The 72089-nt window shown below is 37.4% G+C and overlaps 2 protein-coding genes and 1 pseudogene across 3 annotated transcripts; all 3 read left to right on the top strand.

The window, feature by feature from the left end:
- The first annotated feature begins 7468 nt into the window (after positions 1-7468).
- Positions 7469-12549, top strand: LOC132301239 (zeta-carotene desaturase, chloroplastic/chromoplastic-like). Its single transcript, XM_059798511.1, has 6 exons — positions 7469-7498; positions 7603-7645; positions 7740-7896; positions 9229-9301; positions 10284-10448; positions 12306-12549. The coding sequence occupies exons 1-6, from the start codon at positions 7469-7471 to the stop codon at positions 12474-12476; spliced, it is 639 nt and encodes a 212-aa protein (XP_059654494.1). The 3' UTR covers positions 12477-12549.
- A 22490-nt stretch (positions 12550-35039) lies between these two features.
- On the top strand, positions 35040-35138 carry LOC132301862 (small nucleolar RNA R71; annotated as a pseudogene).
- A 13640-nt stretch (positions 35139-48778) lies between these two features.
- On the top strand, positions 48779-66672 carry LOC132299853 (cysteine synthase-like). 2 transcript variants are annotated; one of them, XM_059796715.1, is made up of 10 exons: positions 48788-49453; positions 49540-49649; positions 49880-49937; positions 50206-50469; positions 50542-50679; positions 50770-50821; positions 64094-64173; positions 65306-65365; positions 65532-65612; positions 66418-66672. In XM_059796715.1, exons 1-10 carry the CDS (start codon positions 49415-49417, stop codon positions 66505-66507), a joined length of 972 nt encoding a protein of 323 aa, XP_059652698.1. In that variant the 5' UTR covers positions 48788-49414; the 3' UTR covers positions 66508-66672. The 2 variants fall into 2 exon arrangements, 1 of the variants encoding a protein (XP_059652698.1); XR_009480206.1 differs by lacking the exon at positions 66418-66672 and having other exon boundaries at positions 48779-49453; positions 64105-64173; positions 65532-65611.
- Positions 66673-72089: the final 5417 nt, after the last annotated feature.

Genomic DNA, 72089 nt, shown 5'->3' with positions numbered 1-72089 from the left:
TTACCAGCCGTATCTCGTCCCAAATGGGCCAGAAGACTTAAAAGCCCACCAAATACCTATTTTCTTCTATAAAAGAAGGCGCAAGCCTTGATAGAAGGGGTCAAAAATTCCAAGTTCTATTTTGCCGTGTGATTCAGAAAGTTGACTATGGTGGCTTTTAGGATTGTTACAACCTTAGAAGGGAAAGATCTTGAGAATAGAAGTGTCGTTTGTGCCGACGGAGACAACTCCAACACAGATGATATCCGACATCATCATGAGTAGCTAATTCCTCTCTTAGGGCACTAATGTAACCTAATTTAGTATTATGGTTTGACTGTTTTAACACTGGGATTATTTTAATATATTATGTTTTCTTGATTTTATGACTATGAGCAATTGAGACAACTTAATTGGTTTTCATGCTTTAGTAGATTATAAACTATTATTACCTTGTCTTAGATGTAATAGTTTATTTTCTATTCTCAACCTATCTTATTGGACAGTATCTAGAGGAGCCCTGGTGAACATGAGAATAGAGGTCATATAATGGTGTTCCAATGTTTTTTACAAAAGAATGTTTTCATAATCTATGCTTAAGAAAGGTGGATTGTTTGCAAAGTAGTTAAAGTAGGTAGGTGGATAGTCCATGCTAACCGCATATAGGTTATAGTTAGCTAAATTTTGTAAAACATCTTTCTTTAAAATCTGAATTGAACGAATGTTATTGAGTTCAATTCATTTAGAAAATATAATTGTTAAATTCCTAGAGTTGATACAATTAACCATGGTATGATGATTGTGGTGTCAAAGCCCTAAGATCTCTCTCTATAATCATTAAATTTAGTTTAATTTGCTTTAGTTTACATTTTGTTTAACCAAGTTACCTGTAAACCATAAATCTAAATTGAAGACTAATACTAATCTCATCTCGCTGTGGGTTCGACATCCACTTTACGTAGAGCTATCCTACACGGAATTGTTCTATTGTGAGTGGTAAAATTAGACACAATAACTGGTTGTCGTCCTTCAGAGCTGTTATTGATTGTTTCAGGGGTAGAGTTTCAGTGTGTACCCCAGATAGGGATTGTTTCTGCTTTGTGGGAGATTGGTGTGATTCTCTCATTCCTGCATTTTATAGTGTTAGAGGTTGGGATTGACAGGTTCTTCTTGACTAGCCTTTTCGCCGATAAAGATGTTAAGTTTTGTCGGGTTGATTATCAAATGGTTGTGCACAATTTTCTAGATGTGTTTCCAAAGAACTTGACTGAGTTGCCGCCATACAGAGAGGTAAAGTTTACTATTGATTTGATGCCTGGTACCGCGCCAATCTCTATGGCCCCGTATCGTATGGCACCGATTGAATTAGAATAATTAAAGAAGCAGCTTGATGATTTGAGAGTGAAAGGCTTCATCCTACCGAGTGTGTCACCATGGGGTGCACTGGTCTTTGAGGTTGTGCATTGATTACCGGAAGTTGAATCATGCTACCATAAAAAACAAGTATCATTTGCCAAGGATAGATGATTTGTTTGACTAGTTGAGGGGAGCTTGCTGTTTTTCGAAGATTGACTTGAGGTCAGGCTATTATTGGTTACAGGTTAGGGATGATGATATCTCAAAGACATCATTTCGTACACGGTGTGGATATTATGAGTTCCTTGTTATGCCCTTTGGTCTGACTAATGCACTAGCGGCCTTCATGAATCTAATGAATCGTGTCTTTCACGATTACTTGGATCAGTTTGTGGTAGTTTTCGTGGATGCCATTCTTGTGTATTCATGGACTCGGGAGGAGCACGAGGTCCATTTGAGTATAGTATTACAGATTTTATGGGAGCAACGTTTATACGCCAAGTATGAAAAATGTGAGTTTTGGCTACAAGAGGTGAAGTTTTTTGGACATGTTATCTCGGAAGGTGGGGTTTTAGTTGATCTTTCAAAGATAGAGGCAGTTCTGAATTGGGAACAACCCAAGAATGTTTTTGAGATCCAGAGTTTCCTTGGCCTAGCGGGTTATTATCGGAGATTTATGAAGAATTTTTACCGTTTGACAACTCACATGACCAGGAAAGGGATCAAGTTTGCATGAAATGATGCCTGTGAGTCTTCCTTTCAAGAGTTAAAAACAAAGTTAACTACGGCTCCAGTGTTGGTGATACCCAAGCGTGGCTTAGGTTATGTGATTTATTGTGACGCTTCACGTCATAGTTTGGGTTGTGTACTGATTCAGAATGGTAGAGTAGTGGCTTATGGGTCTCGACAGTTAAAGATTCACGAGCTTAACTACCCTACTTATGACTTGGAGTTGGCGGCAGTCATGTTTGTTTTGAAATGTTGGAGATACTATTTGTACGGTGAGAGATTTGAGGTGTTCTCAGACCATAAGAGTCTCAGGTACCTTTTCTCCCAAAAGGACTTGAACAACAGATAGAGGCGATGGGTTGAGTTCCTAGAAGACTACAACCTTGATTTGCAGTATCATCCGGGTAAGGCAAATGTGGTAGCTGACACCTTAAGTCGAAAATCTCGTGGGACTTTGGCTAGTTTAGCCATTCGGAAGTGGAAGATGCTTGAAGATTTGACAGAAATGGGATTGTATTGCTTTGATGATGATAATGGCAGTGAGTCAGCATTCTTATTTAGTCTTGTGGCTCAGCTCACTCTTGTCAGACAGGTGATTGAGTCACAATGACCGGATCCGAATTTGGATGCTATTCATACTCTCATTTCTTGTGGTAAGACAGTGAAAGATTGGACCATACATGCAGATGGAGGTCTACAATTTAGGAACTTACTAGTTGTCCCCACAGTTTGTCGTGAGGACGTCTTACGGGAGTTTCACACTTCCTGCTTTGCAGTTCACCCGTGTGGTACCAAGATGTATCACAATCTGAGACGATAGTATTGGTGGAGTGGGATGAAGAAGGACGTTGCACAGTTTGTGGCTAAGTGCCTTACCTGTCAGCAGGTGAAGGCTGAGCACCAGAGACCAGCTGGTTTATTGTAGCCATTGCTGGTAGCACAGTGAAACTGGGAGCAGATTGCCACGGATTTTATGACAGATCTTCCTAGGTCAGAAGGGGAAATGAAGTCGTATGGGTCATTATTGATAGATTGACCAAGACGGCTCACTTATTTCCTATTAAGGCAACAGATGACGCAGAGGCACTTAGTGTACTTTATGTGAAAGAGATTATAAGATTGCACGGAATTCCAGAGGCTATTGTTTCAGATAGGGATGCCAAATTCACTTCAAAGTTCTGGGAAGGACTTCAAGCAGCGTTTGGTTCATCGTTGCACCTTAGTACGGCGTTCCATCCACAGACGGATGGCCAGTCAGAGCATACCATCCAGATCTTGGAGGATATGTTTTGGGCCTATGTTATTGATTTGGAAGGTAGTTGGGAGGATCACCTTCCACTTATTGAGTTTGCCTATAACAACAATTATCAGGCGAGTATTCAGATTGCTCCATTTGAGGCATTGTATGGTAGACCTTGTAGGTTTCTTGTCTGTTAGACTGAGGTGTGTGAGATAGCCGCCTTAGGACCCAACATTGTACTCGAGACTAACGAGAAGATTAAGTTGATCAGGCAGATATTACTTACAGCTCAGAGCCGACAGAAGAGTTATGCAGATAGGCAGAGATGACCGCTATCTTTTGAGGTGGGTGACTATGTTTTTCTTCGAGTTTCTCCACGGAAGGGGTTAATGAGGTTCGAGAAGAGTGGCAAGTTGTCGCCACGATTCATTGGACCTTTTGAGATCTTGGACAGTGTAGGAAAGGTTGCCTACAGACTAATATTGCCACCATAGATGGATAGGGTCCATAATGTTTTCCATGTATCGATGCTACAGAGGTACGAATTGGATCCATCTCACGTTTTGAGTTGGGTTGAGGTTGACATTGATGAGGATGTTTCCTACGAGGAGGGACCAGTTCAAATTCTTGACACACGGTAGAAAGTGTTAAGGAACAAGATGATACCATTGGTAAATGTTCTTTGGAGGCATCACGGAATTGAGAAGGCTACTTGGGAGCTTGAACAGGAGGTTTGCTCCAAGTATCCAGTGTTGTTTTCTCCCTCAGGTATGGCTTGATTTTGGGGACGAAATCTTTTAAAGTTGGGGAGAATGTAATGTTTTTGATTTTTATATATATATATATATATATATATATATATGTAATTATGGTGTGTGATAATATACATGTATATATTTTGTGGAGGAAAAAAAAGGTGGATATTTTAGCTTAGTGGTGGGGCCTACTCCCCATTCACTTTCCTTTTCAAAGGCCATTTCATAACCTCATTTCTTCTCTCAACTCCTGACAGTCTCTCTCTCCCCCTTGGTTTTCTTTTTCTTTTTCACACCAATCAAGCTTTCAAGGCTTGATCTTTCTCACACCAATTGGAATTTGGTAATACCTTGTGAAACAAAGTTGGAGAGCTCATCAAGGCCGTCAATTTGATATGAGCCAAGCACCATTTGGCCAAGCCTAGGGATTTCGAATTTAGGGCTTAAATTGGGGCTTTTTCTCTCATTTGAGGTAGGGGATTTCTGAGGCATAAATTTTTTTTATTTTTTTGAATTACTTCTCAATTCTTGTTGAATAGTATGTTTAATTTGTGGCAATTTTATGAAATATAAATTTTGAATGTTGTAAGTGATATGTATGTGTTGGATTTTGTTAATATGATGTGAAGAAACATGCTTAAGTGATTTATTCCATGTCTTATATGCCTAATGTGCCGGATACTCAGTTATTAGAAAGCATGATATGATTTTTATTAGATTTTTTTTTTTTTTTTTTGGTTAAGCATGCTATGTGATTAAGGTTTTAATATGATACATGAGAATGTATATTTAACATGGCATCGAAAGGTATGATTTTTTTCTCATTTCACGGCATTGTAATATATGGACATTCACGCATGGCTTTGGGAAAGAAAATGGGAAAGATGTTTTGGAAAGAAAGGAAAAATAATGATTTTTTTTTTTTTTGGGAAATGCTTTGATAAATGATTTTGTTAAAACCCGGACACTTAGGAGGCGCTTAGTGGTCCGTGGTGTTAATATGATCTATAGGGAACTAGAGAGAGACTCTAGTGTGGTTGAGCTACCTAGGCCCAGATGACGCCATAGAGGTGCCATGTGTTTGGGAATTACTAGCTAACCCTTTCCTCGTGACGCCATAGAGGTGCTATGGGTCGGGTTACATTAATAGTTTAGAACGGTGAAACGGAATTATTTTGGGAATTGGGGAGAGACATTACATAACATTGAATCCTATAGCATGACATGTTTTATTTGTGACTTGGATTATTGCTATTGATATTATGATTGTATTTCTCTCGGAATTGGCATGATCCCATATATTTTTTCCTATTCTTTGCGTGGATTCACGGAGTCATAAGAAATATGTCTTAGATACTTCCTACTGAGTTTATGCTCATTCCATTATTTTAAACATTTTTCAGGACACGAAAAAGAGGTGGCGGATGCGACCCACCACAAGTTTAGACGAGATTGGAGACATATTTTATTTTGTTATCTTTTGTATTAGAACTCTAATATTTTGTAAATGTAATCTTAACTATTTTTTGAAACATTAATTTAATTGGTATAATGTTGTAAGTTATGGACTTTTAAATTTTAACTATATTTTATGGACTGTAACTTGATGTAACTAAAGTATGTTCCTTATTTGGATGAGATTGAGGAACGGGACTTTTTATACGTATGTAATCATTTTGGGAATGTGGTATAATATTTGTATTGTGCGTTGGGACATGATAGATTAGTTTTAAGGCCAAGTGAGGCTATTACATTTTTATGTATTTCAACAGGTTGTAGAGGGACTTTTCTGCGACGGTCATGCCGAAATTTTATATATTTTATTATTATTATTATTTTGGTATCTTTTTGGGTCGTTACAAGTTGTTTAAGTTATAATATTTTTTTATTGCTTTAAATTGGAAGTTAAAGTACAAACTTAATCATTACAATACATGCAAAGAAACCGAATACCAAATGTAAGATAGAAGTATTCAAAAGCGGTCCTTTTAACACTCCCTTGACAGATTTGAATTGCATTTACTTCTTTACACTGAATTATTATATTTTAAATTGGTGCAGTGAATGTTTTACACGAGTCTAATGACCATTTTACGCTCTTTAAGTGCAAGTTTTATATTATTCAGTAAATGTTTTATATTATTCAGAAAAAATTTTACACTTATTGCTCTGATGCATTTGGCACCTGGTGTAGCAAAAGAAACACAATAAACCAAAGGCCCATGGCAATTTGGGTCGCCGGAATGATCGTCGGTTGGGTTGTTAGGTCATATGAAACATGGTCCTATGATGTGATGATTATGAAGATGATTGAGAAAATGGAATGTCTATAGTCCAACCTTGTTCCTTCTTTCTTCTTTTGATCCGACCCCTTCCTCTCTCTTTTTTCTCTCTCGGACAAAACACTCATCTTTACCCCATTCTTTAACCGTGCCCTATGTCTGCAAAATGTGTTCTTGAATTTGAGTAACCCAGCTATAGCTCGTAAGGGAAAAAATAAAAGGAGTAAGGATAGTTTAGTAAATTCCAAAAAGTACTTAAGGGCAATTTTGTCTCGTGTATTCATGAACAATAAAAATTGACATACTTGTAATAACTTTTGCCTAAAGTGTTTTTTAATGGGTTTATTTTTAAGTGTTTACATTCTAACTAAATGTGGCTTCCTAAAGTGTTTTTTTTTTTATTAAATTAACTCAATATTTTAAGTATTAATTATAAATTTAATTTTAATTAATAATTATTTAAATTTCAATGTCCAGTAACAAATGTGTATCTAAAACTTTTACCGACAGTACCGTCTGATCGTCTGAGTGATAAAAAGGACAGACTAAAGTGCCCCACCATCTACCTCAGCTCACAAACTGAACCAATTCAAAAATTGCTTTTGCTTCTATTTTATTGATTGATGTCATTCTAATCTCATTGACATATTATAGTACTATAATATCACTTTTAACTTTTTGAAATTAGAAAATACCTTTCAAAGTTACAAAATTTTGACATTTTATTCAGACTCATGACATCCCTTTAAACATGAACCATTCGTTTAGAGAGATGGCACATGCACTCCTCCTCCGTTGTGCGGGCTCTTATTGATCCAGATACGGAATTTGGATAGTGTGAGAATGACTTTAAAATACCATTCTTTGTTGTGCTCAGGAGTTGTCAGTTTTTTTTTCCCAGGTATTTAGGAGTTGCCAGTTCTCATGGAGAGAACTATATATCTTTTGTTTACTGTATCTGTGAAACTTTTTGATGATTTTTTACAGATAAACTTCTCTGATTGGTTCTTGTCCAAGGGGGAACACGCAGGAGTATCCAGAGAATGATCATATTCACTTTAGTCTATAAAAATATTTGAAGGATCAAAGTCCATACCATGAAGTTTTAACAACTATATGAATTGAAAATGGGAAGCTACATTATTGAGGGTCCGAAGGTATAGTTGACAGATGCTGACTTAACAGTTATTGACGGTTTGACATTTGTGCATGGAGCATTTCCTTTGATGATTAACTCCCAATAATTTTCTTATTCTTTCAGGCTACACAAAAGAAAATTGTGAAAGCTGATGCTTATGTTGCAGGTTTGTGGTTTACTATTTCTCCACAATTTATATTCTTCTATCCATTATCCATTTCAATTACATCAACTCATTAAACTTTTCCATTTGATTGCAGCCTGTGACGTCCCTGGAATTAAAAGATTAGTTCCACCACAATGGAGGGAGTCGGAATTTTTTGATAATATCTATAAACTAGTTGGAGTGCCTGTCGTCACAGTGCAACTTAGATACAATAGCTGGGTCACAGAGTTACAGGATCTAGAACGGTCAAGGTGATTGTCTTATGTTTTGTGAAGTACTGTTATATAAATGTGAATTTTTAATTTGAGGGGTCAAGAATTATTTCTGCTTTCACTTTACAATAATGTCCAATGAAATGTGGTATTCTCTTGCAGATTTCTCTTGCTTTGCAGACCTTGCACTAACATCCCCAGAGGATTATTATATTGAGGGTCAAGGTTCATCGCTCCAGTAAGGATAATTATTTTTGTTTATCCTTGTATCATCGTCAGAATCATCAGTGTTCGTGCATTTATGACATGACGCAGCTGATAAACCTATGCATGTTTCCACTTAAATGAAATAGTCTGTAAGCTATTAATTTGTTAATTTTGATACAAGGTCCTTTGCCACCATAATATATTTTTTGGCACTTAGTTTGGTTGTGCAAAAAATATCCTTAACATTATTAGATGTATTCCTGACCAATGACTTCATTTGTTTAAACTACATGCATGTTGCACATGGTATATGAGAACTGATCTATGTCTCTGGATATTTATATCTATCATTGTCATTATACTAGGCATCATATTGGTTGGTTGGCTGGGTAGGCCCTGTGACCTGTAGGTGTAACATAATTTATCAATGAACTTTGTTATTATTATGAAGTATAATACAATAAACTATTGTTGATATATTCGTCTGCATATTTGTTGCAAATATTGATTTTGTTGCCTTAAAAATACTTTATTGGACTATTCTTCATATAAAATATTGCAAGTTCAGTTCAGATATTCCTTTCTAGTTTAATTAGCATGATCACATGAATTTCTGCATCTTTTTTCTAGATGAAAGTTATTTGCTCATGTTGTTTGTTTCTAGTCAGGTTCTCCTTGTTGTTTTGCTTCTGATTATATACTGTGTTTTTCAACTCATTCTGACATCTGACATTTCCATGATTTAGTTTCAGTTTTTGAGTGGATTGTCTTTTTCTTTTTTTCTTTTTCTTTTTTTTGATAACCCAGAACTCCCCAAGACAAGACCTTTCGGACCCTACCCCAATGCACCAAACTGGGGATATTGTAGCCCAGCCCCATAGCCACAATACCGGATGAGTCGAAGTTCTAGCAGGGGGTAAGGCTCGAACCCGGGCGAGTGATTACCCAAGGCCAACACCTTGCCATCACTGCTAGGCCCCCGGGGGCGGATTGTTTTTTATTTTATTTAAGAATATATTTCAAAACATGTTTTTGACCTCAATACTTTGCTCCATATATTTGCTTATAAATCCCCTAAAACTTTTGCAAATTACTTCAGTCACTGCACTTGTCCTGGCATTCATTTGGATATTTGTTTTACTAAATGCTATTTCTTCTTAACAGATGTGTGCTTACACCTGGTGGTCCCTACATGCCGTTACCAAATGATGAAATAATTAATAGAGTTTCAAGACAGGTAAGTACCATCTAAGGAGGATCCCTGTATTCTGAAATTTTCTTTTTGATGTTTTCTTGGTTTTAGTAACTCCATCATTAATACAACATGGTATTAACTGTAACATTATAATATACAAGTAGGAAACGTTAAAAATCCTGGTAATACTTAAAAACTCCAACCCAAAAATGAAAAGCAAAAGGATTGAAATAGTTATACAGCCATACAGGTTTGGCAAACATAGTCGTAAATATATTGGGGCCTCATGTTGCAGCTTTATAATGCTCTTACGTATTGGGGGCCTCATGTTTCAGCTTATAATGTGCTTATGAATTGGTAGCAATACTATAAAAGCATGTCAGAGGGTGCTTAAGAGAGCAATTTATTAGAAGCAGATCAGTATAATTATAATGATTGTGCAAACTAAATATTTAAGAAGATCAAAAATAAAAACCCAAAGATTATATAAGAACACGTGTTTAATTAATTTATATTTTCAACAGAACTGAATATAGGTTAAGTATACTACGTTTAATGTTTAAAATATACTAAAATAACAATAATCCTACACTTTTCAAAGGTCATTACCCAGTGTGGCGCTGTTAATTGAGGGTGCTGGGTGGGGCAGATAGGATTGTTCAAAGAATAAATATACGCTTATCACATGAAATGAAATAAATAAATTACCTTTTAATTATATATCATAAGTTTGGGGCTTTTCTGATGTTGCTCAATATCTTTGAAGTTCTTAAGTTTCTTCAAATATTAAATAAACTTCGATATTTGCAAACATTGCATTCGAACAACTGATGGTAAAAAAACTTCCGGAAAAAAGAAAGAAAGAGAGAAAGCCGTTACCCAGCATTTTTCCCACTGATGGTAAAACACCTGAAGAGTTCTCATATATTATCCAATGCTTCGAAAATAGTTTTGAAACATAAATGAATTCAAGAAATTTTGCAATAATGTGAACATATTGTCTAATTTGTTTTAACCGTGTCAGGTTTTAGCTTTGTTCCCATCTTCTCAAGGTCTGGAAGTTACTTGGTCATCTGTTGTCAAAATTGGGCAATCTTTATATCGTGAGGCACCTGGTAAAGATCCATTTAGACCCGATCAGAAAACACCTGTGAAAAATTTCTTCCTTGCTGGCTCGTACACTAAACAGGTAATGTTTTGCTTTGATGCATTCTTCTCACTATACCGATAATGCTGGTTTATTGCATGTCCATTTGGGCTTGAATTCAATCAAGGAAAAATCGATTTAATGCGATGATTCATGATCCAAAGATGTTTTTGAAAATTAATATTTGAATCCTTTTATCTTATCTGAGTTATCAATCACATGTGAGCCTGTCAATGACAATAAAAAATATACAAAATGATGAAGCTTTTGTGATACATTTTCCAATATGAGAAACAAAACCTAATATCCTTAGGGAACCAGAGCACTCTGTGTTGGAAACGTGCTAATTTTAAAAAAATTTCAAGAGATTTTGATTCATAAATCTTGATTCATCATATAGAAATAAGTTTTATGCAAAAATAAAATATGATGTATCATTCAATTAATAGATTAAATAGTTACATCAAATGTCTGAGTAAACCTTTAAATCTTTCCTCTAAAGTGAATGTTTTCACTTATTGTACATCCCTTAGCAAGATGCCTTCTTCTTGAATCTCCATCTTCTTGGTAATTGTTTTGCCGTTAGGAATCACTCATAAGCTTCCATGAATGACCTTGGAAAAACTAGACTTGTGGGAGCCTCCATTAGATGAGAACATTAACCCTAATTTTCTATAGAGAGAAAATAAATTCCTTTTTCCTTCTTCCAAAAATTACTCCTCAAATATACATAGACCATGTATATATATAGGCAACTTAAAGATAAAGAAAAGGAAACAATAAATCCTTCTCAATCTCTAATTCACACGTCTCAAATCTAATAGGATTCCAATATCAAGTTGGGCTATGAGTGAGAATCCTTTGGACTTATTATTTTATTGGCTACAATGAATTAATAATTGGTCCGGTCAATGGACCCAATTCAATTGATTCATAAATTAATTTCTACTCCACTAAAAGAAATTAATTGAACTCCAATTAAATAATAAATAACCTCTAAGTCAATATTGCACTTTGACCCCTCTATACATAATTAGTTATCGGATAAATAAAGTCATCAATCCGACTACTTAATTAATATATTTATTTTGGTACCATTGATTATATCTGGCTCGATCACAATAAATCATTTGTTTGACAAAAATAATAATTTAAATAAATATATATATAATAAATCATTTTGTCTAAAAACACACGAAGGCCTTCGAATTTACTTCGTGATCAACCATAATCAATACAAAATAAATACAAGTAGCAATGATGCAAATATTGATAATATAACTGTCTAACTATTAATTACATAACTACCTAAAGTGTCGGTCTAAGGATCCCGAAGTATCCGCCGAACAAATCAAAGTAATTATTAATTAATAAAAAAGTTTATACTTTTCTCACGCTTAAGAGTCAAATGCCATGACGGTGATAGGGAGTAATTGCATACGACGGCTCTCGCAATATCTCAACCTAATGCGGATTCAGTTCAAGTCTTAATTAATTATGAGTCCAACCATAATTACCGACTATGAACAATTTATTATTACTATTTATATTCATGTATTGATCGTCATCACATACATATATAAATATCTCTTGTAATCAAGTGGACACTATCAATTTTATAATGAATCGAAACATAATACATTGAATTCACCAATTGTATAAAGTATAAATATTTCAGAAACGTCAGGAACATATGTCACTATAATCCAAATAAGAATTTGCTATGCCAGGGCATATAAATCCCAACACTCTGTTCCTCAATCATATGATTCATTTAGCAGACCATAGCTTGGTGAACATTACTAACAATATATTTTGATAAATCCCCATTATTCAATAAATTCATTTGACACACTTTATTAAATTGGAATTTGTTATTAAATGATGTACTCTGTATAGGATTATATAGACATCATGGAAGGTGCAACTCTTTTGGGCAGGCAAACTTTTGCCTACATATGTGGTGCTGGGGAAGAACTTGTGTCGTTACGGAAGAAGCTTCTTGACATTGAATCAGAAGAGTATGCGGAAGCTGCTGCTGGTATAATGGATGAGTTGAGCCTCGTCTGATAGATAGCAATTCATTTGTTGAGCTCTAAACACATTGTCTCAAATTGCGGAGTTAGGTTGTGGCTGGACAGAAATATGTATGTAATTTAATTGAATCACACAAAAGTGTAACACATAAAATTCCAGTTGTATCATGCAATCAATGCCAATATTTAGCTTTCTGTAATTCATGTTATGCGACTACATCAGATATTTGCATGTTGAACTTGAGTTTTTTCAAGTTATGTACAGGTACTGGTGTTATACAATATACATACATATATTATAAAGAATTTTAACTAGGGTAATAAGTGAAGATGATAAAAAATTTGTTTGTTTGTGTTTTTTTTTTTTTTCACATACACATGCCTCCATAGAGGCTCGAACTTCTGACCTCTCTTTGGGGAGTAGGAGCCTGGTACAGTTAGGCCACTAGCCTGTTGTATATAAGTTTAATGCCTTAGATTTAGAATTTCAAAAAGGGTTTCTTGCAGTATTTTTGTTAATTTGGTTAGTGGAAGGATTTAACTAATACTGGGATTGATGCATGGAATCCGCAATTTGAAACTAAATTAATTTAAACTTTAAACCAAATTTTCTTTGATTAGAAATCTCAGCATAAATATTACAGTAGAAATTTATTGTCCAAATTCAAATGATAGACGAATGTTCAAAGTTTCAAACAAGTTCAAATTTGATTTGGGTCTCTAGATAAGTCCAATAAGGAGATGATGTGATAAAATAAAATAAAATGGGAAGAGACAAATGGGTAGATGACTATTTTTTATTTTTTTATTTTTCCTGGCAAAAACAATAAGACAAAAAAACCCAAACCACACAACACAACTAACACCCCACATCCGCCATAGCCAAAGGCATAATGGAAGGAGGAAGAGCAGGCAAAAATTGATCCAATCCAAGTTCAGGACGTGAAAGAGCAACTAAAGCATGAGCCACCCTATTACCTTGGCGCCGAACATGAGACAAAGAAGCAGAAGAAAATCTTCGAAGATCTTGGGCAATATCAAAACAAATAAGAAAATCCTAAAACAAAAGATTCGCCATTCAACACCCCATCCATAACAACTTTAGCATCCGATAAACAAGAAAATCCTAAAACAAAAGCACAAAGGACAGCACGCTGACAAACCACAGCTTCCGCCGGCAAAGAAAAAGAAGTCAAAAACGGACAAAAAACAACTACTTGAAGTACTGCACCTCTATAATCTCGGAAAACAACTTCGTCGCTCCCCAGTAACGACTGTCGACAAAAGGAAGCATCATAATTACATTTGATAGTTCCAGTTGGGGGAGGACACCAAGACACCAGTAAGGATGAGCTGAGAGACCGAGCCTCTTTGAATTCCCAAAAACTAATAACTGCTTTTTGAACCATAAGCTCCAGCTCTCATAAAATCCCATCAAAAACCAACCGATTCCTGGCCTATCCAAATACCCTAAGCACAAAAAGAAATCAAACTAAGAACAGCCGCAAAGTTTGAAGAAATCCGAGCCTGATGTATAAGAAAACTCCAACCAACCCTGAAGGAAGAAAAAGAGAGACCTGAGAAATCAATACGCAACGGAGAAAGTTTCCACACCTTTAGAGAATGAGGGCAAGAAAAAAGAAGATGCATAACAGTTTCCTCCTGCAAATTGCAATGAGGACAAATAGACGAGCTAGTATACACACAAGACAACAAAGCCACACGAACAGGCAAAGCATGAAGATAACATCTCCAAAGAAAATGTTGCACCTTAGAGAGCGAACGCACCGCCAAATAGAAGACTAATCAGCCGAATGAACTGGAGGGCCTAGATAAGAAGACATGGACACAACCAATTTATAAGCAGAACGCACAGAAAATTTACCCGACAGCTCCGGAGCCCAAATGAGAACATTGGGTTTATCCCAACGACTTATATGAATATTAAGAATTTCCTACACTGTAAGAGGAGGAAAACACTTAGACAAAACATCCACTTTCCAAGAAGAAGTATCAGGATCAATCAACTCCGTCACATAAGAGTATGGAACAAAATCCTGAAGCGGTGAAAGTTTCTGATCCATTGTAAGGACCCAATGATCATCCCAGATATACGTAGAATTGCCATTCCCAATCAATGATCGTAAGCCCTGCCGCAATAAAGACTAGGAGGACCAAACACTACGCCAACCCCAAAAAGGATAAGATCCCAAAGAAGCATCCAATAAAGACGAGTCTGGAAAATACTTAGCCTTAAGAAGCTGATACAACAAACTTTGCTTCTGAACCTGAAAATGCCAAGCATGCTTCGCTAAAAGCGCTAAATTAAAAGCCTCCAGATCACGAAATCCAAGACCACCCTAATTCTTATTCCGATAAAGAAGATCCCAGTTAACCCAGTGAATTGCCTGATGTTTATCTTTATTACACCACCAAAAGGAACAAATATGTTTCATCAAATCTTGATACAGAGTAGTGGAAAGCTTAAAAGAAGACATAACATAAGTAGGCAAAGCACTCAAAACAGCCTTAATCAACACTTCTTTCCCTCGCGTAGACAAGGACTTGGCTTTCTAAAAAGATAACCGATCTTGAATTTTAGTCAGTAAAACTGAAACACATCCCTTTTGGATCTACCAAAAATAGCTGGAACCCCAAGATACCGAACCTACAGCCCCTGATTTTGCAAACCTAAGGAGCGACAAATAAAACGACGAACTGAACCTATGGTATTGGGCGAGAAAAAAATAGAAGATTTAGAAAAATTGACTTGTTGACCTGACGCCCTTTCATAATCAGCCAAAATACGTTTTAGAAAAAGAACTTCTGCCAAAATTGCAGCACAAAACACAATAAAATCATCAGCAAAAAAAAAAGATGAGAAATAGACGGAGTGCCCCAACAAATACGAATACCAGATAATATTTGAGCTTGTTAAGCTCACAAAAGAGCAAGAGAGAGAGCTTCAGCACATATAATAAATAAATAGGGTGATAAAGGATCCCGCTGCCTCAAACCCCTAGACGATTTGAAGAAACCAACCGAACTCCCATTAAATTTTAATGAGTAAGAAACTGTAGAGATGCAGGAGGTGATCATTTGAATCCAATGGGTGTTCAAACCCAAATGAGACAGCATTTATAATAAAAAATCCCACTCAATCCGATCATAAGCTTTACTCATATCAAGTTTCAACGCCAGCCAAGCCTTAACCCCATTTTTCTTATTTTTGAGAAAATGCAAAATTTCATGAGTAATTAAAATATTATCCGTAATATGTCACCCTGCAATAAAAGAACTATGCGAATCACTGATAAGGGAGCCAATAATCCTTTTCAGGCAGTTAATCATAATTTTTACAATAATCCGATGAGACACATTACACAAAGAAATAGGTCGGTAATGACTAACCTGAGTCGAAAAAGAATACTTAGGGATTAACATAATATTGGTATGAATAAAACTGGATAACAGATTACCCGTAGCAAAAAAAAACTAGACACAGCAGCAACAATATCTGTGATGTTTCCAAATTTATCTTAATTTTTCCAAAATTTTATTGATGCAAGGGCATTTTGGTCATTTCGCATGTTGCGTTCGGGATTGTGGTTGGGTCCAATTGCAATTGGTGCATTTTAATTTATGGAATCATGTAGTATATGCTTGGTGGTGCATTCATATGTGTGAGGTGTATTTTCAAGCAAAAGAAAAAGTGAAAAGAAAAGAAAATGAGTGGTGGGACCCACCACTATGCACAAGTGGTCTAAAGACCACATTTTCACTCTCATTTTTCTCTCTCCCCATATCACTTTCTCTCTCTCAATTCTTCACTCCATTTTCTTTTCTTTTTTAAGCCAATCTTTGAGACAAGATTTCTCTCTCATCTCTTATCGGATTAAGGTGCCGTTTGAGGCAAAACGAAGAGCACGACGAGCTCTACGCACTGGTACCAACAATTTCAGACTTTGAACACCCTTTGGATTTCGAATTTGAGGACCCATTTTCAAGGGTTTTGCTCACTTTTGAGGTAGGGGCTCTTAAACCACTTCTTTCTTGTCCCATTGTGAATTACATCTCTCTCTTATGTGCTAACATGCTTTATTTGAGAATTAATTGTGTTGATGATCATATGAGATGTTGGCTAGAGAAATATTATATGAGTTGTTTTATATGAAAATCATGATTCGATGTATTTTGTTGTGTTTAATATGTTGATGACCTATCTAGAAATGTTGAACATGATATATGCTTGATTGGATGTTGTAATTCTTTAAATGCTATAATGTTGGAAACATGGAACATATATACATGCATGTACCATTGGGTTGCATGAAACGGGAGAAGTTTGTTCTTGAAACATGAAAATAGGGAATTTTAAGGAAGTGTTTTGATGAAATGATTTTATGCAAACTCGGTCGCTGCGGGGTTACCAATGGGCCAGAGGTTAATATAGCCTAGAGGGGACTAGAGAGTCGCCCTAGCGTGGTTGAGCTAGCTGGTCCCATAATGGTGCCGCAGGGTTACCAAGGGTCAGGGACACTAGCCAATCCTCCTCTCGTGTCGCGACGGGGTTACCAAAGGGCGGGCTGTATTAACAATTTGAATGTGATGGTTTTGAAGGATGAAAATAGGGAGTGACATTTGCATGTGTTGCATTTCACTACATTGCATTGATTATACTTGGATTTGACTTGTATGTTGTATTGATCCCCTATGTTGCATGATCCCCATTTCCCATTGGCCTATGCTTTGATTGGATTCACAAGGACATAAGATGTGTGTCTTAAGTGTCACATGCTGAGCTTTATACTCACCCTACTATATATATATATTTTTTCAGGTCTTGGAAATGAACCGGTGGACGACAATCCACCTCAAGCTTGAAAGTTGTTAGAGGACTACTTTTGCTACTTTTGTAATTGGACATTCTATTGTATATTCATAGATTTTTGGTTATATAACTATGATGTATATCTCCTTGAAAACGAGTTGTAATTAAATATGGGTTTATGGGATCAAGAGTTAGTGTTTCGTCTATGATTAATGTACGATGTATTTTCGTAGTGTTTTAACCAAGTGTAGCCATGTTGAAGTTCCATTTAAGCTTCCTTGTTCTTTTTCAAGTGCAGCTCCTGGGATGCAGGTTTTCAAGCTCGGGATCTCCATTTCGGTCGACCGAAATGGTGCATCGGTCAACCGAAACAGCTGAGGGTGCTCTCGGGATGTTCATTTCTGTCGACCGAAATGAAGTTCGGTCGACCGAACCCCTCTTACCCTATTAGCATATTCTCTTCGGACGTCCGAAACAGAGCTTCGGATGACCGAAGCTTTGGAGCTCATTTCGGATGACCGAAGCTCCACTTCGGTCAACCGAAATGAGGCTGGTTTGCCAAGCTTCTTTTCTCTTCCCAGATTTTGTCACTTTGAACATATCAGTGTTCATGGGATCGTCTCCAAGTGTAATTCAAGCATTGTAATGGTGTGTTGACCATGGAAATGTTGTAATGAACCTAGGTAACCTCGAGTTCGAGTAAGGACCCGTGTAGCGTTCCGGGCCTCCGAGTCAAGGTCATTACAATTAATGGTATCAGAGCGTAGGTTCGAAAACCTTTAGGACGACGGGGAGAGGCCTGCATAGGGTGTTGATTGCATTGTTTATGTGACTATTTGCTACGTGTTTATTTACTTGAAGAAGCATGCTTACTTACTTATGTGCTTACTTGCTTACTTATTATGTTAAACCATTTCTTGCACAGCTGTGTATGCTAAGTGTTAGTATGATGCCATTTCATGTTGAGTCATTTTCAGTGGACCTTAGTGTCATGTCATTGAACCGTTTTCTCGTTTTATAATACGATGTCACGGCGTAAGGAAGCAAAGGAAGTTGGCTCTAGGCCAACAAGAGGTGATGTTGGCAAAAGCTCCAGCTCTAATCCGGAGGAGCTAAATGATGATAACACACTTCTTAGGGACTTAATTCCCCCAAGAGTTGTTCCCACAAGAAGGGAAAATGTTGAAGCACCCGTAGAAGTGGGTGAAGGTTCTGTGGCACTGGAGTTGAATCGTTTGTTGCAAAGTGTCGTAAGGGCCGCCATTACTGCTCAGTCGCAGTTGGCACCATAACCTACAGTTCAAGTTGAGGAGACGCCAGCTCAAAAGAGTCTCAAGATCATTAAAGGGTTTTCTCAGTTGATGCCAGTTACGTTTGAGGGCAGTACGGATCCAATGGTAGCGGATGACTACTTGGATCAAGTGGAGACTCAACTAATCTCAATGGATGTGACAGAGGATCATTTGAAGATCATCCTAGCTACTTATAAGTTTGCTAAGGATGCCAAACTATAGTGGAAGTCGGTTACGAGCCGGTACAAGGTGGAGGAGATGAGTTCGGATAAATTCAAGGAATTATTTTATGAGAAGTACTTTCCGCTTTCCAAAAGATGAGAGTTACAAGACCAGTTTCATAACCTTATTCAAGGGAGCATGTTAGTGGCGGAATATGAGAACAAGTTTATTTCACTTTCTCGTTTTGCTTCAGAAATGGTGAAAGATGAAGCTAACAAGACTCGGAAGTTTGTTTCTGGTCTTAATGATTGGATGAGGCCATTGATCACGGCACAGTTCATTAGGGTTTACTCTGAAGCAGTGGAAAGGGTATTGATGCAGGAGGCCGATAATAAAGAAAAAGATACAAGAAGAGAGCAGTTGAAGCAAAAGAGAGGTGTAGGGCCATCTTCGGAGGGATCTTCTTGGAAGAGGAACAGAGGAAGTTTATTTCAGTTTCAGGGGCAACAGTCTGCACGCTCTGCTCCTACCACTCCTATGCCAGCTGGATCTGACAAGAGTGGAGTTGTTTGTTATCAATGTCAGCAGCCCGGACACTACAAGTCTAGTTATCCCATGAGATTGTCTTCAGTTTCTTCAGCTCCAAGGGCTTGTTATGGGTGTGGCCAGCAGGGTCATTTGATTCGGGATTGTCCTAGTCAGGGAGCAGGCACTGGTAGTGGCAGTGGCAGAGGGTCACAATAGAGGCCGTCCCAGTCGACTATAGTTCAGTCAGGTTTCAGACCACCGCCACCACCACAGCCTGCTATGTCTTCTCGGGGTTCACGACCTGTTAGGATGGATGCCCCTACTGTATCGGTGCAGTAATCCACTATGTAGGGTAGCAGTTCTCAGGCACAAGCACCATAGGGCCATGTCTTTGCACTTCCACCGGTTGATGCATCTTCTGGACCGTCAGTCCTTCGAGGTATCTTTCCAGTGTTTGGTTCTTGGGCTCGCATTTTCTTTGACTTTGGTGCATCTCATTCCTTCATTTCATCATCATTTACATTTGCATCTGGGTTAGAGATCAGTTTTATGGATCGGGCGTTATCAATTGATACGCCAGTTGGGGTTTCTGTGTCTTTGAATCGAGTTGTGAGGGATTGTTCCATTGTGATTGCTGGACAGACGTTTGTTTTTGACCTTATCCTCCTAGAGATGGCTAGCTTTGATGTCATTCTCGGGATGGATTGGTTAGCATCCATTCATGCCACGATTGACTGTTACAGAGGAAGGGTTACAGTTTGTACTCCTGAGGGAGATTGTTTCTTTTTTATGAGAGATCAGAGTGATTCCCAGCCTTCGACGTTGTATGGGATTCGTGGGAAAGAACGTAGTGATTACTTCTTGGCTAGTCTTCTAGCCAAAGAAGATGGTGTTGTGGAAGCAGATTATCCGACTGTTGTTCGCGATTTTCTGGACGTGTTTCCAGAGGATCTGACGGAGTTGCCTCTACACCGGGAAGTGGAGTTCACTATTGATTTGATGCATGGTACCACGCTGATTTCTATGGCACCGTATCGTATGGCACCTGTTGAGTTGGAAGAGTTGAAAAGACAGCTTGATGATTTGAGGATTAAAGGTTTCATCCGACCGAGTGTGTCACTGTGGGGCGCACTGATCTTGTTTGCGAAAAAGAAAGATGGTTCTTTAAGGTTGTGCATTGATTACCGAAAGTTAAATCACGCCACTATCAAGAACAAGTATCATTTACCAAGGATAGATGATTTGTTTGATCAGTTGAGGGGAGACGGTTGCTTTTTAAAGATCGATTTGAGGTCAGGCTATTATCAGTTGCGGGTTAGGGATGAGGATATTCCGAAGACAGCATTCCGTACACGGTATGGACATTATGAGTTCCTTGTTATGCCTTTTGGCTTGACTAATACGCCAGCGGCATTCATGGACCTCCGTATCTTTCACAACTACTTGGACCAGTTTGTGGTAGTTTTCGTGGATGACATTCTTGTGTACTCAAGGACTCGGGAAGAGCACGAAGTCCATTTGAGTATTGTTCTACAGATTTTGCGGGAGCACCGATTGTATGCCAAATATGAAAAGTGTGAGTTTTGGCTACAAAAGGTAAAGTTTTTGGGACATGTTGTTTCAGAAGGCGGAGTGTTGATCCATCAAAGATTGAAGCTATTTTGAATTGGGAGCAACCCAAGAATGTATTTGAAATCCGCAGTTTTCTTGGTCTAGCAGGATATTACCGGAGATTTGTGAAAGATTTCTCCCGTTTGGCAGCGTCTATGACCCGTTTGACTCGGAAAGGGATCAAGTTTGTCTGGAATGAAGCCCGTGAGTCATTTTTTCAAGAATTGAAGACAAGGTTGACTACGGCTCCAGTGTTGGTGTTACCTGAGCATAGCTTGGGTTATGTGATTTATTGTGATGCTTCACGCGATGGTTTAGGGTGTGTGTTGATGCAGGGTGGTAGAGTAGTGGCTTATGGGTCTCGGCAGTTAAAGACTCATGAGTACAACTACCCTACTCATGATTTGGAATTGGTAACAGTTGTGTTTGCCTTGAAGTGTTGGGACACTACTTGTATGGTGAAAGATTCGAGGTGTTCTCGGATCATAAAAGTCTCAAGTACCTTTTCTCCCAAAAGGACTTGAACAACAGACAGAGACGATGGGTTGAGTACTTGGAGGATTACAATTTTGATTTGCAGTATCATCCGGGTAAGGCAAATGTTGTAGCTGATGCCTTAAGCCAGAAATCTTGTGGAACTTTGGCAAGTTTAGCCATTCAGAAATGGAAGATGCTTAATGATCTGGCAAAAATGGGATTGCAGTGTTTCGATGACAAGGTTTGTAGTAAGTCGACATTCTTATTTAGTCTTGTGGCTCAGCCTACTCTTGTTGTACGAGTGATTGAGTCGCAGAGACAGGATCCGAATTTGGATGTCGTTCATGCTTTGATCTCCAGTGGTGAGACAGTGAAAGATTGGACCTTGCATGAAGATGGAGGTCTACAGTTCAAGGGTTTGTTGGTGGTTTTCACAGGTTGTCGTGAGGATGTCTTAAGGGAGTTTCATACTTCCCGCTTTGCAGTTCATCCAGGTGGTACCAAAATGTATCACAATTTGAAATGCCAGTATTTGTGGAACAGGATGAAGAAAGACATTGCACAGTTTATGGCAAAGTGCCTTACCTGTCAGCAGGTGAAGGCCGAGCATCAGAAGCCGGCAGGATTATTGCAACCATTGCCTATAGCGTAGTGGAAATGGGAACAGATCGCTATGGATTTTGTGACAGGTCTTCCAAAGTCATGAAGAGGTAACTAGACCGTATGGGTCATCATTGACAGATTGACCAAGACGGCTCACTTCTTACCTATTAAGGCAACGGATGATGCAGAAGCGCTTGGTGTTCTTTATGTGAATGAGATTGTAAGGTTACATGGAGTCCAAGTAACCATTGTTTCGAATAGGGATGCAAAGTTCACTTCCAAGTTTTGGGAAAGACTTCAAGCAGCGTTTGGCTCAGCATTGCATCTGAGTACGACAATCCATCCACAGACGGACGGCCAGTCAGAGCATACTATCCAAATTCTAGAGGATATGCTTCGGGCATGTGTGCTTGATTTGGGACATAGTTAGGATGATCACCTTCCACTTATTGAGTTTGCCTACAACAACAGTTATCAGACGAGCATTGAAATGGCTCCATTTGAAGCGTTGTACGGTAGACCTTGTAGGTCTCCTATTTGTTGGACTGAGGTAGGCAAGACAGCCACCTTAGGACCCAACATTGTACTCGAGACTACTGAGAAAATTAAGTTGATCAGACAGAGGTTGCTCACAGCTCAGAGCCGACAAAAGAGCTATGAAGATAGGTGGAGACGACCACTATCTTTTGAGGTAGGAGACCACGACCACTATCTTTTGAGGTAGGAGACCATGTTTTTCTGAGGGTTTCTCCACAGAAAAGATTGATGAGGTTCGGGAAAAGTGGCAAGTTGTCGCCACAATTCATTGGACCGTTTGAGATTCTGGACCGTGTAGGAGAAGTGGCCTACAGACTTGCTTTACCACCACAGATGGACAAAGTTCACAATGTTTTTCATGTGTCGATGTTACGAAAGTACTAACCAGATCTATCTCACGTTTTGGATTGGGTTGACGTAGACGTTGATGAAGATGTTTCCTATGAAGAGGGACCAGTGCAGAGCCTTGACACACGACAGAAGGTGTTAAGGGGCAAGACGGTGCAGTTGGTGAAAGTTCTTTGGCGATACCACGGAGTCGAGGAGGCTACTTGGGAGCTTGAGCAGCTAGTTCACTCCAAGTACCCAGAGTTCTTTCTTCCCCAAGCATGGCTTGATTTCGGGGACAAAATCCTTGTAAGTTGGGGATATTGTGATGTTTCCAAATTTCAGCATTTCTTAATTTTTCCAGAATTTCATTGATGCAAGGGCATTTTGGTCATTTCGCATGTTACATTCGGGATTGTGGTTGGGTCCAATTGCAATTGGTGCATTTTAATTTATGGAATCATGTAATATATGCTTGATGGTGCATTCATATGTGTGCGGTGTATTTTCAAGCAAAAGAAAAAGTGACAAGAAAAAAAAATGAGTGGTGGGACCTACCACTATGCACAAGTGGTCTAAAGACTACATTTTCACTCTCATTTTTCTCTCTTCCCGTATCACTTTCTCTCTCTCAATTCTTCACTCAATTTTTTTTCTTTTTCAAGCCAATCTTTGAGACAAGATTTCTCTCTCATCTCTTATCGGATTAAGGTGCTGTTTGAGGCAAAACAAAGAGCACGACGAGCTCTATGCACTGGTACCAGCAATTTCAGACTTTGAGCACCCTTTGGATTTTGAATTTGAGGACCCATTTTCAAGGGTTTTGCTCACTTTTGAGGTAGGGGCTCTTAATTCACTTCTTTCTTGTCCCATGGTGAATTACATCTCTCTCTTATGTACTAACATACTTTATTTGAGAATTAATTGTGTTAATGATCATATGAGATATTGGCTAGAGAAATATTACATGAGTTGTTTTATGTGAAAAGTATGCTTAGATGTATTTTGTTGTGTTTAATATGTTGATGACCTATCTAGAAATGTTGAACATGATATATGCTTGATTGGATGTTGTAATTCTTTAAATGCCATAATGTTGGAAATATGGAACATATATACATGCATGTACTATTGGGTTGCATGAAACGGGAGAAGTTTGTTCTTAAAACATGAAAATGGGGAATTTCAGGGAAGTGTTTTGATGAAATGATTTTATGCAAACCCAATCGCTACGGGGTTACCAACGAGCCGGAGGTTGATATAGCCTAGAAGGGACTAGGGAGTCGCCCTAGCGTGGTTGAGCTAGCTGGGCCCATAACGATGCCGCGGGGTTACCAAGGGTCAGGAACACTAGCCAATCCTCCTCTCGTGTCGCGACAGGGTTACCAAAGGGCTAGTTGTATTAACAATTTGAAAGTGATGGTTTTGAAGGATGAAAATGGGGAGTTACATTTGCATGCATTACATTTCACTACATCGCATTGATTATACTTGGATTTGACTTGTATGTTGTATTGATCTCCTATGTTGCATGATCCCCATTTCCCATTGGCCTATGCTTTGATTGGATTCACAAGGACACAAGATGTGTGTCTTAAATATCACCTGCTGAGCTTTATGCTCACCCTACTATATATATATATTTTTTTCAGGTCTTGGAAATAAAACGGTGGATAACAATCCAACTCAAGCTTGAAAGTTGTTAGAAGACTACTTTTGCTACTTTTGTAATTGGACATTCTCTTGTACATTCATAGATTTTTGGTTATGTAACTATGATGTATATCTCCTTGTAAATGAATTGTAATTAAATGTGGGTTTATGGGATCAAGAGTTGGTGTTTCGTCTATGATTAATGTACGATGTATTTTCGTAGTGTTTTAACCAAGTGTAGCCATATTGAAGTTCCATTTAAGCTTCCTTGTTCTTTTTCAAGTGCAGCTCCTAGGATGCAGGTTTTCAAGCTCGGGATCTCCATTTCGATCGACTGAAATGGTGCATCGGTCAACCGAAACAGTTGAGGGTGCTCTCGGGATCTTCATTTCTGTCGACCGAAATGAGGTTCGGTCGACCAAACCCCTCTTACCCTCTCAGCATCTTCTCTTCGAACATCCGAAATAGAGCTTTGGACGACCGAAGCTTTGAAGCTCATTTCGGATGACCGAAGCTCCACTTTGGTCGACCGAAATGAAGCTAGTTAGCCAAGCTTCTCTTCTCTTCCTGGATTTTGTCACTTTGAATGTATCAGTGTTCATGGGATCGTCTCCAAGTGTAATTCAAGTGTTGTAATGGTGTGTTGACCATAGAAATGTTGTGATGAATGTAGGTAACATCGGGTTCGAGTAAGGACCCGTGTAGCGATCCAGGCCTCCGGGTCAGGGTCGTTACAATATCCCTTTTAATTATCTCCTAATATTTTTTATAAAAGAGCGGGGTCATGCAATCCAGACCAGGAGCTTTTATCGGTTGCATAGAAAAATAGCCTGTCGCACTTCTATCTCCGATGGGCTAGCAAAAGAGAAGCATTCATCTAGGTAGAAATCTGGATTGGAACATGCCTCAAGAACTGCTCAATATGCGTAGGGTGTGAAGACTGAAACAGACGCTGAAAATAAGTCAAAAAGACCGACTATACTGAGACCTCATCAGTGATCCACTGGTTACTGGCATTATAAACCCCAGAAATGGTATTGCAGCCGCGTTGTCATTTAACAGTGACGTGAAAAAATTTGGTATTACGATCCCCCTCTTGCAACCAAAGGAGACGAGATTTCTGCTTCCAAAATAACTCTTCCTCCAACCAACAAGAAGTTAAAGAAGCTTTTAATTGAACCACCTCCTCATGACAGTAATTAGAAGTGGGAGTTTTCAACTCATTAAGCCTAGCAACCGTGCTATCAATATAAGCCTGGGAAGTAAGATTTTGAAGCGTAGCCTAATGAATAAGATCCGCTTTACAGTGACGTAATTTATGAGCCCACTGAAATTGAGACGACCCATTAATAGGAGCAGACCACGCGAATTCAACAATATTTCTACAGTCCTCCAACAAAGTCCAGCGAGCATCAAAGTGAAATTTCCGTTTCTGAGGCCTAATTACAGGAAGAAGTTGTAGCAACAAGGCAAAGTGATCGGATCCCACCACAGAAAGATGAGATAATTGAGCCCGACGAATAGCCAATCCTTAGTCGTATAAGCACGATCCAATCGTTCCTGTATATTAGTGGTGGCTTCCCGAGGGTGGGCACAAAACAATGCATAACACTTTGAGTTTGGAAATTAGTGTCAAGTGAGCACCATAATTTAAATTTATAAACCGTTTAACACCTATATTATGTAATATGAGTAAGAAGGGATCGTCCCAAGGGATTGACGGTTGTACTAGGTTGAGGAATCAAAGTTAGGGTTAGTAGGTCGAGTGATCAAAATAGTGGTTGGTTGGTTGAATTAAACTAGATGCAAATTAAACTAAAGTAAACAATAATGCAATAAAGAGAATAAAAGAGAGAGAGATCTTGGGGTTTAGAGATCACCACTAAGCATACTTTTCTATACACTTAATGAATGATTAATGAGGGGAAAAACATATATTGCAATAAAGTGTGTGTGTGTGGTTGTTCCAACAAGCATGGATGAAAAATGAAGCATATATTGTCTAAACAACATGGTGGATAGCACAACATATCAAATTAAGTCATTAATCCTTTCTTTAAGCTCACAATCCAAACACATCACAAGGTTAGAGATATATGTTGCTTGCTTACAAAAGTATAGAACATAAAAAACAAGCATGGATTGTCCTCCCATTTAACAACTACACTACAACTAAGCTAATGACATGAAATTAAACTAATTAAACTAAGGGAGAGGTACAATCCATCAAGAAATGAGTATGAACCATTAAATAAACCACAAGAATACGCCATTAAGCATTATGTCTTGACAATCTCTAGATCTATAGTATCAATACACATAGCATGCATCAATAACACAAGAAATAGAAACAAACACATAAACATCTATTCTAGCATACATAGACATATGGATTGAATGAAATGATCAATTGGAAGCATTAAACCACATAAATCATTGAATAAACAAGATCTATATATATAAAAGTGTCAAAACATGAATCACAATACAAATCCCCTCAAAAATACATAAATCAAGAAGTAGAAAACATGCTTAGGGCTAACTCTAGCCCCAAGAGGATGTCTAGCCACTCATGGATGATGTCCTCCAACCCTCAAGGGCAAGCTCCGTAGAAGAAATCTGCTCCTTGGTTGATAAAGAGTCTCCAATGGTGTCTCTAGCCTCCACTTCTCCTTTGCTTCCTCACTAAGTATTATCTTCTCTAAGTATGTGTATATCTATAAAAGTGGCTCATATTCCTTGTATAGGTAGGTTAAAAATCACCCAAACTGAGCTGGGCTCGTACACCAATAATCCTCTAATGATTGGATATGAGACAACTTTTAATGAGCTGGAATTTAGATTTTTCTCGGGATTTGGCAAGTTCGATCGATCGAACTTATGGTGAGATCAATCGAATATGGTTGAGATCTATCGAATTGAAACTGGATCGATCCTCAATGGCGGTGCGTTTTTGGATAAAAACAAATCTAAGATATTTTGAAGATATTTTTAGGAAAAAGACAAAAGTAGTTGGTAGGGTGGTACAGCTGGATAAGATCTGGCACGTGGATAAGGACAAGAAGGTTCGATCGATCAGAGAATGATGTTGGATCGTTCAAACTTTTGGGATCTATGAAAATGACATGATGGTCTGGATCTATCTTGAAGTGCTGAGATCAATAGAAGTTGGATCGATCGAACTTTTCTTGAGATCGATCGAAATTGTTGAAATTCCACCCATTGCTTCCTTTTGCTTTACTTTGCTCCTTTATTTGATTCATCCTAGAATTGCTTCATTTCTGCTCTTATTTGGCTGAGTTAGCTTATTTTGGGGATAAGTACCTGAAAGTGAAAATAACACGAAATCAATACAAAATGGGAAAATAAGATAAATAAAAGTCTTAGAATACCTAAGCTTAAGGGGTTTAAATACGCACTTTTTAGCACTCATCACACCCTCAAACTTAAATATTGCTAGTCCCGAACAATGAACTATAAAGTAAATGAATGAAATGAACAACTATACAACCATGAACTAAAAAGCAATAAATGGATAACGCCACTTTCATAGGAAACACGATTACATTTAGCATATGCAACAAGCCTTTTAAACCCCTAGTGGACGAGTGAAGTTTCGTGAGGGTTTCCCGAAATGATACCCATAAACATTAAGCTCATTCTTTTAAAAGAGGCGCCAATATTGCAAACAAGCATTAGGAGAAAACTACCTCAAGTATGCAATTTTTCAACCCTTTCCAAGCAACCTCTTAAAATTTCCGCACCAAGCAAACAAATATGGTCCTCCACACATCAAGAAAATGATCATGCAAATCAAAACATCTCTAGAATCCTTTTTGAGTGGACCGACATCAAATATATTACTATCTTAGCCAACTAAAGAAATAATCACATCCTTACGCTCAAACTAGCACACAAATCTAGTACCGATCATCAAGACAAATAGTGGACCTTTTATTAAAGCTTTATTGATCTAGGTGCGCTTAGTCTTTCACTCAATTTTTTTTTTTTTTTTTTTTTTTTTTAGGATAAAAAATGGAAGCATGGTGCAATGTGTTGATCTATTAAGCTTTCTACTGATCCATGAGGTCGAGCGTTAGGTCAATGACTCCCAAACCAGACGGTTTTAGGGCATTAGGCGTTCAAACACTCCTACGGACTTATAAGCTCAAATTAACTAGGCTACAAATCAAAGCAACTTCCATCTAATCATTTCACACATCTCACCTTTTGGGAGAAATCCTCACTTTTTTATTGCTTTTGCAACCTTTTTTTTTTTTTTTTTTTTTTTTTTTTGTTCAATTATTAACCTAGAATTTGGGCCCTCCACCTTTCGGCGCGAGAAATTCAGTGCTTGATGAGGCTAGAATCCCGGCTACTTAGTGAAAAGAGGTTGTTATCCACCTTTATCGAGAATGAAAGCTTTCAATACACTACTAGCCCAATTATGATATAACTAATTCAATAATCAACAAAGCATGTACCCCACAAATGAATGCTAGTGTGTGCCTGTGCTAGTGTAGAATCCTAGAGTGAATCTCAAAACAATCACAAAATCAAGATGATGTGGACCACAGTGCAAGCAAGATATCAATCTTTCGAAAAATTTACTCATAAATGGCATCCACAAGGCATATAAGGAGTATTGGACTCTCAAGTCATGCAATTTTTAAGTTCTAAGCAATGTAGTCCTCAAAAGATCAAAATCATAGCTAGCATGGACCAATCATATAAAATATCTCAAATACACAAGTCATGCTCAAAATTTTGAATTTAAAAACAAATACTGCAAAGTACCATTACCCCCAAACTTAAATGGCACAATATCCTCAATGTACAAAGAGAACAAAAGGAAAGAGTATACCAGTGCAATTAAGGCAAAGAATGGTTGCGACAACAGTATCCAAAGTGGGTGGCATAGCCCCCCCAAACTTGGAATTAACTGTGGTCCTGAAATTTGGCACTTAGATAAACTCATCAGATAACAAAAAGGATAATAATAGTGCACAGTGGTCATGCAAGTGTAAATGGGATAGCAACTGAAAAATAGAGCGAAGTAAAAGGGTGGTCCTGAAAATTTTGGGCAGTACTCTCTCTCATTGAAGTCACTAGGATGCACCTAATGGAGTCAAACAGATAGCTATAAGAATATAAAAATATGACATCTATAAAGAAAACATATATAAATAAAAAAAATAAAGTACAGTACATCCAGTATCAAAGCCGACAGATACGGCTGCAAAAATAATATAACAGTATCAAAAATATGCCGAGATCACAGATATATAAAATGACAGGAGGAAAGGGATAGAGAGATCCGGAAGAGGAGGTAGGACGGGCAGATCGCACTTCACGGATGTCTTTGGATAGAGCTCTGAATGCGGTCATGACATCCGTACGAAGGGAAGCAATATCAGCTCTAATAGAGACAGCATCCTTTCAGAGAGAGACCGTGTCAGCGCGGATAGATACCACAGCATCCTCCAAAGCCTGGAGTCGCTCTCCAAAGCCGGGTGTCTATGCTGGAGCCTCAGGTACCGCTAGAGCGGGAGAATGATGATCCTGAGCTTGCTCTGCATCGTGAATGGGTGACCCAATTGGAGAGTGCTGTTCTGCGTCATCTGCAGGCTGCTCCAAATCAATTTTTATGTGTACGGCAGTCGGATCGACTGGTATATCGTCGACTGCCGGGTCTGCTTCTGCTGCTGCTGCTGCCTGCTCCTCTGCCTCTAAATCCTCAGCTGCCTCGACAGCATCGTCCCTCAGGCTCTTGATAAGAGCATTGTAGCTCTTATCCTAGTCCTTCTTCTTAAAGGAACAAGCCCCAAACTCAGTCTGCTCCCGTGGCTGGAAGGGGTAGCACTGGTCTCGTAGAATCTGGGTGATGAGATGGCCAAATGGAATATACTTAGCCCTTTTGGGCTTGGCCTTGCTAATGTGGTCGACATAAAGCTTCATCATAATGCTTCAGATGAGCGCTGGAATAAATAGCCAATGCCCTGTATAGAATGCATATAGAGCTGTCAAATAGTCGCTGCGCCTTTGTGTCTTGTTACGAAACATAACAGAGTCGAAAACCACAGGTCATCTGGAAGATAGGTCCGGGTGGCATAGGTCTCGCCACCGGCATAGTGACCTGTGAGTAAAACGGCTATGTTTGCATATGTGGGCCTATAGAGAGTGGGATATGTGTCTTATCGCTCTGGAGGGCAGACGTGTAGACACTGGCAAAATCTGGACAATGTGTCCACATTAATGCGGATCGGGTAGCCATCAATGGTGGTCCGCAGCTCCGCCAGGTTACTCGGGGCAAGCCGGAGGTTCTGGTAGAACATCCGAACCAACCTCGGGTACACTGGGTATGAGACAGGGGCTAGTATGGCTGAGATGCCCCGTCTGAAGATATCATCATATGTTGATCGGGTAAGCACCGATCGAGAAAAGAAGTCTGTGTCGAAGACCGACTCATGCGCCATTCGAAGGCATGAGTATCTACGTAATGGCTGGTCTAACTCCTGGGCTGGATGAGTTGGCTATGGTGGTGGAGATGGTATGTGCTCAACCTCAGCATCACCCTGTGAAGAAGATACTCCGTTTGAAGACTGCAGGCGGCTGTCAACTGGAGACTAAGGTGGAGTGGGCTCCTGGGCATGAGATGGACCGGCCTCGTTGTCCAAACTCGGCCTGCCCTTACGGTGATAGTGTCTGCGGGTTACAGTCTTGACCCTAGCCATGGTCTGCAAAATAAAAGGAAAAACTTACAAAGGAAGTCAGTGCCGATATAAAAAGTTAAAGCACAGTTCATATAATCATGTATGTCAAATAGGATAGACAAAACATATAGGGAACATGAATCTATTTAAGTGACAAGGAATAAGTGACATGATGTGAAACATGCTAGACAGTATAAGTATGGAATGCATCCAATGTGGAAAACACAGGCATTGGGCATGTATGAGATGGCATGAAACACAAGAGATGGTGTGTGAGATGTGTGAAACAAATCTGTGAAGTTCAATCGATCACAAAAATATGAGATCGATTCAAGTTTGATCAATCAAGAATAAGTGAGAACGATCTGTTACAGATCGATCGAATTAAAAGTTCGATCAATCGAATTGTGAAGTGAAACTCGAAAAGTCACAGATCTGTGGCGTGGATGGCACGGGGCCTTCACGAACATGGTCGTGGGCCCATCAGCACAACAAATCAACCTATTGAGTCACTTAGTTCAGCCCATATTCCAAAAATTGAAACAAATCTCAAAATATATGCAACCATATATACATATATATACACATATATACAAAGAGCTTCAAACTTCATCAATGGAGATTTTCAGCATCAAAATAGCTTAGATCTAGCATTTAAAACATGTATTGAACAAATTGAAGCTTGAAATCATAAGAGGGAGGTTCGGATTTTACCGGAATGAAGAGAGAAGTGGAGATACGAATGGGGGTGAGATGTGAGTCAAGATCTGAGAGGAGAGAGAGTGATTCGACGCTTGGGATACTCACCGGAGTCTCGCCGGAGATGGGGAAGAGTTGGGATACAGCGGCGAAGGGGGAACAAGGGTCTGAGATCGATTCAAGTTGAATCGATCGAATAACCCTAAATCAATTTTAAAAACATTACCTTGGCAGTTCGATCGATCAAACTGAATCTCAGATCGATCAAACTGAATCTCAGATCGATCAAACTGACATCGATCTCTCCTCTTAAGAGACAAAGTATTTTTGTGATTTTTGATTTTTTTTTTTTTTTTATAAATATATTTTTGGAAAATAAAAATAAAAATAAAATATATATATTTTTTTTGGAATTTTTTGAATTTAAAACAAATTCAAAACAAAGTCAAAATTGAAAATCAAAGAACAAAGATCGATCTTTCCAAGATCTATCACAGAATACATTCGATCAATAAAAAATGTATAGAATTGAAGAAATGTTCGATCGATGAGACAGAGAGGCTTTTGGATGCAGGTTCAAAATTTTTCTAAGTGTTGGAACTGCAGATCGATCCAAGATGAAGTTGGATCGATCGAAGAAATTTAAATCGATCTAGGAACAAGTTCGAACGATCGACAGAGAGCTTAAATATGCAGGTTGTGTTTGAACCATTGGACAGAGAGTGATTTGGATACAAGTTTGATGCAGGTGGGAAGTTCGATCGATCGAACTCATTTTGAGATTGATCGAACTTATAAAAAATGCTCAATTTCAACATAAAAGTGCATACAATCCTAATCACAGCTCCTAGCAATGCATATGAACCCAAAGCCAATATCTAGACTTCGCAAAAAATAAAATTAAAGATAGAAATGAGGGAGGAATAGGGTTTTGACACCCTACGAAATGTCTTTCTAGTCTTTAACGTCTCTAGCAAGACGTTGGGCTTTTTTAGCCCGGATCAAACATCTTATAGTGCATCCCCTCCTTAATGGGATGATAAGTGCTTTGAACTCCACCCAACAAATGGTTATTTAAGGAACTTGTTGGATTAAGCTTAAAAGACGTTTTCGGTCCTTGGTCAAGATAATCTTTGGGCTTCCACGCCCTTTTAAAACAAGATTTTGAAACAACTTTTGGTTTCAAGGTTGAAGATGGACTTTTTGAAACTTTGGTCTCACACAAAAACTCAATTCCTTCACTTTTAAGGTCATGACATTTCTCTACAACATTCCCTTCTTCATGCTTGTCAAATGAGTTGGGGGTTAGATTGAAAATATTCAAATTTACCTTCATGTGGCCAAATGAGATCTTCATTATCCCCATCATACAATTAATGTTGGCATTTGCGGTTGCCAAGAAAGAACGGCTAAGGATAACGGGAATTTAACTCTTAGGATTTGGGATCGGTTCTGTCTCAATGACAACGAAATCAACGGGAAAGAAGAATTTATCAATCTTAATAAAGACGTCCTCAATGATACCCCTAGGCTTTTTGATTGATCGGTCGGCAAGTTGTAAAACCACTGACGTCGGTTTCAAGTCTCCTAAGCCTAATTTGACATATACCGAGTATAGAAGAAGATTAACACTTGCTCCTAGGTCAAGAAGAGCCCAATTAATGATATGATCACCAATGATACATGAAGTGGTAGGTGAACCGGGGTCCTTAAACTTTAGAAGAGTGTTATGCTGCAAAATTGAGCTTACTTGCTCGGTTAAGACCACTTTTCTAGGTGCTTAACTTTTGTTCTTCCTTTTTTGAGTATACAAGTCTTTCAAGAATTTGGCATAAGCCGAAATTTGCTTGATTGCACCCAAAAGTGGAAGATTGACTTTCATTTGCCTAAACACGTCCATAATTTCATTTACTTTAGCCTTTTGCTTATCATTTGAAATGAATCCTTTTAAGGTATCAGGGAATGGAGCTTTTGGCTCCAAAACCTTTTCAGAATTTTTCTTTGAAGTCTCTTCAACACAAGAAGTTTTCAAATCATTTTGCAAATCTTTCTTTTCAAAATCACTTTTCAAATCACTTTTCAACACATTCCCATTTGAAAGATCATGCACATGCAATGAAGGAGGAATATGATATGAAACGAGACGGGTGTCAACTTTTGGTTGTACCGGTTCACTCTCTTCATTGGACATACCCACTTGATTGTCCATAATCTTTCCACTTCTCAAGGTAGTCACCGCATTGACATACTCTATTGTGTGACCTTCCGATGAGGAATGAGTCTCCACAACATATTGTTGCTTTTGTGGGCCATTCAAAGACATTTTTCCTTTCTCTCTAACATTTAAAGTGCTAGCTATTTGCCCTACTTGGGTTTCTAGCTTAGTAATGGATTGAGAGTGAGAATGAAGTAATTGTGTGTTTGCCTCTAAAGTGCCTAGAGTGGTCAAAACTTTCTCTTCAAAAGCAAGACTTCTAACATTTCCTTGGGAATATGATGGTTGATTAGGAAAATAAAATTTTGAAATTTGGTTTCCTTGTGATTGGTATGATGATCTAAAACCTTGGGAACCTTGGCCTTGTAGTGGAGGTGGAATGTATTTCCCTTGAAAACCACCTTGGGAAGGGTTTGAGCCCTCCCCTTGGCTTTTCCAAGAAAAATTCGGGTGATTCCTCCAACTAGGATTATAGTGATTTCCATAATGATTGTTCCTTTGATTAGCAAAAATAGCATTTGCTTGTTCATGATGCTCACTTTGCACATGTCCATGAGGACAATTGGAAGTAGAATGTAAAACACTTGAACAAGTCATACATGTCTCATTAGATGCATGATGAGAATGGTTAGGGAATAAAGATACTTGATTCGCCGAGTTTTGGTTGATTAAAAATTAATCAAACCTTTGAGATAATGATTTCATTTCGGCGGCAATTTCATTGGAGTGGTTGACTTGATGTAAGCCAACACTCTTCCTACCACTAGAATTTCAACCATTCTTCGAAGATAAAGTACGACGCAAAGAATTTACACTCATGCTCTCATAAAGATGCCACACGTCATCCTCATGCCTATCAATGTAAGAGCCACCCACGGAAGCATCAACCATGCCTTTGTAATTATCCTATAAGCTCTCAAAGAAATATTGAACTAATTGCCATTTGGGCATGTCATGATGTGGACACTTCCTAAGTAATTCATTAAAGCGTTCCCATGCCTCATGAAATGTTTCCCCATCCCCGTGTGAAAATTCCCTAATTGAAGTTCTCATGGCATTGGTCTTAGAAACTGGATAGTACTTCTTCAAGAACTCTTGTTGCATTTTCGCCTAAGAAGTTATTGAAAAAGGCCTAAGATTGTTAAACCAATATTTTGCCTTGTCTTTAAGGGTGAATGGAAAAAGTTTAAGCCTTAAAACCTCTTCCGGCATGCCCGTATATTTTACGGTGGAATATACTTCAAGAAACTCATCCAAATGCTTGTAAGGTTCTTCACTTGGAAGTCCATGATAGTTAGGAAGCATTTGTATGGTTTGTGGCTTGATTTTATAGTGATGTGCTCTAAATGGTGGCAATTAAATACATGTGGGTGCATTATATTCATTAGGCACATAGTGATCTCTTAAAGCAAGGGGAGGATTAGCAATTGGAGGTGTAACATGGACACCTTGGTTGCCTTGAATGATGAGAGGTGGTGGAGCATAGATTGGCCTTGGCATTCCCAATGGAACTTGGCCTTATTGTTGTGGTGGATGAACGAATGACCTTGGCATGCCTAATGGAACTTGCATGTTATCATGATGCACATTGGGGTGGAGGATACCTTGTTGGTCTATGTGACCAAGGTCCTCCACATGGTCCTCATTGTGTCCTTCCATTGATGAAATGGATTGACTAGATCTACCTCTTCTCCTAGGGTTTCGAACAATGGATTCAAGATGAAAGTTTAAAGGGACAAGAGTGAATCTCAATGATCTACGACCATGCATGCACAATGCAACACAACAAGAAATAATGACAAACACTTCACCTTCACAACAAGTCAATAATCAACAAACTTCCTCCACATACAATGTTCCCATACTCCCATGCTATCAACAATATGCAAAGAAAAGTATATTGCCTCCACGTGGGCTCACGATTTATCTAAGAATTGAAATACAAGCCTCCACGCGAGTCGACGATTTAACTAAGGGTTTGAGTAAGAAAAAGCTCACAAAGGTCCTTTAGCACTTCAACTCCAAATTTTTAGCTTTTAACTTAGCAATTTTTTTGTGATTTTAGCCTTTTTCCTTTGCTTGCTTAGCTCCTTTGTTTGGAATGCTCCTTTGCTCACCTTCTTAGCTCAATGCTCCTAGTCAAATAAGAACAAACACAATAAGTAACAAAAATTAAAAACAACGTAAAGACACGATCAAAAAAGTACTAATTCCTAATTGATTCCACAAATACGACGTTGTCAATCAATCAATCCCCAACAACAGTGCCAAAAACTATGGTGGCTTCCCGATAGTGCGCACAAAACAATGCACAACACTTTGAGTTTGGAAATTAGTGTCAAGTAGGCACCATAATTTAAATTTATAAACCGCTCAACACCTATACTATGTAGTATGAGTGAGAAAGGATCGTCCCAAGGGATTGAGGGTCGTACTAGGTTGAGGAATCAAGGTTAGGGTTAGTAGGTCGAGGAATCAAAATAGTGGTTGGTTGGTTGAATTAAACTAGATGCAAATTAAACTAAAGTAAACAATAATGCAATCAAGAGAATAAAAGAGAGAGAGATCTTGGGATATAGAGATCACCACTAAGCATACTTTTCTACACCCTTAATGAATGATTAATGAGGGGAAAAACATGCATTGCAACAAAGTGTGTGTGTGTGTGGTTGTTCCAACAAGCATGGATGACAAATTAAGCATATATTATCTAAACAACATGCTGGATAGCACAACATATCAAATTAAGCTATTAATCCTTTCTTTAAGCTCATAATCCAAACACATCACAAGGTTAGAGATATATGTTGCTTACTTACATAAGTATAGAACATCAACAATAAGCATGGATTGTCCTCCCATTTAACAACTACACTACAACTAAGCTAATGACATGAAATTAAACTAATTAAACTAAGGGAGAGGTACAATCCATCAAGAAATGAGTACGAACCATCAAATAAACCACAAGAACATGCCATTAAGCACTATGTCTTGATAATCTCTAGATTTATAGCATCAATACATATAGACATGCATCAATAACACAAGAAATAGAGACAAGCACATGAACATCTATTCTAGCATACATAGACATATGGATATAATGAAATGATCAATTGGAAGCATTAAACCACATAAATCATTGAATAAACAATATCTATATATATAAAAATGTCAAGACATGAATTACAATACAAATCCCCTAACAAATACATAAATCAAGAAGTAGAAAGCATGCTTAGGGCTGACTCTAGCCCCAAGAGGATGTCTAGTGTAATACCCCTAATTTTAAAAGGATAATTCTGGCATTTTGTTTAAATTATTTAATTGCAATTGTTGTTAGTTTAATTGATTTCTTGCTTGGTTCTTTTTATTTAAATTACTTGGGGATTTGGTTATTTAAATTTTAGGGTAAAGTGCATTAAACCCCCCTGAACTATTGGGGTATGTGCAAAAAACCCCCCCGAACTATAAAAATTGCAAAAAAATCCCTGAACTATTGGGGTATGTGCAAGAAACCCCCCTGAATTATATATTTTTTTGCAGTTTACCCCATCCACGCAAATTGATTAACTGAAAAGGACGATGAAGCCGAGGAATTTGTTGCTGGGATCGGTGGGTCTCCTATCATAGCTCAATCATAGCTGTTGCACCACTAGCCAGATTCGTCGGCCATATATATCGCACTTCTCTGCACCATTGCGTCAGCCCATTGCCGTCACTGCCTTGCCCGCCGTTCAGCTCACCTTGCTCGCCGGTCCATTCCACCATCCATTCCAATCTCGCCAGTTCATTCCGCCATCTCCATAGCCGAGCACATCGCCGTCCGTGTTTTGAGCACATAGTTGTCCACTGTTCACCGCCGAGCCCCCTTAAGCTCGCCGCCGCCTCCACAGTTCACAGCCGAGTCAACCAAGCTCTCATCATAGTCGAGTCCTCCGCGCACAAGCCACCATCATCCGAGACCGAGCCATCCCACCGACCTCGGATTTCTTTGGTCTCTTATCTCTCTCTCTAGCTCTCAGTTTTGGGTTGTGTTGGGTGAAAGGCATCTTTTGGCAAGAAAAAAAGTAAGAAGTGTATAAGTTAAAACGACGCAGTGTACGTGTTATAAACGTAAACTGGTCTTTCAAAATTTTCGGTACCGGAAGTTGATGTCATGGGGGTAAATTGTAACAAAATCATAGTTCTGGGGGGTAAATTGCAACAAAATCATAGTTCAGAGGGGTTTTTTGTAGTTTAAGGGGGTTTCTTGCAAATGATCAATAGTTTAATGGGGTAAATTGCAACAAAATCATAGTTCAAGGGGGTTTTTTGTAGTTCAGAGGGGTTTCTTGCAAATGACCAATAGTTCAGAGGGGTTTAATGCACTTTACCCTAAATTTTATTGTGGTTTAATTATTTATGTGCTTATGTGGAATTGTATTGTGTTTTAAAATTATTTTAATTGGTTATTTAAATTGTATTGTGTTTTAATTATTTATGTGCTTATGTGGCTTTGTGAATTAAATGTAATTTAACTGTTTAATTATTAAGGTTTTGTGTTATACATCGTGTCTAGGTTTTGAGCCGACTTGTAGTTGGTTTAGGATTTAAGTTAGGGTTTCAAGTAAAGTCTATAAATATATAAACATACGTCTGTCAAGGGTTATTAACCCTATTCACGTAACAGAGTCACACAGAGAGTTGTGAGGGTAGAGAAATAGAGAGGGAGTTTGAGTAATTTATAGAGAGGCTTAAGGTGGAAGGAGTGGAGTGCTTCTAGGTTGAACCAAGAACACCAGAGGAGTGGAACAATAGTCTAGGACGTTGTCGGAAACTTTAGAGACGATGGATTACAGTTTCAAAATCTGAAACTGCAGGCAAGTTTTTGTTCTTCTCTTTCCCAGGAATTTGTGTTCTGTGCATGCTTAGTTATACTCCAGGAGTTAAAGTAAGACTTAATTACATCGTTTATACATGTTGAAACAGTTGCTAGTATCATTAAGTTTAATCTGTTTATCAGTAGTTTACAAGTTCTGTTTGAAAACTGATTGTCGTTGCATTACAAACTGATGTTTAATTAAATTCTTGTTTATATAAATCTGTCTTGTGATTACTCTGGGATGTGGATGGGATCTTAAAACCTAAAATAAAACTAAGTTCAATGACTGGAAACCACTGAAGTCGGAGAAGACAACAGAAGAAGAACAGAAGTATACTTGAAGTGGAGAAGGCTCCACTTAAAGTGGAGAAGGCTCTACTTGAGTGGAGAAGGTTCTACTTATTTGGAGAAGGCTCTACTTGAGTGGAGAAGGCTCTACTTATTCGGAGAAGGCTCTTTGAAACATAGAGCCTTCTCTTTCTCTTAAATATCACGTATACTGAGTTTTAAATGGGCTGGTTGGTTAAATCTGAGTTTCTGAAACTATTTAAAGGCTATTGAATGATGTAATATATTTCTTAGGACTTATAAAATAATGGAGAAACAAGCTTATATTATGGAATAAAGGATAGAATTAACATAAGTTTAAACAAGGGTTGTATGTGAAAGATTAAACCACTAATTTGAAGTGCAGACTGTTTTAGAAATCTGATGCATGTACACGACCCTAAGTTTTAAATTATGTTGTGTAGCTAAGGTTTAAGCATTCTGTTATTGAATTATAGGTATGCTTGGTTGGAATTAACAGACAATTAAATCTGTTGTATATCTCTGTTAGGACACTGTTTGGAGGAGATTTGATGCTTTTGCATGGTCTTAAGTTTTGTTGTACATAAAGTGCACCAGTCAGGGTACTGTTTGGATAAGCAAAATTGCATAAACCTGTTTTATCAATTTAATAGACTGAAACTTGGATTCTAAATTTTCAGTGGAGACATGGCTTAGTGACACACCTGTTAAACTATACTTATGATTGTTTTGGAATGCGTTGATAGTTAATTATACTATTTCTATCAACTAAGTTAACTGGAGGATAATATGCGCTGGTATGGGACGGTGACGTACTGGGTATAGATTGGTTCAAACACTAAGCCTACCTAATTTGGAATGAGGTTCGGATTAGCACTAAAAGTTAAGTCCGACTTCTGTTAGTGTCAGGTCAATAAGTAACTGAATGACATAATTGGATTTCTGGGATGAATTGTTATACATATATCGAGCCACTATATCAGATGGATGATATTCTATAGTAGGAGGACACGAACTTTATATATTTATGTTATGATACCATGGTATGAGCTTGAGTCTCATGACCATAGTTAGGGTGCGTATATCGCCTAGGATGGATAGCTGGACAGAGGTGTTGTTCCCTGGTAGGTCTAGGTACATATGACCACGTAATGTGCGATTTGCATGGTATCTCTACTCAGGCTGAGACAGACCTATTGGACTAGTGAGCGTCCTATAGTGTGTAATATATACATATATGGACTACTCTAGATATTGTTGAGTCTATCTAAGATGTATCTGCGTATCGAATTCCTGTTTGGATCGTAGTAGATCAGGACTTGTATGTGGGCCTGACCCACTCTTTTATTTTTCAGGTGCTCGTCAGTTCCAGGGTTAGAGCTTGATCGTACAGAGCAAATACAGACTTTTATTCCATCGACTACGTAAGATTGCTTATTTATCAGCTTTGGATTTTTATTTCAGTTGTTTCATTTACAGTGGAAACTTTTAGTAAGGGGTCCATTAGATGGATTCCCGAGTTGTAAAATTATGAAATTTTAGATTATCGGATCTGATTAATTATGATATAAGGATTTTCTTTTAGTTTCTTTCAGCTTATTATATTATTTCGTATTTCACTTTGTATTCCGTGTTCGATTTAAAATACCTTAATTGTTTGATATCCCTCCGGTTTGGGCCTGAGCCTGATCAACCCATGTCTCAGATTCGAGGGGTATCACATCTAACCAATCATGGATGATGTCCTCCAACCCTCAAGGGCAAGCTCCATGGAAAAAATCTACTCCTTGGTTGATGAAGAGTCTCCAATGGTGTCTCTAGCCTCTTCCTTTCCTTTACTTCCTCACTAAGTATTATCTTCTCTAAGTATGTGTATATATATAAAAGTGGCTCATATTTTTTATATAGGTAGGTCAAAAATCATCCCAAATGAGCTGGACTCGTACACCAATAATCCTCTAATGATTGGATATGAGACAACTTTTAATGAGCTGGAATTTGAATTTTTCTCGGGATTTGGGAAGTTCGATCGATCGAACTTGTGGTGAGATCGATCGAACATGGCTGAGATCTATCGAATTGAAGCTGGATCGATCCTCAATGGCGGCGCCTTTTTGGATAAAAACAAATCTGAAATATTTTGAAGATATTTTTGGAAAAAGGACAAAAGTGGTAGGTAGGATGGTACAGCTGGATAAGATCTGGCATGTGGATAAGGACAAGAAGGTTCGATCGATCAGAAAATAATGTTGGATCGATCGAACTTTTAGTATCTCTGAAAATGACATCATGGCCTGGATCTATCTTGAAGTGCTGAGATCGATGAAAGTTGGATCGATCGAACTTTTCTTGAGATCGATCGAAGTTGATGAAATTCCACTTTTTGCTTCCTTTTGCTCTACTTTACTCCTTTCTTTGATTTATTCCAGAATTGCTTCATTTCTGCTCTTATTTGACTGAGTTAGCTTATTTTGATAATAAGTACCTGAAAGTGAAAATAACACGAAATCAATACAAAACGGAAAAATAAGATAGATAAAAGTCCTACAATAACTAAGTTTAAGGGATTTAAATATGCACTTTTCAGCGCTCATTAATTAGCAATCCCATCGCGCTGATTAGACCAGATAAAAGGGAAGCCCACATAACCAATATCTATCAAAGCACAACAATCAATCAAATTACAAAATGACCGAAGCTGCCACGCTGCTTAACTCTACCCCCACATTTCTCAGAATTATATAAAATATCATTAAAATCACCAATAAGAACCCACCGACCAAACCAAGAATGCGCACTTTTAATAAAATATCCCCATTGCAACATTATTTCGCTATCCACAGTACTAGCATATACAAGGGAGAAATACCAAGGCGACTGGGTAGGGGACAAAAAAACAACTATAATAGAAAAACAGTTTTGATCAACCACCCGTAACTGAACACGATCATTCCACCAAAGGCCAAGACCACCCGCAATCCCATCCGGTTCAATCAAATAACCATTAGGAAAACCCAACAATTTTTGAACCGCCATTGTGCGCTTCTAACTTTTTGTTTCAAGAACACCAATAATATCGGGAGAGTATTGAGAATGTAAACGTTTAATTTCTTATATTGTAGTAACAGACCCTAATTAAACCTTGACAATTCCAAACAAGAATATTGGGAAAAGCATTATGATACTGAGAAAAACAGAGAGGTGGAGCTATAGAATGTGAGGGAAAAGAGGAAGCAGAAGAAGACAACCGACGATCATAAGCATCAGAACGATACTGGGAAAAAGAACCGTGACCAGAATGCATAACTGAAGCCCAGTACCAAAAAATAATAAAACAAACCCGGGTGTGCCAAAGAAAACATAACCCAACAGAAAAGAAGAGAACACCTGTATGGCCCAATAGACAGAAGCCCAACCACCAAACAGCCAGCCCACAAAGATCCACAATACAACACCACACAGATGGTCAACAACGCACCATGGAACCACACGTGCACCACAGAATCAACACCACCAACCCACTAACATTGGACCAGAAAGCAGTGCCGGAACCACCAGCAAATGAAGCACCAATCAGACACAATCAAACACACAACCAACAAACTCCAGGGCAACCAGAAGCACCACAATCGCCCCCAAAGACTCAGAGCACAAAACAACACTGCAAAAAGAAGAACACACGGAACACACCAGATAGCCAGAAAAGCAACCCTACCAAACCACCCGTAACAGAGCCACCACCAACCACAGCACCGACACCGTCCGGCGTCCACCAACCAAATCACAGGACAACAACCTTAGGAGAACACCATGGAGTAATAAACCAAAGAGCGAGCCACAAGCAAACCCATAACAAACAAACAACTACCCCAAATCCAACCGCACCGTGGATCAACACAAAGATTGCCGCGCTGACAACCCAAATCAGAACCACACAGTAATCGCCGTAGCCAAAACCACCGAAACGCAACCCGGACAGACGCAACAACACCCACTTGAAATCACAGATCGGAACACAACCACACCGGAACAGCGATACAAGACCCACAACTCGCAATCGAACAACAAGCAACAGCCACACTCACAAGCTCTCACGGAACAAGAGCATAAAGCAAAACACAACCACACCTGAACAGCAACACAACACACCCAACTGACAATCGAACAATCAACAGCAAAACTCTCAAACTCGCACTGAACGAGAAACTCTGAAACCAGAGAACCTTGACGGCGCAAGGAGAAAAGGGGACCCTTACATTGAATTCCTTGCTCAGAATTCTAAGGCGGTGCTACACATTCGCTTTCAGGAGATTTAGGGCTTGGTAACCACTCGTTGACTCTCTTTATTAATGTGTGTGACACACACACATATATGTGGGATAAGTGCAAGAAAGAAGTATACATATAATAGCACTTTTACATTTTTAATTAAAAATGTGCGTAAAAAACACCGCTATTTTTTTTAATTTATACAAAAATAACCATCAATTAATATAATACCTATTTTACTCTTTCAAAAATGCCCTAAATAAATCAAACAATTTCTCTGCACCTCCGGCAACAAGACCTCTGCAACTCTCTCTAACTCTCTCCAAACATTTCTCCCTAAATTTCCAGTTTCTTTTCTCCTTTTTTTTTATCCTCTCTTATTTCTCTTCCTTTATCTCTCTATATATATGCACACATCTAATCTATATATCTTTATCCATTGCTCGGAGGTGGTGACCACCATCGGTCATCACCACCACCAACTTATAAAAAACAGGTTTAAAAATGCCAATTTGTCTATATAAATATGACATAAATTTGCAAACTTAAATCCGGATCTCATTGAGAGCTTGAAGGGAAGATCCAAAATTTGACCTTGGTGGGGAAGGTTTTGATTTTGGGCTTCAATAGGGTCGGTGGGGAAGAGGTGGTTGACGATCGGGTTTGTAAATTGGCAAGGAAAGAGCGCCACTGCCGGCGCAAGGACTGGACAACGATGGGATGTGTCGGGCGAGCTAGGAATGGCGGTGGAGATGCACGAGGGATCTGAACTTACCGATACCGGCGTCCAACGATGTGGCGATGTGCAGCTTTGAGGACGGCGGGGACACAACTGGCCGGCGATGAGATGTGTTTGTCGAGTTCACTTTTTAGATAGTTCTCCATTGCTGCCGCCGGTTTAGAGCACCGCCATCCTCACTGAAGACATCTCTGCCACCATCATTTTAGTCCGCCTCATCACCGGTTTAAACCATTGTCGTCCTTCATCCCCGTTCCTCGACACAACTGGGTGGTGGTAGTGAGATGTTGAGGTTGTGATTGAAGGGTGGGGTAGAGATAGAAAGAGAGAGGAGATGGGGTTAGGTTGGAGAGAGAGGGGGGGGGGGGGGGGGGGGAAGGGGGTTGTCGGTGAATGGGCTCGAAAATACTACATCACGAACATATAAACTGGGTTTAAATGTTCTATTCTAATATTTTACTAATTATTTTTACTAATAAAATAATGGAAGAAGATAGAGAAGGTGTGTAAGGTTAGCATTATTAGGCGGAAGAGCAGGCCATACTGTGCGACGCCGAAGTAAGAGTCATCATCTTCTCCAGCACCAGCAAACCCTTTTAGTCATTTCACAAAAAAAGAAAAAAATTATATATTATAAAATGTGTTGTTAAGGGTATTTTAGTCTAATTTTTATAAATAGGATCAATTTGCACAAATGTCATAATATAAGGGTGTGTTTTTTGCACGAAAATAGTGCAATATGTACTATAAGCATACTATAGAGGTATTTTTTGCACTTGACCCATATATATATATTGAGTGGCGTATTTTTAAAATAAAAAATAATATTATAAATTAAGATATTTGCTCGAGTTCGACAAGTTGGGAATATTCAAGTCTTTTTTTTTTTTTAACATGGAGTGCGAATTAAAGTGAAATTGAGATGCTTGTACAAATTATTTTCTCAATCAGATAGATTCATAGATAGTAATTTTTATTTTTGAGTCATAATCGTGACGTGTTGACTGCTTCCACGGAGTTTGTGTTTTTTTTTTTTTTTTTTTTTTTTTTTTTTTTTTTTGGGTACTTACAACTACATGTTTCTACTGAGGCTTGAACTCCTAATTTCCCTTTGGGAAGTAGAAGTTTAGTATTACTATGCCACTTACTTTCAAATACGTTAATTCGAACATGACCTATTTAATAACTGAATTAAAAACTCTCGAACGTGATTCGTTTATTAAACGGATAGCAAAATACAATCGGTGAAGCTAGTTTAATAAAACGAGACATGTAATGATACGTACAGTTTAATAATTCATTTAACTAAATAAGTCATATAACTCATATAATAACTAATGAATAAAATATAAATATAATGAAAAGTTGAAATAATGGATGGCTAAATTCATTAAAAATGAAAATAATTTAGACAATACAAGTTCAAAAAGACCAAATACAATATTTATCTTAGATTTATTTTTAAATAATAGGAATATCCAAAACACTCAAATTGACAGTATGGACTCAAATATTCAAAACAAGTAAAATAAAATTTATTTATTTTTACTTAACAAAATGTGTTTTCACCTATTTAAGTAAACAGTATCTTTACCCGACAATTTCAAGCTAGTGTATTGAAGGGAATAGTTTTGGTAAACAAGTTTCCTCCAATTGAATAGTCTAGTTGTCATTAGACATAAAATTGTATATGTCAAATTTGACATACAATTTTTTGATATGAGAAAAAAATTTATCCTTTTTTTTAGTGTGTTCTTGGCTGTTATTTACTCTGCTGATATTATGTATTATTATTTTATTTTTGTTTGTTGTTAAATTAAAAGACAAAATATTAATAAATTTGACATATTAGATATATATAAATATGGCAAATTCCATATGCCAGTTACCAATCATACCTCAAATGAATTCCTTTCACCTTTCAAATATATATATTTTTCACTTCATTGAAAAAAAAACTTTTGAGAGAATAAAAAGAAAGGGGAAGAACTCAAACCCATTCGGACAAGAGTGCTCTACCTTTCTTGGATATTGCAAATCCTCTGTTGTGCGATTTTCATACTGTCTCCTACAGGGAGCGTTAAGTGGTCTTGATTTGGCCACGTTTTATTTCACTTAATATACACTTAGACTGTGTTTGACAATTACACAATCATTTATTAATAATATTTTACTACCATTTATAAATATCTTCACCTTTAAAATAAGGTATGTACATAATGTAAACTAATTAATGTCACATATAAACGTAACTCAATTCACCACCATTTATAAGTAACATTTCACCACTATTTATAAATACATTCACCCTTAAAAAAAGGTATGTACATAATGTATATTAAGTAATGTCACATACAAATGTAACTCAATTCAACATATCATTTATGTTATAATTTGAAATTAAAGTATTTTAAAAACACTTTAGCATGTTAATTTACAGAATTTAAATCAAAATTAAAATCACTTGGATTAACTTTAGACAACAAACAAAACACTTGTTATTTCTAAAAATAACAAAAAGAGCCACATTTTTTTTTTCCTTCAAAATATTAAAAAAAACATACACTTAGTTTTAAATTATTTAACATATCTTTGAAATTTTTTTAGCAAATTTTAATATTAATTGTCACACACACTACCTTCACCATCAAAAGAAAAAATTTGGCAAAGTTTAATATTAATTGTCACACCCACCACCTTCACCATTAAAAAAAAGTATTCACATAGTGCTGAAAAATTAATAGTCACACTTAAATCTAACTTAATTTAACATATTATTTATATATTTTTTAAGTTAAATTTTATCATAAAAATAGAACATCCAACAAAAAAGTCACATGTTAATTTAAAGAGAATTTTGAATGGGATTATGAGGTATTTGACTATTAACAACCTTTACTTTTTAAGTAGTGATGTTACCCTCTTATAAATGGTGATATTACTTTTTAGACTCATGCGATATTACTTTTAGACTTTTGTAATGTTACTTATAAATAGTGGTAAAATATTATTTATAAATAGTAATATAATTGTTAAATACAGTCTTAGTATCTATTAGGTGGAATAAAACATGACTAAACTAAAATCAGTTAACGTTCACAACAAGAGACAGCATAGAAATCGCACAGCAGGATTACCATGTCATGTCGGCTACTCTTGTAGGTTATAATTTATGCGCATACTTGGCACTTTGCTTCAATAGTGATCTCATCATAGTTATTGAACTCGACAGTATGTCTCTTATAGTACTTTTTATTTATTTGTTTACTTTTTCTAATGTAATTAAAATATGACCTTTTCTTTGAAAGACTGTATTACGGAACATAGTAGTCAACTATGTTATAATACGAGTAATAAATAAAATATTAGCTATCTGCATATAACTTGTCCTTTTGTTAACTAAGTTGTTATTAAAATATACATTATCAGTTAAAGCTGCTCTGTTTCTCTTCTTTAAGCTTAACAGTATATTATTTGTCTCTGTGTGTAACAAACGCTGCTCTGTTTCTCTTCTTTAAGCTTAACAGTATATTATTTGTCTCTGTGTGTAACAAACACTGCACCGATGTGTACAGGGAGTAAATGTATCCAAACAAAGCTTATCAAATAATGCATCCAGCAGCACTAGAGTACAGGTCCTATTTTTATTCAATTGAATAATTTTTTCTGTTTTACGGTGTCCAAAATCTGATTTTGTGAGTGATCTCTTTGAAAACTTGCATTGTTGGGGCATTATAAAACCTGGGTACTAGTTCATTGTTTGATTTTAATATAATAATAACTGGGTTTGATATTTTCTAGTGTCGGCTGTTGACCTTCCTAGCTTCCTATATGTGTTGTTTGGCTTGAGAAAATTTTAGTTTTTTTTTTTTTTTTTTTGTAATGATAATGTTTGGGAATCTGATTTCCTGGAGAGCTTGAAATTTTGGGACTTTTGAGGTATCTTAAATGTTAAAATTTTCTTTTTTTGCTGCTTTTATTTTGGTTGAATGTGAGTTTTGAGATTATCTTAGCTTTCTTCTTTTATATTTCTAATTGTTTTATTATCTGGGAGTAATCTTGTGGTGATTTGTTGAACAATCTGCCGGTTGGAGCATTTACAATATGTGGAAAGTTGAAACTTGTTCTTTGCTGTAAATTTGTGATATTTATGTTTTTGATTAATGATTTGGCTTTTATGTTATTCCATTTTGGTTTCTAATAATGTATTCAGTAGTTCCATCATTTGATCTTAATTTTTTTTTTTTTCTTAGTTGATACTTCACACACACGTTTTTTTCGTGACTTGAATCCCTAACCTCCTTTTAGGAGGTAAGAGACTGATACCGGCCACTGGCCTGGTCATCATTTGATCTTAATTTGTAATAGATCCATTATTAAATCTTTAATTATGCTACTTATTTTAAAAATCTGCATCTTCGGTGTTGACAATCACATGAAGCTTTGATCTTTTGAGTTATGGTACGTCCTCACATATAACTGAGCTGGTGGGCTTGTTTTCTTAGTTGGAGGTGGAAATTTGATGGCTATCTAGATTGGTTAATGGGATAGCTGAATCTTGTCCAATAGAGTAGAGTCCACTTTCGAACTCCTCGTGCTTTTGTCCAGTAGGGATATGATTTTTCTTTTTTTTTTTTAAAAGGACATTTCTGACATTCCTTACTTTGCTCCCTTGATATTTTTTAGAAACATCAACAATCCCTCTTCCTATTCTATCATCACCGAATGAAAAATTTAGTCAGTTTTTTTTTGGTTAAAGAATAAAGACAAGTTTGAATTTATAATTTTGAATGCACTAGTAGGGTTTTGTTGAATAACAAAAATTTTGACCCATATTTGGCTCATTTGTCAATTGTGTGGCTTCTGAGGAATCAAATAATCGTGTTTTGCATTTGATCTGAATACAGATTTTTTAACAATAAGTTCATTATTTTTTAGGTATAGTATCATACCTAGGTTAATCACCCGGTTTAAAATTTAATTTTTGTCATGTTTGTTTAGTTATTATAATTTTTATGTTTGTAATGGTTTTATCTCCATGATGTCCAATTGCTCCTTAAGGTATATTTTTTCATTTGTTTTTGACTTATGTTTGATTGTTTCATTTCTTTACCACAGTGCAGTAATTTGATAAGAAAATATGGAAGACACACTTGCAATTGCAAAAGATGTTACTGAAGTAAGTTTTCATCCGAGAGCTTCATTACTGATTTCAACCTTACGTCGGTGTAAAATCACTTCATTTCTTGCTTTCACAATGTACAGTTAATAGGAAATACCCCAATGGTATATCTTAACAACATTGTAGATGGTTGTGCAGCCCGTATTGCCGCCAAGTTAGAGACAATGGAACCCTGCTCCAGTGTTAAAGATAGGTATTCATCTTATTTTTCTTTTGGGATTTCTTACTTGTTAGTTTCGTAATTAGCTTTACAACTGTGGTATGTTACAATCATGAAAATGCAATCATAGAAATACAAGTATTTCAAAATGTTGCAATATGAAAATGTTGAAATACAGGTATTTCAATTTTTTTTGGAACCATGGTGTTGAGGGGTATTTCGAAATTTTGCATGATGCAAATGAACATATTTCTTTCATGTAGGATTGGGTACAGTATGATTAAAGATGCAGAAGAGAAGGGCCTGATTACTCCTGGGAAGGTTAGTTGATTCCTTTTATCGGCAATGTTCTGGTAAGATTTTTACCTTTCATAACTCTAATATCAAATTATTGTAGGCTTCGGAGTTCAAATGCAAATTATATAATAATTTTACGCCACATGTTTTGGTGAGGCTAACTGTCCTACAGATTGCTTTAGAGTGATTGATGATCAAACCAAGCTGAATTATGAATAGTCTGAATTATGTACATTTTGAACTGAATATTATCTTACCATTTTTGAATATGCTAAAATAATGGTGGCTGAAGACGGTCCTCATTGAGGGTACCGGTGGTAATACCGGCATTGGTTTGGCATTCATCGCGGCTGCTAAGGGTTATAAACTTATCCTTGTTATGCCGTCTACGTTTAGTATTGAGAGAAGGATTGTTCTTCGAGCTTTTGGAGCAGAGTTGTACATCACAAATATCGCCAAGGGCATTGATGGAGTTCTTCAAAAGGCGCAAGATCTACTAGAAAAGACGCCCAATAGTTTTTTTCTTAATCAATTTGAAAATCCTGCCAATCCAAAGGTATTCTTCGCATTGATATCTTGTAATGTGTCAAGATGGTAGGAAAGTTTTCATGGGTTTGTCGTTGTGTAGATTCATTATGAAACTACTGGACCAGAGATTTGGAAGGGTTCTGAAGAGAAAGTCGATGCCCTAGTTGCAGGGATAGGGACCGGGGGGACAGTTACTGGGGCAGGGAAGTTCCTCAAGGAGAAAAACTCAAAGATAAAGGTTGGTTTGTGCGCGTGTGTTTAGTGAGAGAGATGAGATCATATTTTACTGTTTCGTATGGTGTTGAACCATTCTTTTGCTTACATGTAGGTGTATGGTGTGGAACCAGCTGAAAGTGCCATTCTAAATGGAGGAAAGCTTGGTGAGTCATGTTGCTTTTCAAGTTACACACCTTACTCACTTGATTCTTTTTGGTTGCTGTTTATTTTTTTTTTAGTTTCAATATGAATTGGTTACATAGCACTATTTTATAAGTGTGTACTTGGGAGATGCTTTCAGGTTTCACTGTACCAAAATAACTGTAACGACCCGAACCCATGGGTCTAAACCGTTAACTGGGTCTTTACCCGAACCCGTAGGTCTAAACTGTTAACTGGGTCCTTACCCGAACCCGAGGTCACCTAAGTCAATCTCGCCATATCTAGTGTCAATACATCATTATTAGGTCATAAATATGCTTCACAAAGGCTCAATGCGAATACCCAAGACTCAAGGTGAATTATACAAGAGAAAGGAGCCAACTAAACCAAGCTACAACAGTTTGGTCGGCCGAAGTGAACCCTCTGGTACCGGTTGACCGAAACAGGCATTTCAGTCGGCCGGTTGTGATTTCAACAATGAATGAGTTTACTGGAAGAACCGGTCGCTGAAACAGGCATTTCGGCCGGCCGAAATGCCTTTGCGAAGTGAGTTTCAACTACTAGAATGCTGCAAGTGTGAAAATGAAGAAGAACCTTGAATAGAACTCTGGAAACTGATCAAAATATGTTCCAAACACATTATGAAATAACATACTATATTCCATAGTCATATATATACATCAAAATAGGTTCTCAAACTCATATTACATTACACGGCCAAATTACACAAGTTAATACATTTTTGTCATGATGCTTTACAAAAGGATGGCTCTAAATACAAAATGTTTCAAACCCTCTCTTATACCTTTCGTGCTTGTGGAGGATTGTCATCCGCCACCTCCTTTCCGAGACCTGAAAAATGTTAAATAATGGGGTGAGCTAAAAGCTCAGTAAAAAGTGTTTAAGACACAGCTCGTATGACCCCGTGAATCCACGTATATAATAGAAAACAAGATAACGGGCTCATACTATACCGGGGATGTAAACTATAACCACAACATCCAATATAAGCACAAATGTCATCCAATTCACAGATACACCATGCATGCCAATCAAGTGCAATGCCATACTCATGTTGCTCCTCATTTTCGAAACATTTCCGTTTCAATTTCCAAACCGTTAGTGTAATCCAACTCAAGGCACCTCCAAGGCGTCACGAAAGGGGGAATTGGTTACTATCCACGACCACAAGGCACTTTCAAGGCGTCGCATCCGGCCTAGTTAGCTCAATCCCTAGTCCTCTCTAGACTACACTAATACCACGAACCACTAGGCGCCTCTTAGGCGTCCGGGTTTTCATAAACACTTTTGAAAACTTTTTTCCAAAAACAATTTCATTTGTTTAAAACACTTTTTCCCTTTTCTCTCCCGATAAAATGTATGAATGCAACACGCCTAATACAATCATGCCAATGTATATAATTTCCATACTATACAAGGCAACAACCACACACAACAAGCCTTTGGGGAAATCTAAAAAAAATAAACAGCATGCTTCCATATTGTAAAAATCTAGCAGTTTACTCATGATAGGCATGTAATGCAACCACTTAAGCATGATTTTCCATACAACCTCAACTAGCACATACAGTGACATGCTTCATTTACAACAATTAAGTCGTTTTAAAAATCAACACAAATAATCATGCTAGACAACAAATTCATTGAAGAGAAATTCACATAAAGCCTAAGAAGTTATGAATTAGAGACCCCTATCTCAAAGAATGTAAAAAACCCCAAATTATGCCCAATTTTTAAAAATCCATGGGTTGGCCAAACAAGAATTTCCTCCGATCAAAACGTAGGTCTCAACGAGCTCTCCAACATTGCCTAAAAAAGTACCATCAAATTCACAAAAATAAATGAGGGATCAAGCCTTGAAAATCATGGCAAAAGAAAAGAAAAAAAAGAAATTAAGGGGAGAAGGAGAGAGTTGTCCAAAGGAAGAGAGATTTGTGGCCAAAATGGCCTTATGGCCATTAAATGAAAAGATAGTGGCGGGTCCCTCACATATAAAAATCTTTCAACTTTTATTTTACACAACATTTCTAAATATACACACTAATTATGTTACAACCACTAACAAGATTTTAAACAATTAATTTATGCACAAATTAATATGCATGATATGCAATAAACCCATGACACAATCCCCACGCACAACAATTCCGGTGGCGGGTCTTACCCGGGACCGTTCGGCCCGAAAAAGGGAAAAAAGCCGAAATGGTAACCAGTGCATTTCCAAGAGTCCTGAAGTCAAGGAAATGTCCCACCCAACTCTCGGATACACCTGACACACTCCACGGTGTCCGGCACGTAAAACGAGAAAAGACAAAAATACTTTCAAAAAATTAGAAGAATCCCAGAAAATAGAAAATGATAAAAATCAGAAACATTACAATCTACCCTCCTTAAAAGATTTCGTCCTTGAAATCTACCTTCCTTAAAGAAGGAGGCCCACCGCCACACATTTTCCAAGAACACCCCACAAAATCCCCAGACTAAAAACTCACCAACATTAATGCCTTTGACACTGGACATCACCAGGCAACAGAATCACTACTACCATAAAACCAACTGGTACGCTCTACACTATACTCAACTCAAAATGGACATCGTTCCACTCAACACTACCAAGAAGGACTTCAGACAAAGAATCCCCGTCCATTTCACAATCAAGCTCAACTCTACCCTACACATACTTGACAGGCTAAACACTTGTTATCTAATACGTAGCTACACCGTCACATAACCGTACCAATGACTACTAATCGCACTATACGACAATCATTACACCTAACAACTTTAAGTTGATTAAACAATGAATCTCCCAACGATTGCATAAACATTTATCACCAAATTACTAAAGCACACTATCCTACACCCAAGACACAAATCCTTGAAACAAGATCTTTAACAATCAATGGTTGTACTACAGCCCTTTATCGGTCACTTGATCCTACCTAACACACCTCGTCACTTGAGACAAGCCTCCCGAATCCACATTGCCACACCGACACAACGCGCAATACCGTGCTGTCATTATTACTAACAAGTCGAAACAATCATTGACCCTTGACCTGACATCGTGCTAAAGAGGGACTGATTCAAGAGAAATAGTTGGCCAGGCCATTCTCATCCTCGATCCCATCTTAGCACATACGCCGTTCTTGTCCTCAAGTCCAAACCTCAAACACAGTCTCACACAGTCCATAAAACAACTAAAAAATCCACCCACTATCCATCCATCGTTCCACATAGCCTCAACAACTACACAGTCAAATACCAGCTCTAAGTATCTCAATAACTTTTGAATCATACAGCTCGTAACAAGCTAAAAACAACACAACACCAAACATCACAATCATTAACCAGTACTAAAGATATTTAATTTCCTCATAACACTTGTATCAGGTAGACAACTCATAACATTGTTCTATTCAATTCTTTCTTCCTCAAAACACACAATACGATCATCTCATGCCTGAAACCTCAAAACCAAGGTCAATCATCCCTATTATTCCTCAATGGAATCTCACATTCATTCCCTAACTACACAACATTCAAACAATACCAACATCTGTTCTCAAAACACTACTCAAATCAAACGTCAATAAGAACACCCGAGTACATGTCTCACATCACATTATCTATTCATCCTCAAGCTTATAATTCACGACACACCCCTAGTCATCACCGATAGTACCAAACACCGGAAACACAATCCCTATTTTACAACCTGTGCCTCACATCCCACTGATCAAGACCACTCCCACAACAAACATTATAAAACCAAAGACTTCATCTCCCTCCGTGGAAGTGGGTCGACCTATTTAACTAAGACCTTGGCAATGAACTCTAACCACCTAACAAACCACACACAGGTCCTCCCATCCGCGGACGTGCACCACCCCTAAGTGGAGAACAAAACTCCCAACCAACGACGTCCTTGCCAAGGCCAGAACAAACAGAAAAGGGTAGCAAACCCCACTCTCACCAAAAACTGACAACTCCAACTTGAATGTATCTGACACCCTGTCACACTCTGCTCACCAATCATCCAACCATGGACACGCAAACTCGCCTAAAATGAAACCAACTCCTTACATACAAAGAGAAGAACTAACTGGATACCCATACGGAACTACGAACCTAAATCTGGGCGACCTTACCACAAACAAACCGTCAAACACTATCGCACAAAAACCTCGCACACGATACACTACGACACCCATGCTAACCAAAACCAATTAGGCAAGAGCACCCACACTCACAACACACAAACACTAGAAACAATCACAGCCCTTCGGACACCGCGTCTAGTCCCATCTAGAAACCGTCACTCCCAAATGATAACCTCTATACTATAAAATGACACATTTACTACCCATTCTATCTCCACCTTCCTAGACAATACCGCCTCAATCGCCGTGCACACCAGATCCTTGACCTCAGTTACAACAACCCATTGACTAGACAAAAGAAAAAGGTACATATACAGCAACACCGCTCTCACTGGTTCTAAAGACTAAGCTGACTACCATTACCTCGACTGATACACAACCCCATCTCCTACCTGACAACACACAACCCCATCTTCTACCTGACAACACACAACAAACAACTCACAATCTCAAATCCATCCTCGGATCATACCTAAAACCATTAAGCTCATCAATACTAAACACCGCACCATAACGCCTCTACCACCATTCTTTCCAAACAACAATTCAAACCTATTGTCTCATCGAACCATCAAGCCACTGCTAAGCGATTCCTCCTCAAACATCCTTAAGATAAAACCATCACTACAAGAAAAATAAGCATTACCCTCGATACTCCCCACCACGACCACTTTTTACCACTAAAAAAAGAAACACCAAACGGCAATGTCATGCCGACAAATCCTCAAAATGAAAATGAGCATAAAATCTAGAATGCTCAACACCCAATTGTCACCTCAAAACCATCAACGATGCAATCAATCACCAATGCTCAACCGGCTACTCAAACTTCTCTTTCTAAGCAATCTACGCATCTAAACAAGAAAACCTTATACCCTAGATTCAACATCACTACCTCCCCTCTTCATCGTTCCTCAGAACACCCTTGGCCCCGACAAAAGTCAAGTGGGGCTACCGACTAAACCTACACAATCAACCTCGTCCAAATCATTTCAAATCGACAGTCTATCTCCTTGGAACCTCAAATAACCATTATTATCTTTTAACACTCTAGACACACCCGGAATGCAACTCCCATCCACAAGTTTCAAATCCTAAAACACAATCCATTTGGTAACACAATATCCACCAGCTATCACCTCATCCGTAAAAAACCAAGCACCTTAATGACCTCACACAACCTACCTTATTGTGCAATCATGTACTACACAACTAAAACTGACCACTATACACCACCTCAAAACTTCCTAGACAGTTGTGCTAACCCATAATCCCGTTCATCAACCAAGCCATGTAATCAGCTCACCGTTAGTCAATTACTAGCGACATGCTCCTACAACTCTCCGAAACGGGATCACCCCTTGACAAACCAACCTCTAAAACAGACTCTTATAACCTACGGACCGAATCACATCAAACGATCGATCACCCAACGCTAGCATGACTCCAATCAATGGCTATGTCATCCTAGACCTACAGAGTCCAACAAGTCCCCTTGACAATCAGAACCAACATGCTTCCTTAGACCGTACCAGAAGATGCACATCTATAATCCATAAACTACATTCGTAGCTCAAACAACCCTCGTCACACCTACCACGACTGGTTCGAAAAGAACCTCCACACCAAACTGTGACCTAAGTCACAAACGCTGACCTCTTAAGGTCATTCTGAAACCCTCACCTGCACACTTGACCTCCACGATCACCAGAACCCATACACCGATGCATAAAACTCACCCACAATAAGGACACCATGCCATGAAATATGAACCTATTTTAAAGTCGAGCTCTATGCACCGTACAAAATGCACTAAGAAAATCAAAATGACTATGCACTGAATAGCTCAACCCACGAGCTAAAAGACCAAACCACTCGTTCGAAAAGAACTGGCACCCAACAACCCTAGAGCAACCGAGCTCCTTGCCTACTCAAGTCAAAACTCACACAACCATCAATGCCGTGACAAGTACTCTACCGCACCCCATACCATAATACAATCGTGTCCCTTCATCTAAATTTTAAAAGACCCCCTCTTTCATTTTAAAAGCAAATACTGGCATAACCCACGCTTAAATAACTGTCACAACACCATACGAGACATGCTTGCACCTACCGTGCTCACTACTTACCACATTATCATTTAAAATAATACTGTACAAACCATGTCTACCACTTGCCATTACCATAACCCTCATACTTATCATCATAACAAGATCAACAGGCTTTCAATCATTATCATGGTAACAATATACATTACTTTAAACACATAAGCATGTGATCACATAAGCAAACAAGCAGGTAAGCAAGTAGGTATGCTTTTTAAACAGTTAAACACTTTAACACATAGGCACATAAATGATGCAAGTCAACTCTCCACCCTCACTACCCGTCGTCCGAAAGGTATTCGAACCTAACGCTCTGATACCAATTTTATAACGACCAGAACCCGTGGGTCCGAATCGTTAACTGGGTCCTTACCTGAACATGAGGTCACCTAAGTCAATTTCGCCATATCTAGTGTCAATACATCATTATTAGGTTATAAATATGCTTCGCAAAGGCTCAATATGAATACCTAAGACTCAAAGTGAATTATACAGGAGAAAAGAGCCAACTAAACCAAGCTGCAACAGTTCGGTCGATTGAAGTGGGGCTTAGGTCTGCCGAAGTGAACCCTCTTATACCGATCGACCAAACAGGCATTTCAGTCGGTCAATCGGTTGTTATTTCAACAGTGAATGAGTTTCCTGGAAGAACCAGTCGGCCGAAATGGCTCTGCGAAGTGAGTTTCAACTACTGGAACGCTACACGTGTGAAAATGAAGAAGAACCTTGAATAGAACTCTGGAAACTAATCAAAATCTGTTCCAAACACATTATGAAATAACATACTATATTCCATGGTCATATATATACATCAAAATAGGGTCTCAAACTCATAGTTACATTACACAGCCAAATTACACAAGTTAATACATTTTTGTCATGGTGCTTTACAAAAGGATGGCTCTAAATACAAAATGTTTCAAACCCTCCTATACCCTTTATGCTTGTGGAGGATTGTCATCCACTACCTCCTTTCCGAGACCTGAAAAGTGTTAAATAATGGGGTGAGCTAAAAGCTCAATGGGAAGTGTCTAAGACACACCTCTTATGACCCCGTGAATCCATGTATAGAATAAAAAACAAGAGAACGGACTCATACTATATCGGGGATGTAAACCATAACCACAACATCCAATATAAACACAAATGTCATCCAAGTCACAGATACACCATATATGCCAATGAAGTACAATGCCATGCTCATGTCGCTCCACATTTTCCGAAACATTTCCGTTTCAACTTCCAAATCGTTAGTGTAATCCGACCCAAAACACCTCTAAGGCGTCACAAAAGAGGGAATTGGCTACTATCCACAACCACAAGGCACCTCCAAGGCTTCACATCCGGCCTAGTTAGCTCAATCCCTAGTCCTCTCTAGACTACACTAACATCATGACCATTAGGCGCCTCCTAGGCGTTCGGGTTTTTACAAACACTTTCGGAAACTTTTTTCCTAAAAAAATTTCATTTGTTTAAAACATTTTTTCCCCTTTATTTCCCAGTGAAATGCATGAATGCATCGCGCCTAATACAATCATGCCAATGTATATAATTTCCATACTATACAGGGCAACAACCACACACAACAAGCCTTTGGGGAAATCTAAAAAAAATAAACAACATGCTTCCATATTGTAAAAGTCTAGTAGTTTACTCATGATAGGCATGTAATACAACAACTTAAGCATGCTATTCCATACAACCTCAACTAGCACATATAGTGACATGCTTCATTTACAATAATTAAGTCGTTTTAAAAGAAATCAACACAAATAATCATGCTAGACAACAAATTCATGAAGAGAAATTCACATAAATCCTAAGAAGTTATGAATTAGAGACCCCTACCTCAAAGAATGTAAAAAGCCTCAAATTATGCCCAATTTTCGAAAATTCACGGGTTGGCCAAACAAGAGTTTGCTCGGATCAAAACGTAGGTCTCAACAAGTTTCAAACATTGCCCAAAGAAGTACAATCAAATTCACAAAAATAAATGAGGGATCAAGCCTTGAAAATCATGGCAAAAGAAAAAAATAAATTAATTAATTAAGGGGAGAAGGAGAGAGCTGCCGAGAGGAAGAGAGATTTGTGGCCAAAATGGCCTTATGGCCATTAAAAGAAAAGATAGTGGTGGGTCCCTCACATATAAAAATCTTTCAACTTTTATTTTACACCACATTTCTAAGTATACACACTAATTATGTTACAACCACTAACAATCTTTTAAACAATTAATTTATGCACAAATTAATGTGCATGATATGCATTGGACCTATGATACAATCCCCGCGCACAACAATTTCGGTGGCGGGTTTCACTCGGGACCGTTCGGCCTGAAAAAGGGAAAAAAGCCGAAATGGTAACCGGTGCATTTCCAAGAGTCCTAAACTCAAGAAAATGTCCCACCCAACTCCCGGACACACCCGGCACACTCCACGGTATTCGATACGCAAAACAAGAAAAGACAAAAATACTCTAAAAAATTAGAAAAATCCCAAAAAATGAAAAATGATAAAAATCAGAAACATTACAATAACACCCTTTTTAAACCATATTATGAGATGTATTACATTAATGTATCATGTAATATAACTAATGAAAGATAAAATAAGATAAAAACTAAGCCCTTCATGTATCTTTGAAAATATATGCAATTTTTTTTATCGAAAGATGCACTGTGATCGTGACACCTTGTTGGGAGTGTTGATTGAGAACACCATCTTGATGACATTTGCTGGAATGTCACTAGCTTTTTGCAAGGATTGCTGTGTTAAGTTTTTAGGTGTTAATACTTTCCTTTTCTGATAGTATGATGCACACTCACGTTCTTGTTGGGACTAGAACCCCTTTACCTCTCCTTTTGATTGTGGCAGGACATACCACTCAAGCTAATAACTGGTTGTAAGTTTCTTTGTTAGCACATTTCCAAGTTTTGTGACAAACCAGAGACTGAATTGCTCAAGCTTGTCTTTTTAATTGGTTTGTTCAATCTTATTCACAAAGTCTAAGTAAGTTGTTTAGCTTAATTTCGACCAAATGATTAACATGCCAGTATTGAGCAACACCAAGCTTGATTTCCCCGAGACACTGAAAACAGGACACAGTTGTTCTTAGCTGCCATTATGTGTTCCATAGAGAGACTTGCCAAGAAGTCTTCTTTAATAAAAGCTATATAGAATTGTTAGGGTAGAAAAAACCAATGAGTAGGTTAAGTAGGTTAAGCAAGTTTGTGGTGCATGGCAATCTAAACTTGAAGCATCTGCTGCGGTGCTGCCATTCACCAATCTTGGCCAAAATATTATTTTGGCATGCGTTTGATCGAATTTCTAAATCCATTGAAATATTATGGGGATCCTTATTTAAATTAAGATATGGATAAGTTACATGGAACTGATTATTATGTTTTAGCTGCTTTGTTCTAAGGTCTAAGATTTTTTTTTCCTTAGTTGGTAATCACACACCTATGCCTCCATTGAAGCTTGAACCCCTCACCTTCCTTTGAGAAGTAGGAGCTTAGTACCGCTGGGCCACCGGCCCGTTGGTTAAGGTTTAAGATTAGTCAATGCCCCAAATAGGAAAGTGAGTCAGCTGGGAATTCATAGTGAACTAAAATTATGTTTTCATCCTTGTATAACATAGTTGCTGGCCATTTTATTTAGTGTTCGGCATGTTAAACATTTTCTTTTCTGACATTGGTATTTTAAGCATTTTATAATGTCCATTGATTGTAGACATTCATTATTAAGTTTATGAATAGGTCATGCTCAGGTTCATGAACAGACTAGAGCTTTGGTTGACCAAGCTTAGACAAGTTTAAATGGCTCTAGTTGAGCTTTGGTTGACCAAGCTTAGACAAGTTTAAATGGTGTTAGTTGAGCTTGGGACAAGTCTGAGCAGTTCAACCAAGCCAAATTTGAACACATCCTCTACCACCCTTGCTAGTGAACTAGTAATACAATATTCAACTTACTTTGTATTATTTTAGGCAGTTTTCCATTATTATTCTATATTTTTCATGATGAATTTTATGTTCTCTCTTTTCAATCAATATAAATCACCGTCAGTCACTTTTCTGTCATTGGATAGGCCATGGACTGGAATCTATATGAGACAGAAATGTCATAATTCTAGAACTCATACATGCTGCCTGGCACAGCAGCCTGAAAACATGAACTTATAATAACAAAGGCAGAGGGAAATGTTGGAGATTGACACTGGTACAAGGTTTTTGCAATTTGCAGTGATGTTATTTGTTCTAATGAGCAAAGATGTTTTATTTTGCGGGTTTAGTTTGGCTCCAAACTTTCCTGTATTAATGATGATTCTTTTTTCTTCTTGTTTATGTCACTTGATCTCCAACCCACACAAGATTTTTGCAGATTCGTTTCCTTTGGTTGGTCGCTATATGTTGAAGGGTTGAATGTGTTAATGTTGTGGTGACCAGATGGGCTCAAACCCATCGAACTTGAGAACTTTCAGGAGTCAAAATTTTTGTTGCAATGAAACAATAAAATTCTGAGGGCAGATATGCAGTAAATTTCATGAAAGATATCTGAGCTCTTCAAGCTTGTGAAAAACACCCTTTATTAAAAATCCTAAAATGGACATATTCAATAGGATTCATAAAGAATAAGTTTGGTGGAGGTACAGTTTGTAATTTAGAGACTTTTGGAGGGTGACCCCTTTTTGCGTTTGGTGGAGCCTTTGGAAAGAGCGGAATAGACGATCTTTTGATGGGAAGGAGTCCTCCATTGGAGCGCTGAAATTTTCTATTATTTGTACCCTTTTTTGTTGGGGTTGGGGGAGAGATTTTTCTTCTTTTGAGGATATTGTGTACTTTTTGGGCTCTTTGAGTTCATAGGTTATTTTTATGTATATAGCTTAGGACGCGTTCCCCTTTTGAACGCTTTCTAATACATTTTATTTATAAAAAAAGAAGAAGAGAACCTTCTATCTGTAGTTCTGAATCTCTGGACCTCTGACATGGTTAAGTTGTCCTTTTCTATTTCAAGCTTTCTTTAAGCTTCCAGACCTGACTTGTTGGGTTCTTGAAACATTGGGATTCATAGCCGGTCTTTATTTGAATCACACCAAAGATTCTTCAAGTGAATATGGCCCGAAGAGGTATCAGATCCATCTTAAACTGAGCTTGTCCATCAATTAGGTGTACTCTCGATCATTGGTAGAGACTGTCGATCATGGTTGGTCGAGAGATTTTCTTAGGTCATAGTGACTTACACTCTTGACCATGATCATAGAATATCTTAGGTCATAATGGTTGAGAAACTTTTTTCAGTCATAATGATCCATGGACCTCTATCAGCCATAGTGGTCGATGGTCCTTCGTTAGCCTAGTGGTCGATTGTCCTTCGTCAGCCTAGTAGTCTATGGACCTCCGTCAACCACACCTCCATCAATCATTAGTGACCAAGATACTCCGTGGACCTCCATCAGCTATAGTGGTCGATGAGACCTCCGTCAGTCTAGTGGTCGATGGACCTCCGTTAGCCACACCTCCATCAGTCATTAGTGACCGAGATGCTTCATGGACCTTTGTCAGCCATAGTGGTCGATGAGACCACCGTCAGTCTAGTGGTCGATGTGACCTCCGTCAGCCTAATGGTCGATGGACCTTGACCATTGTTAGCTATGAGCTCAACACCTTATCTCTGTTCTAATGACCTTAAATCTCGACCTTAATTCCGACCACTATGATTTAAAATTAATCGTTCCCCTCGACGATCGTGGGCTGATCCATAGTTCAGGCCTCGGGTTGTTCGACCACGTGGCATGATTACTTTGGATAATATTTTTAGGTGTTAACACAACTGTTCCCTTGTTTTGCGGGTTTAGTTTGGCTCCAAACTTTCCTGTATTAATGATGATTCTTTTTTCTTCTTGTTTATGTCACTTGATCTCCAACCCACACAAGATTTTTGCAGATTCGTTTCCTTTGGTTGGTTGCTATATGTTGAAGGGTTGAATGTGTTAATGTTGTGGTGACCAGATGGGCTCAAGCCCAGCGAACTTGAGAACTTTCAGAAGTGAAATTTTTTGTTGCAGTGAAACAATAAAATTCTGAGGGCAGATATGCAGTAAATTTTATGAAAGATATCTGAGCTCTTCAAGCTTGTGAAAAACACCCTTTATTAAAAATCCTAAAATGGACATATTCAATAGGATTCGTAAAGAGTAAGTTTGGTGGAGGTACGGTTTGTAATTTAGTCCAGTACCTGGACTGTGGATAATTATCTATGAATGCATGAGCAGTATTAGAGAGTGGTTTCAGACCATTGTGGGAAGAAAGTTTTAATAGTAATTTTATATTCTCTTCTTATGTACTTTTTGTTGATGTTATTGATTTTACTTCATTACTGTTAGAGTGCTCCTGTCATTAGGTAGCCCCGTCAACTATGTTTCAACCATGTTAATCTCAGCTGCTCTGAGAGTCATGTTACTTCTGATAAGAAAATGCACTTTGGCTTTTCCTGTATGAAGTTAGTAAACCTAAAGATCATTTTTTCACTTGTCGAAGGAAAGCGATTAACTGAATGGGCATCAAACTACCATCAATATGTCCCAGGCTTGCAAAGATCAAACACTTTTTTCCTGCTTAAGAAATCGGTGATAACTCTGTTTGGTTAAAATTTCTGTTATTGTCATGAAATTTCAGGTGGTTTCAGAGTTGGTAGACTTTCATGGAAATGCTTCTTCCAAATTGATCTTTCAATATTACCAGTTAGCTTATTCATTTGTTGTGGTCAACAAAAAAAAAATATTTGGAAGTTGCTACCAGTTTTTGTTTTGTTCATCTTTTTCTTCGTGTTTCCAATTTTTGTTTTCTTGGTGAGTATGATTCTTCTTCAATGTCAAAAGTCAAGGTTTTAAATGTGTTTTCTTGCATCAAGATCTTTTGAGAAGAGAAACATCTTAACATATTGATTCTTTCCTGATTGGATATTTGCATATGTTCATCTGATAGGCCCACATAAGATACAAGGAATTGGTGCTGGCTTCATCCCTGCTGTATTGGATGTCAACATTCTTGATGAAGTTGTTCAAGTAAGCCTCAAAATCTTATTATCAGGAATTTAGTTTGAGGATTTTTTTAGACGATTCACATTGTCACCTTCTGCTTCTCCTTGACTTTGTTGCATTTTCTAGTAGTGCCGTTGAACTGCTTCTTTATAAAAAATTATTCTTATCATGGTTGTTGAGCAAAAATAACCTTTGGAACATTTTGTTTATAGTTCTCATAAAAGCACACAGATAGTGGATATTCCTTAAATTCATGCTGTTATATAGGCAATAAATGGATTAAATTTAGACCAGTTATTTGGTGTTTTAAATTGATCTTGTAAGAACTTCTGATTTGGTAATATGACTGGCAAACATAAATATTATTTCAATTAGTATGTTTAAAAAAAGAAATTTCCCACCAAATAATTGTCCACTCTAAGATAATTTATATAAAACAAAAGTTTGGTAATAATTGAATTTTATGAAATTAGACTTGTCGTATCCAAATTTGACATCTATCATCAAACTAAAATTGATATAACCAAACAACCAAAAGAAGAACCAATGAATTTCAAAATATTTTCAGCCTTGAATATTGTGAATCTAGTGGCTAATGTTAAGTTAGTAACCATACACAGTATTTGTTTTTTTTTTTGTGTGTATTATATTAAATTAATTTTAGTCATGGGTTTTGTCCCTTTTTTGCAATATCTTCTTGTGTATCCTTTGCTTATTAAAATAACTAATCATATTAACCGGTATTACACTATTTTATTATTTCATCAACCCATTGTTCTAGGATCCCCTTAAATCCGAGGTCACTCTTTTAATTAACATAGTTAAAATGGACTTTGGTACTCATCAGATTTAGGGGATTATACCACTCTTACCAAATCCGAAGTATGGGAATTGGATTAAAATTGAATTTAAATCCAAACTGTTGATATGTGCCCGCCCACTTACTTCCTGATATGGCAATATCTATTATGTGAATTCCAGCAACTTTAACTTGGATTTCCTAACCATCAAAAGGCTGCGGACTAGTGTTATTTCCTCTACCTTTCTAAATTAGAAAGTTGAGGGTTCAAGTGATGTGTGAGTTATTTGCCCAAACAAAAGAAACAAAGAACTGGATTTCCTTTTACTCAATTGCAATGTTTTTGTAAATATTCAGGTATCGAGTGAAGAAGCCTTGGACACTTCTAAGCTTCTCGCTTTGAAAGAAGGTTTACTGGTATGTTTTCAGTTAGTTAAGATCTCTTATAAGGGTCTCACATGTATTTCTGACACTCCTTTCTCTTACTTATCAAAGACCCCAAATTCCTAGTTGTACATACTACGTTGTTTCTGTCATCAACATTTCCTATGTTTTGTCATGTTTGTGGTGAGATTATTTGCAGGTAGGGATTTCTTCTGGGGCTGCAGCTGCTGCTGCAATAAAGATTGCCAAGAGACCAGAAAATTCTGGGAAACTCATTGTTGTAAGTTAAATTTCTTTAATCCACTTATATATATATATATATATATATATATATATATATATAATCTTAAATAGTCATTATGGGTTGATTTTGTTAAGTTACTCCCATCAGAAATCTTTTTGTGATGGTTCAAATAATTCTTAATTTACATGCCATGTGTACTGCTTTTTCTAGGTTTCTTGTTTTCCTTATTGCATCATCTGTTGCCATTAAGAATTGTAGGCATGGAGGACTTTTTTTTTTTTATCTTTCAAATATTGACCACTGATGAAAAGAGTTGCTTTAAAGTGTATCCTCAAGTTTCCATACAGTAAAGAGTGTTCTAATTTGGTGAATCCTAACTAAATATGGTTTTAGTTAGTTGATGTTAGTGTTAGGCTTATACTTGTGGTTAGAAATTGGATAGACCGCACGTTAGTCTGATTAAAAGCAGCATGAGGACACTAAAGTTGGGTCCTTTTGTTATCAGTTGATGAATAGGGGAGGGAAGAGGAGATACGGCTGTTAGAACTGTGAACTAAAATTGTTCAGAGTACTACATTTTCATTAAATGTTGCCAAATATATGTACACACCCACACACACACATATACACAAATATTTGTAATCTAAATTAGATCAGGTTTTCATGCTCCAAAAACTTGTCAACCCTTTGTGCGTTATCAACGTGATTTTTTGCTAACCCATGGTGTCTGGTACTACCTTTAGTATAAACTGTATGAACTTGATTTGTTTTTTAGGTTTTTTTTCTTCTAGAACAAGTGAACAACCCAATGGAATGTGGAACTCATATTTGTTATGTACAGGTTATTTTCCCAAGCTTTGGAGAGCGTTATTTATCCACTGTGTTGTTTGATTCCTTGAGGCATGAGGCTGAAAACATGAGTTTTGAGTAAGGTGTTAGTGTTACCCAGCAGCCTAAAGAAGCATGACTCATCCTGTCTGCTACTTTTTGTATTGCAGTTTGTGTTGGACCTTTAACCAATTGATTGCTTTGAACAATGTTTGATTTGTAAAGATTCAAAATAATAGTTAGTGTGATCTCTTTTTTCTTGAAATAACTCAACTGGAACAGTCTGTTATTGACAGAATACATTTTATTGTTCCTAACGTTATTATTTTATAGCATAAGAATTAGGGATATTTTTGTTATTTGCTTACAAAAATTAAAGACAAAAAAGTGAAGTACGTCTTCCTAATAAAAAAACATAAACATATGTGAAAAGTCAGACTGGTAGCTGCATTGTCGCTTTTGATGGGCAGAGGTGCTTTTGATGGGCAGAGGTGCTGACATGCCCATGTGAATGTGAATGCATCCTCCAATTTTCTCACATTGTGTGTCTCTTTCCCACATTAGATAAATTGAGGGAAAAATTTTGAGAGAGAAATTTTGGTACGCCGTGTAACGGGTGTATTCGGATCATTTGTGTAACGTACGTGCTCGTGCGTATATTACACGCGTAGTAATGAATAGTCAAATGCGCCTATTGCACGGTGCAATAAGCACATGCAGACCATCCATGTAGTATAATTGCGGTAATAAACGATCGGATTTGCCGGTTGCATCTTGCTTTAGTTTGATTCTTATCAATAAGAATTCTAAAAATGTATTGTTATACAATTTTGTTCATTTATTTACCTTCCCCGTCTTATATAAATAGTACATCTTTTTATTTTTGGTTGACCCATAATATTTGTCCCATTTAAAAAAACAATGCATTATTTTTTATAACATTCTCAATTTATGCTAAAAGATAAAATAAATTAAAGTTCCAATTCTCAAAATGGGTAGACCTCATCAAAGGGTAAATTTGAAAATAAATCTAGTGTCAATGTAATAAAATATAATAAAATCTAATGTCTGAAAAAGTGTGAATTTTAAAACTAGACATGTATAATGATACAAAGGTACTATTTTTAACTTTTTTTTCAATATCTCAATAGTGGCATATATATATTTTAGGAGTTGTCTCCACTTTTTCTTCCATCCACTCTTCATTGGGCGCGAATGCCCTGCTGTTCCTAACCCTGCAGTCCCCAGCAGTTCAGTGCCTAATGCCGTGAAATGACCTAAATCCATTGGATCCGGATCATTAAATGGGTCCTTACCCGACCCAAAATTATCCAAGGGTAATATGGTCCTTTCACGTTAAATTTGTATATTAAAGTCCAATAAGGACAAGATGGTCATTTATCACAATCCTAATGGCCTGAGACTCAAAGGGCAAAATAGTCATTTATTTGTATCACATAATAAATAAGATAAAGTCCAGGGCAATATAGTCATTCCCATGGCTAAAATATAATTATTGTATTTTACTGGATCTTATAATGTGTAACAAAACACTTGAGTGAGTGGTTAAGGGTAAAATAGGAAAATAAGTCACAAATGTTTACTACATAGGAACCGATCGATGTATGGGGAGTCATACTTCAACTGGTTTGGGACGTGTACAGTGGAAAAGCCCACTCCCAGGATACCAGTCGACATATGGAAGGCTACCTGTCAACTTGGTTCAAGACTTGTACAGTGAATATGCTCACTGCCAAGATACCGGTCGACGTGTGGGAAATTCATGTCGACTGGTTCAGGTCATCCGGTCGACGTATGGGATTTTACGTTGGGTTATCCTCACCCAAAGTGCCATTGTCTAAAGGAAACCAAGGTACACCAACTTTGATGCCCAACCACCTACACCACTACACTCACGTACATGTTTAAATACATTCCAACACCTAATATAATAACAACAACACATTGTTAACATAATTTACCACACGTTACTTAAAATACACTAAAGGATTTAGTGTGATTAAAACTTAATTACATTTCCCCAATGGCCATACACCAAAATGAATCTAAATACATCTCATATTGCAAAATAATACATTTTGAGTCAACATTATACAAAATTAAGCCTGGATACAAAAAAAATAGCAATAAGAGACATTTTCCTACTCCAAGCTAAGGCCAGGGTGGATTGTCGTCCGCTATTTCTTTTCTGTATCCTAAAAAATGTTAAATAATAAAGGGGTGAGCATAAGCTCAATAGGAAGTGTCTAAGACACACTTCCTATGACCCTGTGAGTCCACATATAGAATAGGAAATAAGAGAACGAGATCATATTACACCGGGAAGGTATACCATAACCACAACATCCGATATAAACACATATACCACCCAAGTCACAATTATGCCATGTATGCCAATGAAGTGCAATGTCATGCTCATGTCGCACCCCATTTTTTCGAAACATTTCCATTTCAACTTCCACACCGTTAGTGTAATCCGACCTAAGGCACCTCCAAGGCGTCGCATCCGGCTTAGTCAGCTCAACCTTACTCCCTTCTAGACTACACTAACAACACGAACCACTAAGCGCCTCCTAGGCGTCCGATTTTCGCAACACTTTTTAAAAACAATTTCCCCAAAATCCTTTCTCTTGCTTTTAAAACATTTTCCCCTTTTTCCTTTCCCAATGGATGCATGAATGCCTCATGCTTCTAATTGTTAATCCCACTATAGAACATCACACATGCTTGCAAGTTAAATTTCTAAAAGAAGTAACTCATGCTTTCATTCAACATTAATTTAGCATATTAATCTTATAAAGAGAATTTCCATTTCACAAGTGCATGCTATTACACCAATTGATAACTAGCATATAACCCCATATTTCCTATGTACAACACATAAGTAACTTGTAAGAATTCAAGCTAGTTAGGTATACAAGATACAATTTTCATTACACATAGGCATGCTCATACACATTATATCAACTTTCACATACACTCACCTTCCAAACATAAAATTTAAACAATTTGCAAGAATCTAAATTAATTAAGCATGCAATTAAAGAATTAACTCACAATAAGCATGCGATTAAAGAATTAACTCAAAAGAAGTATAAGAAATCATGTATTAGAACACCCCTACCTCAAATGAGAGAAAAGCCCCAATTTTTGCCCAATTCCTAGCCCTAATTCGAAATCCAAAGGTGCATCAAAACCTCTTTTGCTCCGATCAAATCGAAGGTCTCGACGCGCTCTTCAATTTGCCACAAACGGCATCAAAAATCTCTCAAAGATGAGAGGGAAATCAAGCTTCAATTGTGTGGAATAAAAAAAGAAAAAGAAAAGGTTAAGAGAAGAGAGATATTTTGTGAGGGAGGGAGAGAGTGAGAGAAATGGATGCTTGGTATGGCCTTTAGGCCATTAAAATGAAAAAAAGTGGGCCCCGTTTAAAAAAAATCCTTTTAAATCTTTAATTTCCCACCACACATCTATATACCTACACATATACACACAAACCATATAACAACTACATAAAACACAATAAATAAAAATGGGTGAGATGCAAATGGACCCAAATCAAACCCCCATATGCAACAATTCTGGCAGCGAGTCCCACACGAGACTGTACGGCCCAAAAAATGAAATAATGTCGAAATGGCAACCCTTGCATTCCCAAGAGTTCTAAACTCAAAGAAATACCCTATCAACTCTCGGACACACCCGGCACACTCCAATGTGTCCAGTACGCAAAACGAGGAAAGATGAAAATACCCTAAAAAAAATCAGAAAATACCGAAAAATGGAAAATGACGAAAATTGGAAACATTACATAGCACAAGCAAAAAAAGTCATCAAATGGCAAAGTAAACTTAACGTGCCAATTGTAAACCAAAAAAAAAAAATACGAAAAAGGAAAGTTGAAATAAGTTGAAAAATTTGGCGCACCCGCCCCCGCTTCTGCACTTTCACTTTCCTTTTCTTCCCTTTTGGTTTTGTTATTTCCCTCCTTCCCTTTTCGTTTTGTTTATTATTTCTTTTTAATTTTTTGAATCCAAACCCTAATTCATCTCTCCTTGTTCCATAAAAAACATGTTGCTTTTGAATTCCTTTTTTATTTAAAACCTTAATTCCTCCCTCCTCTATTTTTACTTTTTTTATTTCCTTTTTTGAATCAAAACTAAGTGATTTCATTCCAGAAATTGGTGATTTCTTCAATAAGATTCTTCTCTTCATCTACAGGAAAGAAATCTACAATGGACCTGAGCTGGTATCTACAACTGACCTAATTAACGATGGTTGGTAAGTCTTAATACATGTTATTAATATTGTGCATTTAATAGTATTGTTCATTATTTTTTCGAAATACAGTGAAATTTTTGTTTTGAACTGAACATTGTAGATTTAGAACTTAATTTATGATTATTTCATTTCTCATCTGTCATTGTAGTGAATCTAAAATCTTTCATAATTAATTTTTTGAACTGACTTGGCTTCATTAGGTACCAATGTGTTATCCAAAAATTTTGATATTAAATGTATGCGGCAATTACACATTTCACAAGTTATTATTTGATATTTATGAGAAAATAAACATTGCGAAGTTTCATAAATTAGAACACATATGACCTTCACCATTAAAACAAGGTATTGACACAGTGCTAACTAACTTATGTCACATATAAATGTAAGAATTTATGATTATTTCATTTGTCATCTGTTAGTGTAAATATTTTTTTAGTTGAAATTGACATTGGTTAAACATTCTAGTGAATCTTAAATCTTGGATAATTGTAGGGTTTTCTTCTACAATCTTCAATAAGTATTGTAGTGAATCTAAAATCTTCCATAATTGATTTTTTTAACTGAGTTGGCTTAATTAGGTACCAATGTGGTATCCAAAATTTTTGATATTAAATGTTTGCGGCAATTACACATTTCACAGGTTATTATTTGATATTTATAAGAAAATAAACATTGCGAAGTTTAATAAATTGGCACACGGATCACCTCCACCATTAAAACAAGGTATTCACACAGTGCTAACTAACTTATGTCACACATAAATAAAAAAATTTATAATTATTTCATTTGTCATCTGTCAATGTAAATTATGATAGTTTTTAATTAAAATTGACATTGGTTAAGCATTCTAGTATATCTGAAATCTTAAATAATTGTAGGTTTTCTTCTATAATCTTCAATAAGTATTATGGTGAATCTAAAATCTTCGATAATTGATTTTTTGAACTAAGTTGGCTTCATTAGGTACCAATGTGTTATCCAAAAAATTTGGTATTAAATGTATGCGGCAATTACACATTTCATAGGTTATTATTTGATATTTATGAGAAAATAAGTATTGCAAAGTTTAATAAATAGGCACACTTATCACCTTCACCATAAAAAAAAAAAAAAAAAAAAAAAAAAAAAAAAAAAAAGGTATTAACACAGTGCTGAATAACTAATTTAACACATAAATTTAAAAATTTTTAATTCTTTCATTTGTCATCTGTTAATGTAAATTATGATATTTTTTAGTTGAAATTGACATTGGTTAAGCATTCTAGTGTATCTGAAATCTTGGATAATTGTAGGATTTTCTTCTGTAATCTTCAATAAGTATTCTAGTGAATGTAAAATCTTGCATAATTGATTTTTTGAACTAAGTTGGCTTCATTAGGT

Source organism: Cornus florida, unplaced genomic scaffold (genome assembly GCF_030987335.1).
Source record: "Cornus florida cultivar Cherokee Brave unplaced genomic scaffold, ASM3098733v1 CherokeeBrave_3.0.0_Hap2_Chr03, whole genome shotgun sequence".
In the NCBI taxonomy this organism is placed as follows: Eukaryota; Viridiplantae; Streptophyta; class Magnoliopsida; order Cornales; family Cornaceae; genus Cornus; species Cornus florida.
This window is presented reverse-complemented; position numbering and strand designations above follow the sequence as displayed.

Coding starts and splice junctions, on each gene's coding strand:
- LOC132299853 (XM_059796715.1), top strand. CDS start 49,415: ATGGAAGACACACTTGCAATTGCAAAAGATGTTACTGAA. Junction 49,650..49,879: donor TGCTCCAGTGTTAAAGATAG/GTATTCATCTTA, acceptor TCTTTCATGTAG/GATTGGGTACAGTATGATTA. Junction 64,174..65,305: donor TTCTTGATGAAGTTGTTCAA/GTAAGCCTCAAA, acceptor GTAAATATTCAG/GTATCGAGTGAAGAAGCCTT.
- LOC132301239 (XM_059798511.1), top strand. CDS start 7,469: ATGGGAAGCTACATTATTGAGGGTCCGAAG. Junction 7,646..7,739: donor AGCTGATGCTTATGTTGCAG/GTTTGTGGTTTA, acceptor ATTTGATTGCAG/CCTGTGACGTCCCTGGAATT. Junction 9,302..10,283: donor TTAATAGAGTTTCAAGACAG/GTAAGTACCATC, acceptor TAACCGTGTCAG/GTTTTAGCTTTGTTCCCATC.